The sequence below is a fragment of the Anomaloglossus baeobatrachus genome, unplaced genomic scaffold (assembly GCF_048569485.1).
Source record: "Anomaloglossus baeobatrachus isolate aAnoBae1 unplaced genomic scaffold, aAnoBae1.hap1 Scaffold_117, whole genome shotgun sequence".
NCBI classification, from domain to species: domain Eukaryota; kingdom Metazoa; phylum Chordata; class Amphibia; order Anura; family Aromobatidae; genus Anomaloglossus; species Anomaloglossus baeobatrachus.
In genome coordinates this window covers 95,311-167,399 of record NW_027441887.1, presented here as the reverse complement: position 1 = coordinate 167,399, position 72,089 = coordinate 95,311, and the positions used below count along the sequence as shown (strand labels likewise).

Below are 72,089 nucleotides of genomic sequence, written 5' to 3'. Positions count from 1 at the left end.
ACAGCCAGAGCTGTGCCCCAGTGATGCGCTGGAGCGCGATGGCAGCAACCCCGGCAGTGATTGGACGACACAGTGGTTGCAGTTAAAATTCTTTACTCACTGAGATGTCACTGCCTTTGTAGTGCTGAGCTCCGCTGTTATGGGCTCCAGTTGATCCTGGATAGTTTGGAGGTCAAGACCGGTGTTCCCTTCTGTGTGTCCTTTCTTGCGGTATTCCCTCCACCCCAGCTCCTGGGCTATGGAACGGGTCACGGGTGTCCGCTGCACTCCCCACGATCCCTGGGATCCCCCTTCTTCCTAAGAGCCTGGGTAGAGCACTCCAGCTCCAGACCACAGATCCCTTGCTGTGTGCTCTCTCCTGTTGTCTGCTGTTGCTTGGAGTGGAGGTCCCGACTTGACTGACTTGAGTGTGTGATGGCCACTAACTTCCCCTGAAGGTGCCCCGTCTCTCGGGTTGCTGAACTCATGGGCAGGAGGTCCCATACCTCATGATGGCTAACCCCCAGCACCTACTCTAGCCCAGTCCCAGTATGAGGGCTCCTGTACTGAGTGTTGTATATATTATGATGTACACCGGTGAATGACCTCCTTTTTACTCGGAATGAATACAGCACCTCGGCTGAGGCTTAGTACCCTGTGGCGCCTGAAGCCTCAGGGGCCCCACATATACACCCATTATATTCCTCCATAGAGTATTATGCACCCCTTATATTCCTCCATATAATAGTATGCACCCCTTATATTCCTCTTATATTATGCCATATACTAGTATGCAGCCCTCATATATTGCACCACCATATTGTGCACCCCAATATAGTATTGTGCGCTAACATATAGTTATATGCAGCCCCCATGTACTTTTTTGCAATCTCCATATAGTAGTATGCACCCTCATAGTCCTCTGGATATCCTGATTAAATACGCAAATATACTCACTTTTCCTCATTTCCCCACTGCTCCGGTCTCCTCAGCGTGTGTCCACTGTTCTGCTGCTCTGACATTTTAGCACAGTGGCGCACAGTAGTGACGTCACCGCGCTCCTCTGTGCTGACACATCAGAGTGTCACCGACACACAGCGGGAGAATGATGAGAAAGGGAGTCTCTGCTCCTCTCATCATTGCTTTCAATTGTATTGGCATCTGTGATGGCGATATAAATGTAAGTGGGATCCTCGGCAGGGGGCGTGTGGAAGGGGAGGAGGGCCGGTGCCAGCGCTAGCATCGGGTCCCCCTGACTCATGGGCCCCATAGCGGTTGTATCGCCTGCCTCTATTGGTGGTATGCCACTGCTGGAGGCTACAGGGAGATCATCAAAAAATCCACTCCAAGCTAGCCGGCTCACTAGTGAATCATCTGGAATGAAGTTGCTAAAATGAGGTCCTCAAAAAATCCACTCCAATCCAATATATATATACACAGTATAGTGTGTGTGTGTGTGTGTGTGTACTGTATATATGAGAGGAGCTCCTGGAATCAACTCCAATCTAGACTCAACCGTCGCCTCGCGCCTTTTGAAATCAGGCCACGCCCCTAACACGTGTCAGAGGTGAATGAGCCCGTACATTCTAGCATGTAATATCCCAGTAGCCAGAGGGTAGCGTCTAGAATGGAGTTGATTTTTTGGAGGAAATGATGTCACCGGAAAAGGCAGAGCTTCCTCGGAGCAGGGCAGTTCTGTGAGCAGGAAGCAGCAGTGTGCTTGGTCTCCTGTGCAGAGGGTTGAGCCTAGAATGTACGGGCTGCAGTCAGGTCATGGGCGTGGCGATGTGTTTTCCTGTCCACCATAATCCTGCAGGCTCCACCCCCTGCACCCCCCCATCTGGAGCTCTTACCCCCAGACCCCGCCTCTATTATAATCAGCTCTGTGCCCACGTGGACTTAGGCTACATGCGCACGCTGCATTTTTTGTCCCGTTTTTGCCGCGTTTTTTGGTGCAGTTTTGTTGTCAGAACTTTCTGACCTCTGACTTCCCAGCAAAGTCTATGAGAAGTCAGATTTGTAATGTGCACCTTGCAGTTTATTTGTCAGCGTTTTTTTGGTCAAAAGTTTGTGACAAAAAGATGCCGCATGTTCATTCTTTCTTTCGTTTTTCTCAACATTTGTCACCCGTTGAAATCAATGAGGGCATCAAAAACGCAAGGAAAAATGCATGCTATCAAATTGGTGCATTTTGCATGCGTTTTACCTTCGGTTTTGTCAACAGAAACGCAGCTCACCAACTTAGTCACAGAATGACAAAATCAATGCTGGAGTGAATTTGACATTCCGGTGTTTGTACGTCGTGTAGATGTGTCGGTGCCATGTCAGTGTCAGTGTGGTGCCCGTGTCAGTGTGGTGCCCGTGTCAGTGTGGTGCCCATACCCGTGTCCGTGAGTGTTGGTGCTGTGTCAGTGTCAGTGCTGTATCAGTGCCAGTGTGGTGCCCACGGGTGTCGGTGCCGTGTCAGTGTCGGTGCCGTGTCAGTGTGGTGCCCGTGCCCGCGGGTGTCGGTGCCGTGTCAGTGTCAGTGTCAGTGCCCGTGTCGGTGGCTGTATCTCCTGCGCTCTCTCTCTTTGTCCCCAAGCAGAACATACTCACCGATCACCGGCTGTCACATTACTCCCGCACCTCTTATCTTCTTGCCGACCCGCTCATTAGCCTCATACATATTGACTCCTCCCCCATCTGTGATTGGTTGCAGTCAGACGAGCCCCAGTGCTGAGTGACAGTTGTCTGCCTGCAACCAATCACAGACGCCGGTGGGCGTGTCTAAATCGTACAGTGCTGAAGAGAGTCGCGCTATCAGCGGTGGAGTCCTCCAGCTGTCACAGCAAACCACCCGAGTGACTGAACTGAGTAGCGGGATCAGCGGTGCCGTCACTCAGGTGTTTGCTGTCACAGCTCGAGTCCTCCACCTGTGAGCGCACATCAGGCCGTGACTGAAGTGAGCCGCAGCTGGAGGACTCACGTGAGTGACGGCACGGCCGAACGCGAGGCTCACTTCAGTAGCGGCCTGAACTGCAGTGAACCCGGCCGTGACGTTATTGCTGCGACACCCGCCGTACTGCGGGACCCGTAGTTGTGACGTCAGGGGTTCACCCTATTTTATTCTGATCGCTTCGGCTCTGTACACACTCACAGCTGGCAGCCATGCTGTATGACCACTGGCTGTGACAGGACAGGGATGTAGCAGAGCTCTAAGCATCGTGTGACCTTGTGTGGATTACTTCGGACCTGGAGGGGTGTTTTGGGGGTTAATAAAGTGGTGAAAGAGGGAGGCTTTTTATTTTATTTCAAATAAAAGGATTTTCTTGGCTGTTTGTGGTTATTTATTTTCACTTACAGATTAGTGATGTGGGGTGTCTCATAGACAAATGACATCACTAACCTAGGGCTTAGTGGTAGCTATGGGCTGCTGCCATTAACTCCTTATTACCCTGATTGCCACCGCACCAGGGCAACGGGAAGAGCCGGGTCCAGTGCCAGAATTGGCGCATCTTATGGATGCGCCACTTCTGGGACGGCTGTGGGCTGCTATTGCTAGGCTGGAAAGGGCCAAATAACGATGACCCTTCCCACCCTAATAATATCAGCCCTCAGTTGTCTGCTGCACCTTGGCTGGTATTAGAAAAATGTGGGGATCCCGCGTCATTTTTTTTTGTAATAAATCATTTAAAAAAAACTGTGGGATCCCCTCTATTTTTCATAACTAGCCAAGGTACAGCAGAGAGCTGAGGGTTGCAGCTGCTGCTGTTCTTGTGCTGGATATGAAAAATGGGGGGGACCCCATGATATTTTTTTACCCCAAAAAAATAATTAAAAAAAGCTAACCAAGCTGGCTATCCTCTATCAAGCTATTCTGTTATTTCTATGAATTCTTTTTGTTCTTTCTTATTATCGAATCTATATGTTCTTATCTATCTATCTATCCATCTAGCTATTCTTTCTATTTTTTCCATCTATGATGTATTCTAGCTATCTATCCATTATCCTTTCCTATCATATTTTGTTTCTCCTTTAAAAAAACGCACCAAAAACGCACCTACATTACAAGCGGTTTTAGGACAGTTCCAGGCTCTCTCTGACAAGGTAAAAAAAACACAAAAACCAGAGCTGAAACAACGTTCAGTAAACATGCAACATTAAGCATGTGAATTGCAGCCTTAAGACTAGAAAAAACCAAGGAGAAAAATTGTATGAAAAATACCCTGAATATAAATAAATAAATTGCAAGTGCTTAATAACAGGGTACTTAGTGTATACATTTTTGCAAAAAGGTAAAAAGCTGTCTCACCTCGTCACGGTGTACCCATCTGAGACAGTCCCTAACCTACTGAAGTTAAAAACATTATCAATACCTGACTTGTGTCATGTCAAAACTCCAATATGGATGGTGGCAAGTGGTCAGCTGTGTCCCAGATAAAATACACAGCAAAGTGAGACGCAATCAGCTGTTCAGTCTCAGTACTAGGAGGGCTGCACCCCCAACTTGCAACCAAGCAAGAAAACATACAAAAAACACAAAAACCAGAGCTGAAACAACGTTCAGTAAACATGCAACATTAAGCATGTGAATTGCAGCCTTAAGACTAGAAAAAACCAAGGAGAAAAATTGTATGAAAAATACCCTGAATATAAATAAATAAATTGCAAGTGCTTAATAACAGGGTACTTAGTGTATACATTTTTGCAAAAAGGTAAAAAGCTGTCTCACCTCGTCACGGTGTACCCATCTGAGACAGTCCCTAACCTACTGAAGTTAAAAACATTATCAATACCTGACTTGTGTCATGTCAAAACTCCAATATGGATGGTGGCAAGTGGTCAGCTGTGTCCCAGATAAAATACACAGCAAAGTGAGACGCAATCAGCTGTTCAGTCTCAGTACTAGGAGGGCTGCACCCCCAACTTGCAACCAAGCAAGAAAACATACAAAAAACACAAAAACCAGAGCTGAAACAACGTTCAGTAAACATGCAACATTAAGCATGTGAATTGCAGCCTTAAGACTAGAAAAAACCAAGGAGAAAAATTGTATGAAAAATACCCTGAATATAAATAAATAAATTGCAAGTGCTTAATAACAGGGTACTTAGTGTATACATTTTTGCAAAAAGGTAAAAAGCTGTCTCACCTCGTCACGGTGTACCCATCTGAGACAGTCCCTAACCTACTGAAGTTAAAAACATTATCAATACCTGACTTGTGTCATGTCAAAACTCCAATATGGATGGTGGCAAGTGGTCAGCTGTGTCCCAGATAAAATACACAGCAAAGTGAGACGCAATCAGCTGTTCAGTCTCAGTACTAGGAGGGCTGCACCCCCAACTTGCAACCAAGCAAGAAAACATACAAAAAACACAAAAACCAGAGCTGAAACAACGTTCAGTAAACATGCAACATTAAGCATGTGAATTGCAGCCTTAAGACTAGAAAAAACCAAGGAGAAAAATTGTATGAAAAATACCCTGAATATAAATAAATAAATTGCAAGTGCTTAATAACAGGGTACTTAGTGTATACATTTTTGCAAAAAGGTAAAAAGCTGTCTCACCTCGTCACGGTGTACCCATCTGAGACAGTCCCTAACCTACTGAAGTTAAAAACATTATCAATACCTGACTTGTGTCATGTCAAAACTCCAATATGGATGGTGGCAAGTGGTCAGCTGTGTCCCAGATAAAATACACAGCAAAGTGAGACGCAATCAGCTGTTCAGTCTCAGTACTAGGAGGGCTGCACCCCCAACTTGCAACCAAGCAAGAAAACATACAAAAAACACAAAAACCAGAGCTGAAACAACGTTCAGTAAACATGCAACATTAAGCATGTGAATTGCAGCCTTAAGACTAGAAAAAACCAAGGAGAAAAATTGTATGAAAAATACCCTGAATATAAATAAATAAATTGCAAGTGCTTAATAACAGGGTACTTAGTGTATACATTTTTGCAAAAAGGTAAAAAGCTGTCTCACCTCGTCACGGTGTACCCATCTGAGACAGTCCCTAACCTACTGAAGTTAAAAACATTATCAATACCTGACTTGTGTCATGTCAAAACTCCAATATGGATGGTGGCAAGTGGTCAGCTGTGTCCCAGATAAAATACACAGCAAAGTGAGACGCAATCAGCTGTTCAGTCTCAGTACTAGGAGGGCTGCACCCCCAACTTGCAACCAAGCAAGAAAACATACAAAAAACACAAAAACCAGAGCTGAAACAACGTTCAGTAAACATGCAACATTAAGCATGTGAATTGCAGCCTTAAGACTAGAAAAAACCAAGGAGAAAAATTGTATGAAAAATACCCTGAATATAAATAAATAAATTGCAAGTGCTTAATAACAGGGTACTTAGTGTATACATTTTTGCAAAAAGGTAAAAAGCTGTCTCACCTCGTCACGGTGTACCCATCTGAGACAGTCCCTAACCTACTGAAGTTAAAAACATTATCAATACCTGACTTGTGTCATGTCAAAACTCCAATATGGATGGTGGCAAGTGGTCAGCTGTGTCCCAGATAAAATACACAGCAAAGTGAGACGCAATCAGCTGTTCAGTCTCAGTACTAGGAGGGCTGCACCCCCAACTTGCAACCAAGCAAGAAAACATACAAAAAACACAAAAACCAGAGCTGAAACAACGTTCAGTAAACATGCAACATTAAGCATGTGAATTGCAGCCTTAAGACTAGAAAAAACCAAGGAGAAAAATTGTATGAAAAATACCCTGAATATAAATAAATAAATTGCAAGTGCTTAATAACAGGGTACTTAGTGTATACATTTTTGCAAAAAGGTAAAAAGCTGTCTCACCTCGTCACGGTGTACCCATCTGAGACAGTCCCTAACCTACTGAAGTTAAAAACATTATCAATACCTGACTTGTGTCATGTCAAAACTCCAATATGGATGGTGGCAAGTGGTCAGCTGTGTCCCAGATAAAATACACAGCAAAGTGAGACGCAATCAGCTGTTCAGTCTCAGTACTAGGAGGGCTGCACCCCCAACTTGCAACCAAGCAAGAAAACATACAAAAAACACAAAAACCAGAGCTGAAACAACGTTCAGTAAACATGCAACATTAAGCATGTGAATTGCAGCCTTAAGACTAGAAAAAACCAAGGAGAAAAATTGTATGAAAAATACCCTGAATATAAATAAATAAATTGCAAGTGCTTAATAACAGGGTACTTAGTGTATACATTTTTGCAAAAAGGTAAAAAGCTGTCTCACCTCGTCACGGTGTACCCATCTGAGACAGTCCCTAACCTACTGAAGTTAAAAACATTATCAATACCTGACTTGTGTCATGTCAAAACTCCAATATGGATGGTGGCAAGTGGTCAGCTGTGTCCCAGATAAAATACACAGCAAAGTGAGACGCAATCAGCTGTTCAGTCTCAGTACTAGGAGGGCTGCACCCCCAACTTGCAACCAAGCAAGAAAACATACAAAAAACACAAAAACCAGAGCTGAAACAACGTTCAGTAAACATGCAACATTAAGCATGTGAATTGCAGCCTTAAGACTAGAAAAAACCAAGGAGAAAAATTGTATGAAAAATACCCTGAATATAAATAAATAAATTGCAAGTGCTTAATAACAGGGTACTTAGTGTATACATTTTTGCAAAAAGGTAAAAAGCTGTCTCACCTCGTCACGGTGTACCCATCTGAGACAGTCCCTAACCTACTGAAGTTAAAAACATTATCAATACCTGACTTGTGTCATGTCAAAACTCCAATATGGATGGTGGCAAGTGGTCAGCTGTGTCCCAGATAAAATACACAGCAAAGTGAGACGCAATCAGCTGTTCAGTCTCAGTACTAGGAGGGCTGCACCCCCAACTTGCAACCAAGCAAGAAAACATACAAAAAACACAAAAACCAGAGCTGAAACAACGTTCAGTAAACATGCAACATTAAGCATGTGAATTGCAGCCTTAAGACTAGAAAAAACCAAGGAGAAAAATTGTATGAAAAATACCCTGAATATAAATAAATAAATTGCAAGTGCTTAATAACAGGGTACTTAGTGTATACATTTTTGCAAAAAGGTAAAAAGCTGTCTCACCTCGTCACGGTGTACCCATCTGAGACAGTCCCTAACCTACTGAAGTTAAAAACATTATCAATACCTGACTTGTGTCATGTCAAAACTCCAATATGGATGGTGGCAAGTGGTCAGCTGTGTCCCAGATAAAATACACAGCAAAGTGAGACGCAATCAGCTGTTCAGTCTCAGTACTAGGAGGGCTGCACCCCCAACTTGCAACCAAGCAAGAAAACATACAAAAAACACAAAAACCAGAGCTGAAACAACGTTCAGTAAACATGCAACATTAAGCATGTGAATTGCAGCCTTAAGACTAGAAAAAACCAAGGAGAAAAATTGTATGAAAAATACCCTGAATATAAATAAATAAATTGCAAGTGCTTAATAACAGGGTACTTAGTGTATACATTTTTGCAAAAAGGTAAAAAGCTGTCTCACCTCGTCACGGTGTACCCATCTGAGACAGTCCCTAACCTACTGAAGTTAAAAACATTATCAATACCTGACTTGTGTCATGTCAAAACTCCAATATGGATGGTGGCAAGTGGTCAGCTGTGTCCCAGATAAAATACACAGCAAAGTGAGACGCAATCAGCTGTTCAGTCTCAGTACTAGGAGGGCTGCACCCCCAACTTGCAACCAAGCAAGAAAACATACAAAAAACACAAAAACCAGAGCTGAAACAACGTTCAGTAAACATGCAACATTAAGCATGTGAATTGCAGCCTTAAGACTAGAAAAAACCAAGGAGAAAAATTGTATGAAAAATACCCTGAATATAAATAAATAAATAAATTGCAAGTGCTTAATAACAGGGTACTTAGTGTATACATTTTTGCAAAAAGGTAAAAAGCTGTCTCACCTCGTCACGGTGTACCCATCTGAGACAGTCCCTAACCTACTGAAGTTAAAAACATTATCAATACCTGACTTGTGTCATGTCAAAACTCCAGGTTAGGGACTGTCTCAGATGGGTACACCGTGACGAGGTGAGACAGCTTTTTACCTTTTTGCAAAAATGTATACACTAAGTACCCTGTTATTAAGCACTTGCAATTTATTTATTTATATTCAGGGTATTTTTCATACAATTTTTCTCCTTGGTTTTTTCTAGTCTTAAGGCTGCAATTCACATGCTTAATGTTGCATGTTTACTGAACGTTGTTTCAGCTCTGGTTTTTGTGTTTTTTGTATGTTTTCTTGCTTGGTTGCAAGTTGGGGGTGCAGCCCTCCTAGTACTGAGACTGAACAGCTGATTGCGTCTCACTTTGCTGTGTATTTTATCTGGGACACAGCTGACCACTTGCCACCATCCATATTGGAGTTTTGACATGACACAAGTCAGGTATTGATAATGTTTTTAACTTCAGTAGGTTAGGGACTGTCTCAGATGGGTACACCGTGACGAGGTGAGACAGCTTTTTACCTTTTTGCAAAAATGTATACACTAAGTACCCTGTTATTAAGCACTTGCAATTTATTTATTTATATTCAGGGTATTTTTCATACAATTTTTCTCCTTGGTTTTTTCTAGTCTTAAGGCTGCAATTCACATGCTTAATGTTGCATGTTTACTGAACGTTGTTTCAGCTCTGGTTTTTGTGTTTTTTGTATGTTTTCTTGCTTGGTTGCAAGTTGGGGGTGCAGCCCTCCTAGTACTGAGACTGAACAGCTGATTGCGTCTCACTTTGCTGTGTTTTTTATCTGGGACACAGCTGACCACTTGCCACCATCCATATTGGAGTTTTGACATGACACAAGTCAGGTATTGATAATGTTTTTAACTTCAGTAGGTTAGGGACTGTCTCAGATGGGTACACCGTGACGAGGTGAGACAGCTTTTTACCTTTTTGCAAAAATGTATACACTAAGTACCCTGTTATTAAGCACTTGCAATTTATTTATTTATATTCAGGGTATTTTTCATACAATTTTTCTCCTTGGTTTTTTCTAGTCTTAAGGCTGCAATTCACATGCTTAATGTTGCATGTTTACTGAACGTTGTTTCAGCTCTGGTTTTTGTGTTTTTTGTATGTTTTCTTGCTTGGTTGCAAGTTGGGGGTGCAGCCCTCCTAGTACTGAGACTGAACAGCTGATTGCGTCTCACTTTGCTGTGTATTTTATCTGGGACACAGCTGACCACTTGCCACCATCCATATTGGAGTTTTGACATGACACAAGTCAGGTATTGATAATGTTTTTAACTTCAGTAGGTTAGGGACTGTCTCAGATGGGTACACCGTGACGAGGTGAGACAGCTTTTTACCTTTTTGCAAAAATGTATACACTAAGTACCCTGTTATTAAGCACTTGCAATTTATTTATTTATATTCAGGGTATTTTTCATACAATTTTTCTCCTTGGTTTTTTCTAGTCTTAAGGCTGCAATTCACATGCTTAATGTTGCATGTTTACTGAACGTTGTTTCAGCTCTGGTTTTTGTGTTTTTTGTATGTTTTCTTGCTTGGTTGCAAGTTGGGGGTGCAGCCCTCCTAGTACTGAGACTGAACAGCTGATTGCGTCTCACTTTGCTGTGTATTTTATCTGGGACACAGCTGACCACTTGCCACCATCCATATTGGAGTTTTGACATGACACAAGTCAGGTATTGATAATGTTTTTAACTTCAGTAGGTTAGGGACTGTCTCAGATGGGTACACCGTGACGAGGTGAGACAGCTTTTTACCTTTTTGCAAAAATGTATACACTAAGTACCCTGTTATTAAGCACTTGCAATTTATTTATTTATATTCAGGGTATTTTTCATACAATTTTTCTCCTTGGTTTTTTCTAGTCTTAAGGCTGCAATTCACATGCTTAATGTTGCATGTTTACTGAACGTTGTTTCAGCTCTGGTTTTTGTGTTTTTTGTATGTTTTCTTGCTTGGTTGCAAGTTGGGGGTGCAGCCCTCCTAGTACTGAGACTGAACAGCTGATTGCGTCTCACTTTGCTGTGTATTTTATCTGGGACACAGCTGACCACTTGCCACCATCCATATTGGAGTTTTGACATGACACAAGTCAGGTATTGATAATGTTTTTAACTTCAGTAGGTTAGGGACTGTCTCAGATGGGTACACCGTGACGAGGTGAGACAGCTTTTTACCTTTTTGCAAAAATGTATACACTAAGTACCCTGTTATTAAGCACTTGCAATTTATTTATTTATATTCAGGGTATTTTTCATACAATTTTTCTCCTTGGTTTTTTCTAGTCTTAAGGCTGCAATTCACATGCTTAATGTTGCATGTTTACTGAACGTTGTTTCAGCTCTGGTTTTTGTGTTTTTTGTATGTTTTCTTGCTTGGTTGCAAGTTGGGGGTGCAGCCCTCCTAGTACTGAGACTGAACAGCTGATTGCGTCTCACTTTGCTGTGTATTTTATCTGGGACACAGCTGACCACTTGCCACCATCCATATTGGAGTTTTGACATGACACAAGTCAGGTATTGATAATGTTTTTAACTTCAGTAGGTTAGGGACTGTCTCAGATGGGTACACCGTGACGAGGTGAGACAGCTTTTTACCTTTTTGCAAAAATGTATACACTAAGTACCCTGTTATTAAGCACTTGCAATTTATTTATTTATATTCAGGGTATTTTTCATACAATTTTTCTCCTTGGTTTTTTCTAGTCTTAAGGCTGCAATTCACATGCTTAATGTTGCATGTTTACTGAACGTTGTTTCAGCTCTGGTTTTTGTGTTTTTTGTATGTTTTCTTGCTTGGTTGCAAGTTGGGGGTGCAGCCCTCCTAGTACTGAGACTGAACAGCTGATTGCGTCTCACTTTGCTGTGTATTTTATCTGGGACACAGCTGACCACTTGCCACCATCCATATTGGAGTTTTGACATGACACAAGTCAGGTATTGATAATGTTTTTAACTTCAGTAGGTTAGGGACTGTCTCAGATGGGTACACCGTGACGAGGTGAGACAGCTTTTTACCTTTTTGCAAAAATGTATACACTAAGTACCCTGTTATTAAGCACTTGCAATTTATTTATTTATATTCAGGGTATTTTTCATACAATTTTTCTCCTTGGTTTTTTCTAGTCTTAAGGCTGCAATTCACATGCTTAATGTTGCATGTTTACTGAACGTTGTTTCAGCTCTGGTTTTTGTGTTTTTTGTATGTTTTCTTGCTTGGTTGCAAGTTGGGGGTGCAGCCCTCCTAGTACTGAGACTGAACAGCTGATTGCGTCTCACTTTGCTGTGTATTTTATCTGGGACACAGCTGACCACTTGCCACCATCCATATTGGAGTTTTGACATGACACAAGTCAGGTATTGATAATGTTTTTAACTTCAGTAGGTTAGGGACTGTCTCAGATGGGTACACCGTGACGAGGTGAGACAGCTTTTTACCTTTTTGCAAAAATGTATACACTAAGTACCCTGTTATTAAGCACTTGCAATTTATTTATTTATATTCAGGGTATTTTTCATACAATTTTTCTCCTTGGTTTTTTCTAGTCTTAAGGCTGCAATTCACATGCTTAATGTTGCATGTTTACTGAACGTTGTTTCAGCTCTGGTTTTTGTGTTTTTTGTATGTTTTCTTGCTTGGTTGCAAGTTGGGGGTGCAGCCCTCCTAGTACTGAGACTGAACAGCTGATTGCGTCTCACTTTGCTGTGTATTTTATCTGGGACACAGCTGACCACTTGCCACCATCCATATTGGAGTTTTGACATGACACAAGTCAGGTATTGATAATGTTTTTAACTTCAGTAGGTTAGGGACTGTCTCAGATGGGTACACCGTGACGAGGTGAGACAGCTTTTTACCTTTTTGCAAAAATGTATACACTAAGTACCCTGTTATTAAGCACTTGCAATTTATTTATTTATATTCAGGGTATTTTTCATACAATTTTTCTCCTTGGTTTTTTCTAGTCTTAAGGCTGCAATTCACATGCTTAATGTTGCATGTTTACTGAACGTTGTTTCAGCTCTGGTTTTTGTGTTTTTTGTATGTTTTCTTGCTTGGTTGCAAGTTGGGGGTGCAGCCCTCCTAGTACTGAGACTGAACAGCTGATTGCGTCTCACTTTGCTGTGTATTTTATCTGGGACACAGCTGACCACTTGCCACCATCCATATTGGAGTTTTGACATGACACAAGTCAGGTATTGATAATGTTTTTAACTTCAGTAGGTTAGGGACTGTCTCAGATGGGTACACCGTGACGAGGTGAGACAGCTTTTTACCTTTTTGCAAAAATGTATACACTAAGTACCCTGTTATTAAGCACTTGCAATTTATTTATTTATATTCAGGGTATTTTTCATACAATTTTTCTCCTTGGTTTTTTCTAGTCTTAAGGCTGCAATTCACATGCTTAATGTTGCATGTTTACTGAACGTTGTTTCAGCTCTGGTTTTTGTGTTTTTTGTATGTTTTCTTGCTTGGTTGCAAGTTGGGGGTGCAGCCCTCCTAGTACTGAGACTGAACAGCTGATTGCGTCTCACTTTGCTGTGTATTTTATCTGGGACACAGCTGACCACTTGCCACCATCCATATTGGAGTTTTGACATGACACAAGTCAGGCATTGATAATGTTTTTAACTTCAGTAGGTTAGGGACTGTCTCAGATGGGTACACCGTGACGAGGTGAGACAGCTTTTTACCTTTTTGCAAAAATGTATACACTAAGTACCCTGTTATTAAGCACTTGCAATTTATTTATTTATATTCAGGGTATTTTTCATACAATTTTTCTCCTTGGTTTTTTCTAGTCTTAAGGCTGCAATTCACATGCTTAATGTTGCATGTTTACTGAACGTTGTTTCAGCTCTGGTTTTTGTGTTTTTTGTATGTTTTCTTGCTTGGTTGCAAGTTGGGGGTGCAGCCCTCCTAGTACTGAGACTGAACAGCTGATTGCGTCTCACTTTGCTGTGTATTTTATCTGGGACACAGCTGACCACTTGCCACCATCCATATTGGAGTTTTGACATGACACAAGTCAGGTATTGATAATGTTTTTAACTTCAGTAGGTTAGGGACTGTCTCAGATGGGTACACCGTGACGAGGTGAGACAGCTTTTTACCTTTTTGCAAAAATGTATACACTAAGTACCCTGTTATTAAGCACTTGCAATTTATTTATTTATATTCAGGGTATTTTTCATACAATTTTTCTCCTTGGTTTTTTCTCTCTGACAAGGTGCAGTTTTGGTTGCAGTTTGTGTGCAGAAAAAACTGCAGCGTGCGCATGTAGCCTTAGGCTACTTTCACACATCCGGCTTGAGCTGTGCGACTCAATCCAGCTGTGAAGCCTATGCAACGGATGCGGTGAAAACACCGCATCCTTTGCATAAGTTTTTTACATGCGGCCGGTCCGGTTTTTGCCGCTTGCGGCATGCTACTGAGCATGCGCAGTGGCAAAAACCGCATGCGGCGGCCGGATGCGGTTTTTGCCGCATCGCGCCGCATCCGGCATCCATAGGGATGCATTGAGAAAATCGTCGCATCGGCCGGATGCGGCGCGATGCGGTTTTTTTTGCCGGAGCAAAAAACGTGCCAGGGAACGTTCCATCCGGCCGCCGCATCGGCTAAATCTGCCGCATGCGGCAAAAACCGGACCGAACGCAAGCCCATGCGGCACAATGCGGCACTAATTAAAGTCTATGCAGGAAAAATGCAACCGGCAGCAAAAAAAAACGGTTGCGGTTTTCCTGCAAAGTGCCGGATTGTGCCGCGTTGCAAAAGCCAGATGTGTGAAAGCAGCCTTAGAATAAACATTGCTTTTCTGTCTGGAAACCTCAGGCTGCAATGTGACCACGCCCCATCACATGACCAGTGACGTCATACCTGTCAGGAGCCCGTACATTCTAGCATCTCCCCTGTGCAGGACGGACGGATCCTGACCCTGAGGTGGGGAAGATTCAGCTTTTCCTCATTAGTTATAGAGCTGAGGTCACACTGGATTTTGGGGGAAGAAATAAAAGTGTCTCCTGTCACTACTGGGGGCTGCAGCTCGTGTATATATCACAGGGAAGGGGCTGAAGCTGCAGCACAGGGCTGTGGAGGCTTCCATAAGGAAGGGGGATATGGGGGGCTACACAGGGCAGGGGGCGATGCTGTATATTGGGTGGCTTACACTGGGCGATACTGCAGGTTGGGGGGCTTACACAGGCCATGCTGCACCCTGGGGGGCTTACACTGGGCGATGCTTCACGCAGAGGGGCTTCCACTGGGCAATTGTGCATGCTGGGGGGCTTCCACTGAGCGATGCAGTGTGTTGGGGGGGTTTACAGTGAGCGATGCTGCGCGTTGGGGGGCTTACACTGGCCGATGCTGCTTGATGGGGCCACATCCGGGTGGGGACTGTAGGAAGGATGGATGGGGGCACATCTGGGGAGGGGGGGGGCTATAGAAGTCCATGGCTTATCATATTTTATTTCTCTTTCTCGGTCTATGACATTCGCTCACACACCGCGCTGCTATCTTCACTGCAGTCTCTTCTTCAGCAGGATATATGTTTTCTCTTCCTCCTTCATGGAGCTGAAATCCCGGGAAGATATCATAGTCTCCTGAAGTGAGTATCCCTCACTGCTGAGTGTCCCTCACTGCTGAGTATCCCTCACTGCTGAGTGTCCCTCACTGCTGAGTGTCCCTCACTGCTGAGCGTCCCTCACTGCTGAGTGTCCCTCACTGCTGAGTGTCCGTCACTGCTGAGTGTCCCTCACTGCTGAGTGTTTGGTGCAGTGTAGCAGGAGGTGGGTTTCATCCTTCCTTGGCCTCCAGGTCAGTGTTGGCACAGTCTGTCCTCCCTGGGCTTGTAGCTCTGCTTGTGTGGGAATTGATGGCTAGACTGTGGGCACTGAGTCTATATTGGCTCATAGTCCTGCAGTCTCTGGGGTCTGGGGGTTTCTCCAGATATGGGGTCAGTCTGTAGTCTCTGGTACGTGGTCAGTTTCTGTGAGGTGTAGACATCGGTCCTCCAGTCACTGATACCTCTCCTGGCCCTCGTCTACCATCTTCCTGATTCTGGCTTTTGTCAGGCTGCTGTGATTGGTCATTTTGTCCAGTTGGGTTTGGGAGAGCTGTGCCAGGGGTCCTGGTTCATCTGGACCACCTATATGTATCAGGGCTTTATGGTGATGGGAGCGTGGATTGGTATTCTGTAGGTGAGACCGAAATGACAGTGCCCTCTTCAGAGCTGCTAGGTGTAGAGGGAATCTGCCCAGCTCGGCCTGACAGGCGCTGTTGGAGGTGCTTTGATTGACCTGGAGAAGGCGCTAAATTTCAGGTTGAATATTTTTGTTGGGCTGGAATCCCACCTTGACCAGTTGGTGTGAGAAGCCTGACCAATAAAATGGAAGAACTGGAGCTGGTAATGTATGAGGAAAAATATGACATAGTAGGAATAACTGAGACATGGTTAGATGATAGTTATGACTGGGCGGCTAACCTGCAAGGATATGAATTGTTTAGGAGGGATCGTAAAAAAAGGAAAGGGGGTTGAGTCTGTCTATATATAAAGTCCAGGGGGTGGAGTCTGTCTATATATAAAGTCCAGTTTAAAGCCCAGACTAAGAGAAGATATTCAAGAGGGAAATGAAGGGGTGGAGTCTCTATGGGTGGAGATACAAGGAGGGAAAACTAATAAAATCCTCATAGGGGTTTGTTATAAGCCACCAAATATAACAGAAACCACTGAAAATGTATTATTGAAACAAATAGACAAAGCAGCAAATCACAATGAGGTGATTATTATGGGGGACTTCAATTACCCCGATATAGACTGGGAAACTGAAACCTGCGTATCTCAGAAAGGAAACCGGCTTCTGTCAGTAACTAAGGATAATTATCTGTCCCAACTTGTGCCGGGCCCAACTAGAGGGGCAGCCCTTCTCGACTTAATTTTAAGCAACAGGCCAGATAGAATAACAGACGTACGAGTGGATGGGCACCTCGGGAATAGTGACCACAATATAATACAACTCCACTTGTCCTTCAGTGAGGTGCCTTGGAGGGGGGTTACAAAAACGCTGAATTTCAGGAAAGCAAAGTTTGATCAGCTTAGAGAAGACCTTCGCCAAATTGATTGTCCCAATGTCCTCAAAAATGGGAGCACAGAAAATAAGTGGGAAATTTTTAAATCGGTATTAAACAGCCACTGCGAGCGAGCCATACCGTACGGAAATAAAAGGGCTAGGAACAGGAGAAAACCAATGTGGCTAAATAAGGATGTAAAAGGGGCAATGAATAATAAGAAAAAGGCATTTAAAAAGCTAAAACAAGAAGGCAGCGAAGAAGCATTAAAAATATATAGAGAAAAATATAAAATGTGTAAAAAAAAACAAATACATTTAGCAAAAGTAGAAACTGAGAGACTCATTGCTAAGGAAAGCAAAACAAATCCCAAACTATTCTTTAATTATATAAACAGAAAAAAGATTAAAATTGATGGTGTCGGCCCTTTAAAGAATAATGAGGGTAAAATCATAGAAAGCGATGTGGGAAAAGCAAATGTTTTAAATACTTTTTTCTCAACTGTGTTCACACAGGAAAAGCATATGCCACGGGAAATGTAGAGTGATCATGTAAACGCCCCATTAAGTATGACCTGCCTAACCCAGGAAGAAGTGCAGAACCGACTTAGTAACTTGACAAATCACCAGACCCTGATGGCATTCATCCTCGGGTATTAAGGGAGTTAAGTAATGTCATAGACAGGCCTCTATTCCTTATATTTAAAGACTCTATAGAAACCGGGTCTGTTCCACTGGATTGGCGGCTAGCAAATGTGGTACCAATATTCAAAAAAGGGTGTAAAAGGGAACCTGGAAACTATAGGCCGGTAAGCTTAACATCTGTTGTGGGTAAAATGTTTGAAGGGTTTTTAAGAGATACTATTATGGAATGTCTCAATGTTAATAATTGTTTAACTCCATATCAGCATGGATTTATGAAGGATCGCTCCTGTCAAACTAACCTGATCAGCTTCTATGAGGATGTAAGCTCTCACATGGACCGAGGAGAATCATTGGATGTCATTTATCTCGACTTCGGTAAAGCATTTGACACTGTCCCACAAAAAAGACTGCTAAGTAAAATGAGAAAGCTTGGGCTCGGGGAAAATGTATGTATATGAGTAGGTAGCTGGCTTAGTGGTAGAAAACAAAGAGTGGTTATTAATGGTGCATACTCAGATTGGGCCAGGGTTACTAGTGGGGTGCCACAGGGGTCTGTATTGGGCCCCCTATTATTTAATATATTTATTAATGATCTGGTGGATGGTTTACAGAGTAAAATATCAGTATTTGCAGATGATACAAAACTATGTAAGGTAGTTAACACAAAGGAGGACAGTTTGCAACTACAGATGGATTTGAGTAAATTGGAGAATTGGGCTGAAAAATGGCAAATGAGGTGTAACACAGATAAGTGTAAGGTTATGTACATGGGAAGGAGAAACAGATGCTGCGATTACTTAATAAATGGGAAACCGCTGTGGAAATAAGACATGGAAAAAGACTTAGGCATCTTAGTCAATAAGAATCTAAATTGGAGTGCCCAGTGTCAGGCAGCTGCCACCAAAGCAAATAGGGTGATGGGATGCATTAGAAGAGGTCTGGGGGCATGAGATGAAAACATCATTCTCCCTCTGTACAAATCACTCATCAGACCACACTTGGAGTATTGTGTGCAATTTTGGGCGTCGGTGCTCAAGAAAGACATTACTGAATTTGAAAGGGTTCAGAGGCGGGCTACTAAAATAATAAATGGATTGGGTGCATTACAATACACGGAAAGGTTATCAAAATTAGCTCTATTTACTCTAGAAAAGAGAAGACTTAGGGGACACCTAATAAATATGTACAAGTATATCAGAGGGCAATACGGAGATCTCTCCCATGATCTGTTTGTACCAAGGACTATGACAAGAACAAGGGGGCATTCTCTTCGATTGGAGGAAAGAAAATTCCTACATCAGCATAGAAGAGGGTTCTTCATGGTAAGAGCAGTGAGGCTCTGGAACTCTCTTCCTGAGGAAGTGGTGATGGCCACTCACTGCATGAATTTAAGAGAGGAATGGATGCTTTTCTTGATTGCAAAAGTATAGAAGGTTATGAATAGCATAATCTTACAGGTAGATAGAAGAGCGACCAAGATTATTAGAGGAATGGGTGGGCTGCAACACCAAGACAGGTTATTAAACTTGGGGTTATTTAGTTTGGAAAAACAAAGGCTTAGGGGGGATCTAATCACAATGTATAAATATATGAGGGGACAGTACAGAGACCTTTCCAAAGATCTCTTTACACCTAGGCCTGCGACTGGAACATGGGAGCATCTGCTACGTCTCGAGGAAAGAAGGTTTAATCATAACCACAGACAAGGATTCTTTACTGTACGAGCAGTGAGACTGTGGAACTCTCTGCCACATGGTGTTGTAATGAGTGATTCACTACTAACATTTAAGCAGAGCCTGGACGCCTTTCTTGAAAAATTTAATATTACCAGTTATGTATATTAGATTTTATGACAGGGTGTTGATCCAGGGAACTAGTCTGATTGCCGGATGTGGAGTCAGGAAAGATTTTTTTTCCCCATTGGAGCTTATTTGACACATTGGGGTTTTTTTGCCTTCCTCTGGATCAACATGTTAGGCTACGGGTTGAACTAGATGGACTTAGAGTCTCCCTTCAACCTTAAAAACTATTAAAACTATGAGACCCCAGACTTCACTGCCATACATGAGGATTGGGGTGATGATGGAATTGAAGCTTTTTAGCCAGACCCTCACTGGTGGCTTCAGATGATGGTTTCCTTCGGATGGCATAGCAATCTCTATTGCTCATTTGTACCTCCCTGACTGGTGAATTTCCAGGCCCAGGTAGGTGTATTTGTCCTTTCCTGTATGAGCGCAGTTGTTTAAGGTCTCTTTCACACGTCCATCAAAATCACGCCCTTTTTTCACAGACGTGTTAAAGGTGCGTATAACCCTCCATGTGCCGTGTTTATGGCACATGTGTGTTCTCCGTGTGCTATCTGCGATAACACACGGAGAACAGGAACTTTCTGCTCACTTGTCCCTGTCGCTGCTGTCCGTGGTGCTGATCTACGGTCTCTGGCTCTGCCGACTTCCTGCTGCTGCTGCTTCCGACCCAAAGTGCAGTGAATATGCGATGAGCATAATGAGTGGGGTCGGAAGCAAGTGCCAGCAGCGGCAGAGACAGCAGCGCTGGAGAAGGTGAGTGTAGAAATCCCTTTTAATTCACAGACACGTGTGTTTTCTCTGGTGCGTGTCAGATGGATCACATCGTGCGGTCCGTGTGACACCCATGATGCCGGAGAAAAACAGACATGTCTACGTGTGGAGCACACGGGCACATGTATGCTCCACACGGTCCATGGCAAAACACGCACATGAGCGCAGACCCATTGATTTTAAAGGGTCTATGTGTGTCCGTGTCTCCGGCATGTGAGGAAACGGATCAAACTCGTTTCGGAGACACGGACGTGTGAAGGAGGCCTAAGACAAATGAAGGTGCTGGTCCAATCTTCATTTTTTCTCTTCTGGAATTCTATGGTGGGCGGGATGTTTACGTCCCGCTCATCTCTGCCCCTCCGCTTCTATTGGCCGGGTGCTGTGTGACATTTCTGTGACGCGGGACATCCCTCCCCGTTCAGGAAGTGGATGTTCGCCGCCCACAGTGAGGTCGGTTTAACGACTTTGTGCGCTACGGGCAACTAATTGCCCATGATGTACAAATGACTGGGGCTGGTACAATCGCTCGTGCAATCGCACAATAGATCGTACCGTGTGAAGCCTGCATTAGACTTAAAGCCGGTTTATACGCTGTGATATCGTGACGGATATCGCTAGCGCGCGCACCCATCATTTGTGTGTTACGGGCAAATCGATGCCTGTGGTGCACAAAATCGCGCGGACCCGTCACACTACTTACGTACCTAGCGACGTCGCTGTGACCGGCGAACTGCCTCCTTTCTAAGGGGCTGGTTCATTCGGCGTCACAGCGACGTCACTAAGCAGCCGCCCAATAGAAGCGGAGATGAGCGGGACATAACATCTCGCCCACCGTCTTCCTTCCTAATTGTGGCCGGGACGCAGGTAAGGTGAGGTTCCTCGTTCCTGCGGTGTCACACATAGCGATGTGTGCTGCCGCAGGAACGACGAACTACATCGTACCTGCAGCTGCAACGATAATTGGGAATAGGGGGGCATGTCACCGATTAGCGATTTTGAACGTTTTTGCGACGATTCAAAATCGCTAATAGGTGTCACACGCAACGACATCGCTAATGCGGCCGGATGTGCGTCACAAATTCCATGACCCCAACGACGATGTCGTGGCGTGTAAAGCGGCCTTTAGGCTGTAGCCCTATCTGACTCCTGCTGGAAATGAGCCATTCTTCTACCGTTCACACTCACACTGCAGAGGTTCTCGGTTTAGGAGCTTTTTTTTAAACATCTTTTTTATTCAAATTTTTAAACATAACAAAAAAATTAAACAGTCAATTCAATGGTCAAATAGTAAACATCAGCATACACGAGATTGATTTGTTCATCAATGCAACTGTAACTGTAAACCTTGCATAGGAAGAAAAAATAAAAGGTAGTATCACAAAAGAATAAGAATGTGAGTGTGAACCCTTCCACAATTATGTTCTTGCTATGGTGTCAACTACCATCTCCATATGGTACGTGCTAAGTGTCTAATGATGGTCCCAAAACCCCCAACGTCCCTCCCAGGTCTTCCAGACAATACCATTCTGTATGGCGGAAAGGGCTAATTATTTTCAGGATTTCCTATAATGAAAACCAATGAATTTTTTCCACAGCGGAAAAACTTCTCCTGCTGACTTTTCTTTACTCCTTTCTGCTTCTATCAGTTCCAGTCCCAAGAGATGTTTCATTTGAGATATTATTGCTCCCATCGATGGAGTGTTTGGTTTAAGCCACTCACTAAACAAAGCCCGAAGAGCCACCACTAAAAATGTGTGGATGTTTCTAGGAATCTTTACTTTGTCTACCATACTCTGATATTCAGATTCGGGGGGGGCGTAATTGGTGGAAAAGCAGAGCCTGTGGTGTTTGTGGAAGTTTCGTTCCCCAACATGCTTGAATCTGGTCCCTTACTTGCTTCCAATATGTTGTTACTTCTGTGCACTCCCACACCCCATGCCACATATTCGTAAAGGGCACCCAACACTTAGGACACGCTGTAATCCGGCCAGGGCAGCTATGGGAAGGTGGGATGTTAAAGCCATACAGCGCTGTGTATATGAGCATGAAATAAGTCTCCCTCCATCTCTCACACAAGATGGATATTCTCACCCGTTCCCACCCTTGTAATATTGTCTCCGCTATCTCCTCATCTCCTGTCCACCTCTCCCATGTTCTGAACATTTTGCTCTGTTTTAATTTAACAAATTTGTGCCTCATGGTGCTGTACAATGAGATGATACTCGCCATTTGGGTGCGCGGGCCTATACTGTCATCTAAGGCATGAGAGACAGATTCTCTCTCCAACTTTCTGAGTCTGGACTGACAAAGAATGAAGCTGCAGGACCTGTATGAAATGTTTCCCGTGTATCTTGAATTTGTCCCTAATTTCTTGTGGAGACATCCACCGTTTTTCTTCCCGGCACATAATGGACCCCGCTGTTTGCAACTGATCACAGCTCTGATCAATGGCCCTCTTAATTTCAGCTCCCTGGGGGAACTCGTGGTGACCAAATATTGGCATATGTTTGGAAACCAGAAAGGGAAGCTGAAAGGCCTTCCTCACTATCTTCCAACATACTATGGTGTCCCTTAAGGCCCCGTCACACTGAGCAACATCGCTAGCAACGTCGCTGCTAACGAACAACTTTTGTGACGTTGCTAGCGATGTTGCTGTGTGTGACATCCAGCAACAACCTGGCCCCTGCTGTGAGGTCGTTGGTTGTTGCTGAATGTCCTGGGCCATTATTTAGTTGTTGCTGTCCCGCTGTGAAGCACAGATCGCTGTGTGTGACAGCGAGACAGCAACAACTAAATGTGCAGGCAGCAGGAGCCGGCTTCTGCGGAGGCTGGTAACCAATGTAAACATCGGGTAACCAAGAAGCCCTGTCCTTGGTTACCCGATATTTACCTTTGATACCAGCCTCCGCCGCTCTCACTGCCTGTGCTGCCGGCTCCTGCTCTGTGCACATGTAGCTGCAGCACACATCGGGTTAATTAACCCGATGTGTGCTGTAACTAGGAGAGCAAGGAGCCAGCGCTAAGCATTGTGCGCTGCTCCCTGCTCTGTGCACATGTAGCTGCAGCACACATCGGGTTAATTAACCCGATGTGTGCTGTAACTTGGAGAGCAAGGAGCCAGCGCTAAGCATTGTGCGCTGCTCCCTGCTCTGTGCACATGGAGCTGCAGCACACATCGGGTAATTAACCCGATGTGTGCTGTAACTAGGAGAGCAGGGAGCCAGCGCTCAGTGTGCGCTGCTCCCTGCACGTGTAGCTGCGTGCGGTGGTAACCAAGGTAAATATCGGGTTGGTTACCCGATATTTACCTTAGTTACCAAGCGCAGCATCTTCCACGCGGCGCTGGGGCTTGTCACTGGTTGCTGGTGAGCTCACCAGCAACTTGTGTAGCGACGCTCCAGCGATCCCTGCCAGGTCAGGTTGCTGGTGGGATCGCTGGAGCGTCGCAGTGTGACATCTCACCAGCAACCTCCTAGCAACTTACCAGCGATCCCTATCGTTGTTGGGATCGCTGGTAAGTTGCTTAGTGTGACTGGACCTTAAGTAAAAAGGAGGATCTCACTATCTGTGGCAGTTTAGCTTGTCTTGTGTGGATAAGAGCGGTCAGATCCCAATGGCCGGCTAACTGTCGTTCTAGATGGGTGTTTGAGTAGCAACTAGTGTCGTGTAACCAGTCCACTACATGTCTAAATAAAGAGGCGATATTATAAGCACGTATATTTCCAAAATTAACCCCGCCTTCACTTCTCAGTAGCATCAGTTTTTCTAGTGCAATTCTGGGTCTTTTACCTGTCCAAATAAAATGTGTAAAGGCCTTCTTCAGCCTATTTATGTCTAAATGTTTTAAAATAAAGGGCAGGGTTTTAAAGGGGTATAGGAGCTTGGCAAAGCTAACCATTTTAACCAGGTGACATCTACCCAAAAGAGATATTGGTAAGTGATGCCACCGCTGCAGTTCCCCCAATATTTTACCTATAAGGGGGGTGTAGTTAAGTGAATAGAGTTGATCTGGTCTCCTCCCTATCTTTATCCCCAAATACGTTATGTATGACTTTGAGACACGTAGGTCCAGACCTAGCTTGACCCATTGCTCCTGAGGTATTTTGTCTCCTAATTCTAGAAGTTCACTTTTGTTGATGTTAATCCTGTACCCCGAATATTCACTGAATTTCTGAATAAAGTCAAAGATCTTCCTCAGCTGCTCTAGTGGTCTTGACAAAAAAAGTATGATGTCGTCCGCAAATAGAGCAATCTTAACTTTATCTTTGCCTACTCTGATTCCGTCAAATAGATCTGACTCCTCTATAAATCTAGCAAAGGGTTCCATGGCCAGGTTGAACAGCAATGGTGACATTGGACATCCCTGTCTGGTCCCCTTGTGCAAGTGAAAAGAATCAGAGAGGAATCCTGGTGTCTGTACTCTAGCTATAGGGCTATTGTAGACCCCATCCAAAAATGTTCTAAATTTGCCTTTTAAATTGAACGAGTCCAACGTCGCCCCCAGCCACTCCCAACTAACGTTATCAAATGCTTTCTCTGCATCAAGAGTTAGGAGGGCTGGTCTGTCTCCTAAATGCTGCTGTCGTCCTACCTCGTCCAGCACTATCAAGACTTTTCTTATGTTTTTAACTGCAGCTCTTCCTTTAACAAATCCCACCTGAGCTGGCTTCACCAGTTGGGGAAGCACCATTGCTAAGAGGTCGGCCATTATTTTGGATATAATCTTTTGGTTTAAGTCAATAAGTGAAATAGGTCTATAGGAACCAGCCTCCAAGGGGTCTTTGCCATGCTTTGGAATTACTTTGATATACGTCTCCCTGGATCTACCTCGAATATCTCCTGTTGTCAAAATGTTGTTGTAGTAAGTAGTCAATACCGGGGAAACCTGTTCCTTGAGTGCTTTGTAAAATTCCCCACTATACCCATCAGGACCGGGTGCCTTCCATTTTGAAGATGACTAAGGCCTAAGCCACACGGCGAGAAAAACAGTGCGAGTGGAGTGCGATAAAACATCGCATTCCCCTCGGACCAATTCTAGCCTGTGTGTCAGCACACATGGGCGATTATTTTCTCAGCCCTAATCGGACCGAGAAAACAATCGCAGCATGCTGCGATTGTAAGCTGAGTCTCTTTCTCTCGCACCCATTCAAGTGAATGGGGCGAGAGAAAAATCACACTGCACTCGCGGTACACCGGTGTACTGCTAGTGCAGTGCGAGAATGGCAATAGCCGGCTACACAGTAGAGAGGGAGAGAAATCCCTCCCTCCCCTCCTGAGTGCCGGCCCGCCCCCCGCAGCTGAGGTCTGCTCGCACGAACGGACCTCAGTTGCAAGGACACAGGCATGACACTCGGCTCTGCTGTACTGCCAGCACGAGCCGAGTGTCATGCAAGTGGATCGCAGTAGTGCCCGTGTGGCCCCAGCCTTATAGTTTGCTTCACCTCTTCTTCCGTTATGTCTGCATTAATTACATCCTGCTGCTCCTGCCTGAGTTTAGGGAGAGATAAGCTTTGGAGAAAGGCTCTACCCTCTGTCGTATTTGTGTGTGAGAGTTTGTATAGATCTTTATAAAAATTTTGTAGAGTGGAATTTATTTTTTTGGGATCAGATGTTACCTTTCCTTGTCCATCTTTTATTATGACTATGGGTGATACTTGTAAACGTCCCTTTGCCAATTTCGCCAGAAGCTTACCCGCTTTGTTGCCGTATCTAAGTAATTCGACCTCTTGCCTAGATCTATACACCTGCTCCCTCCTGTCTATCCACATCTCAAACTCTTGTTTGGTCAGTTTCCAATGTTCTCTGTTTTGAGGTGAGGGGTTCTGCAGGAACTCAGTATAGGCATGTCTGAGTTTTGCACTCGATTTAGAATACCCCTCCTTCACTTTTTTCTTAAAGGGAACCAATCATCAGGATTTTCGTGTATAAGCTGCAGCCAGTGCAGTACTGGCACTATCATGCACAGTGTGTACATACCATTGGGGTGCAGCTCGGGTGTTTAGGCAGTGAAATACAACTTTATAAAGTTTGAACTTTCGTGCACTTTTTGATTGACGTGTGCACCTCTGCAGATAATGTCCGGGCGGGTTATGCAGGAGTTCCCCGCCCCCCCACCAGCCTGTTCCTCCCTCTCTCCTGATGTCCGGGCGGGTTATGCACGTGTTCCCCGCCCCCCCCCCTGCGCCGCCTGTTCCTCCCTCCCTCCCTCCCTCTGGCTGTATGTAAATATCTAATCTTCAGAAACATGGCGCCGGAGTGGGCCTCTGCGCATAGCGCTTATCTCCGGCGCCATGTTTCTGATGCCCCCGCATTACACAACTTGGTGTCTGAGAGGGCGGCGCATGCGCCCTCGTTTCTTCACAGCCCGTTGTGACCGTGGGAGCGCGCGCGATTAGAACAGGACAGAACAGCTGACCGGAGGACGCGATTACCTGCTGCTCCTGTATCGTGCCGCCCCAGGACACCGGGCCAACACACCAGCCGGTGTGACATCGCTGTGGCGCCGCCCTCTCAGACACCAAGTTGTGTAATGCGGGGGCTTCAGAAACATGGCGCCGGAGATAAGCGCTATGCGCAGAGGCCCACTCCGGCGCCATGTTTCTGAAGATTAGATATTTACATACAGCCAGAGGGAGGGAGGGAGGAGCAGGCGGCGCGGGGGGGGGGGGCGGGGAACACGTGCATAACCCGCCCGGACATCAGGAGAGAGGGAGGAACAGGCTGGTGGGGGGGCGGGGAACTCCTGCATAACCAGCCCGGACATTATCTGCAGAGGTGCACACGTCAATCAAAAAGTGCACGAAATTTCAAACTTTATAAAGTTGTATTTCACTGCCTAAACACCCGAGCTGCCCCCTGATGGTATGTACACACTGTGCATGATAGTGCCAGTACTGCACTGGCTGCAGCTTATACACGAAAATCCTGATGTTTGGTTCCCTTTAAGTGAAGAGACGTACATTTAAATTATGCCTCTCAGCACCGTCTTTGCCGTGTTCCTAAACAGAGCAGTTTCATCTACGTGTTCTCTGTTGTCAGATACAAACTCATCGCACCAACAGCGCAATTCGTCATTGAATCCCTCGTCCTTTGTAAGGAAGGCTGGAAACCTTCATATAAAGTCTCTTCCCCTGACCACCCTTTCCGTCAGTTCCATACCCCCTGGGGCATGATCTGATATAACCAGATCAAAAATTTCGACCGACTTCAGCCTGTTTAATAGACTCTCAGAGGTCAGGAGGTAGTCAATTCTTGACCAGGACTGGTGGACATGGGAAAAGTGAGTAAATTCTCTAGCATCAGGATGCAGCCAGTGCCAGACATCCCTCAGCCCAGTCTGGTTAAGTAGAGAGGTGAGTGCATTCTCCTCTCTGGGGGTTCCTACCCTGACTCCTTCTATCTTCCTCTATCCTATGTACCGTATTAAAGTCACCTCCAGTAATTATCAAGGGAGAATTATCCAGGACAATTTTTCTCTCTACATCTTCAAAAAAGGATTTGTTTGAACCGTTATATATAGAATAGGTTTCTCCTCCATGGTCTATAGTGACCCGTACCCATCTCCCCTGGTCGTCACACTCCTGAGACAATAATTTAAAAACGAAGTTGCGGTGGAACAAAATCACTACCCCTGCATGTCTACCTTGTGCTGCTGATCCCACTACTGTCCCCACCCAGAATCTATTAAGCCTAAAAAAATCCTCTTCCCTTAAGTGAGCCTCCTGAAGTAGGACAATGTCTGGGGAGAATCGTTTAAGGTGCTTCAGTATCTTAGACCTTTTGTTCGGAGATCGTAGACCCTTTACATTCCAGGAAATGACAATCATAGGAGTCCCTGTTAAGGCCTAGTCACACACAACGACTTACCAGCGATCCCGAAAATGATGCGACCTGATAGGGATCGCAGGTAAGTCGCTGGGAGGTCGCAGGTGAGATGTCACACAGTCAGACCTTACCAGCAATGCAGGAACAATACAGGTCGCACTAGCGACCTGTATAACGATCTCAGCAGTCACTGTGACCCTGTCACACAGTGTCAAACACAGCGATGTGTCCTGCCCAGCAGGACATCGTCTTTGAAGAAAATGGCCTGGACCATTCTGCAACGACTAGAGATCTCACAGCAGGGGCCTGATCGCTGGTAGGTGTCACACATAACGAGATCGCTAACGGGATCGCTGTTGCGTCACCAAAAGCGTGACTCAGCAGCGATCTCGCTAGCGATCTCGTTATGTGTGACGGTACCTTAAGTTTTGGTTACTACCTGTTATCATATACTTAATACTTGTGGAAGGGTTAAACAGCATGCGGAGTCTATCTGTGACTCCTGAAAGAAGAAAGGTGTTAAAAAAAGAACAAGAAATACACAACAAGGAAAAATATCCTAGGGCAACAATAACGCTAAATTCGAAATGCACTGTGGTGTGTTCCGAACTGCGCACATCACCAGAAGTGCTATGGACTTCACTTTTTTCTGAGATTGGGAAAGTGGTTGATTACACAAGCATATTAGAGAAACTCAACCTGCACCACATGAAATGTAGGGAATATCAATCAGGACGACATCCGTATCTCCCAACTATATCCCCTCACAATTTGTCTAAACAGACCACTCCACCTCCTCCCCCACCAAACCACAGGACACATCCCCAGATGGGGATAGAGATGATGTGAACAAGCGTCCTCTGGCATGGCAGGCCCCACATGACATGACATAACCCATTCCTGGCCCCTCGCCCACCAACCCCCACTTCCTCTCCTCCCAAAAAAAGTTCATTCATTCATTCATTCATTCATTCATTATCTTGGTATCATCTCACAAACAGCTCGGATAAGAGTCCAGACTGTTTTAAGGGAAAGCGGGTAAGGGTATATACTACATCACCATTCATTCACAAGTTATCACTGGGTTGCTTCACCTATTACGACCTGTTGACCTCTGGGATTTCGGTGACATTGTTCGGTTGTCCCCCTCTCGGTCTCCTCTTCTCTCTACAGTTTTTGCCGTTTGCAATATTTTTTCAATGTCTCTTTCGGCGTCCCTTGACGAGTTGTAGACAATGTTGACACCATCTTTTTGGAAAATCCTCAGTAATGCTGGGTACTGAAGTGTGACGCTCTTCCTAGCTTGATGCAGAGAGACACATATTTTGCTGAAAGCTCTTCTTCGCTTGGCCACATCTGCAGAATAATCCTCGAACAGAAGAAGTTTCATTCCTCTTATGATCAATGGTTGGGTTCTCTTTCTGTAGGCCCTTATTATGTCAAACTTGTCGTTGTAGTCCAAAAATTTCATGATCACTTGGCGTGGTCTTGTCTGATCACCAGATTTTTCGGCATGGGAGCGCAGATCTGGGCCGACCCTTTGAGCCGTTTCGACTCTACAGTCCTTATTAATTCCAAGAGCCGCCGGGAGATCTCTTTCACATAAGCGTTGAAGTTCGGCTACGGGAACCGCTTCAGATAGCCCCACCATTCTCAGGTTGCTCCGCCTGGACCTATTCTCGAGATCTTCAACCTTGTCCGCGAGGCGTTTAGTTTCTGCGACCGTTTCCTCTACTGTGAGGACAGTTGCTTCTTATCTTCTTCCAGGGATGACACTCTCTGTTCCAACTCCTCTATCTGTCCTTTATGTTTGTTTAATTGCCCCTGAAAGTTGTGGAGGGCATTCTGGATAGCTTTCTCTATGGTTTTCTGGATCTCTGGCATGATATTAGCTGTAACCTCTGTTGCCATTGTTTTAAAGTCTTGCATGTGCGTGTCAACTTCTTTGTTGCTGTCAGAGTGTTCGGCAGATTCACTCATAAAGGCATTGTGAAGCGGTTGAGATATATCAACAGAGACTTGTTTTTCCAGGGGGCTCAGTGCCATTTCTTCCTCCCCTTCGCTGCTGGCCCTGTCTCTTACGCGAGAGGAGTCCATTTTTTGTGCACTACGTAGGAGGTACCGCTCCATAAATCACAGGTCTGTAAGTTGCAAAAGCACCGTCCCTTTACCGAGGGGAGACAAATTGTAGTGTGAGGGTCTTAGTATATGAGTGGCTTACTGTCAGCTCCTTCAGAAGCCAAAAATCAATTTACAAGATGCAGTTCTGTATGATGGCCACTAGAGGGAGGCAGTATCCTGCAGATGGTTCTGTGTGAGATTCACTATATTGTTTCACCCACTAGATGTCTCACTTCCTGCTTCCTGGGGATCCAGCAGTCGGGCAGTTTTCAAAGAGAGAAAAAATGGAGTTTTCCCGCCCAGAAATCTCTCTCCGGCCTGTGTTAGTGCTCAGCATGCAGCTTTCTCTGCCCTCCCGACCTCCAGCACAGGACTCTCTCTTCAGCACAGGTGAGGGCACTACTCAGCACAGTTTAGGGGGGGCAGAGGGACACCAGTGGGGACCTCAACCAGCAGTTCAGTGATCTGTGCTACCCGAGGGAGGGGGGGAACAGGGGTCACCCCGACCTACCCCTGGTCCAGTCTCTGTCTCTGGCCTCAGCTCTTAATGGCAGGCTCCAGCCCAGTACTGCTGTGTTCTGTCTTCCTCACGGTAATCTGGCCAGAGAGAGGGATATCAGTGCAGTCTCCACAGCAGAAGTCCTGGGTCAGGGGATCCTCCGGTCTCTACCCCAGTGCGTCTGCCAGACCCTCAATCTGTCTCTCACCCAACTTTTTCTCAGGGAGTCTCTTGCAGAGGAAGCTATCCCCAAGCAGCTGTGTCTTTGGGGTGTTGGATGGGCACAGATCCGTCTCTGATTCTTAGTATGATCTCTTGCAGGAGCTTCTCACCACATCCTCAGCACCGGAACAGGAAGTCGGTTTAGGAGCTTTTGATGACATCGTAGGACTTTCCTACTATTTTGCTCTCCAGAAATTTCAAGAACAAGCCCGGGTGCCACACGGAGTCAAAAGCCTTTTTAAAGTCTACAAAACAGGCGTATATCTTTACGTACTTTGTTTTGTGGATTTGGCTCCGAATGAGACTGTGCAGGGTGTAGATGTGATCCGTGGTGCAATAGTTTGGCAGGAAGCCTGGTTGGCTCTTGCTGAGGACGGTGAGGAAACAGAGGATCCTCTTGTTCAAGAGGCTGGTGAACAGTTTTCCCAGGTTCCTGCTGACACGTCTTCCTCTGTAGTTGGCAGGGTCATACCTGTCCCCACTCTTGTGGATGGGTGTGATGGGCCTTTGCTTCCAGGTACGAGGGAAGTAGCTGGCACTCAGCACAATATTAAACAGTTTAACCATTCCAGCTTGTATTTCCGGTGGGCTTGATTTCAGCATCTCTGGGGGGATTCCATCTGGACCACTGGCTTTTTTACACCTTATGGAAGAGATTCTTTCTGCAACTTCCTCTAATGTAATTGGTGTATCCAGAGGGTTTTAGGAATTTTTTTACTTTTTCCTCCATCGCCTTAAGGCTATGTGCACACTAGAAAAAGGATTTTTCTTAAGAAATTTCTTGAGTGAAGGATTAGTGCACCTGCGTTAAAAAACGCACCAATAACGCACCTGCGTTTTTACCACATTTTTGGTGCGTTTTTACCGCTGGTTGCTCCCTGCGTTATTGTGCCATTATCTATGGTAAATAACGCAGTTAGCTGCAGAAAAGAAGTGACATGCTCATTCTTTTTCTTAAGAAAAAAACTCAGTGTGCACACAGCTAATTTTTTTTGCCATAGGTTTTGCTGGGGAATGTCTGCAGAAAGGTTAGAAGAATTTCTCAAGAAATTTCTGCAGCAAAAACGCGGATAAAAAACGCAGTGTGTGAACATAGCCTTAGTATTGATGTTCTGTTTTCCTGTTCTTGGCTTAGTCCTTTTTTTTTGGGATGTCTTTGTAGAGGTCTCTGAAGTACTGGAGTGAGATGTTGCCATTTTGGATATGGATGTTGGTCTTGCTTTTTGTGTCCATGTGACTCCATAGTTCGCAGAAGGAGTTGTCTTGGAGGGCGTCTTGGAGTTGGCTAAGTTTGGTAGAGATGTAGCTCTGCTTCTTCCTCCTGAGGATGGTTTTGTGCTGCCTTTGTATGGTGTCATAGACTTCCCTCAGGCCCGGGTGGTTGGGGTCTCTGTGTTTATTGTTTGAGGCTGTTCTCAGGGTCTTTCATACGGCTTTATATTCTCTGTCAAACCAACCATTGATCTGCTCTTCTTTTGGTCTCTTGTAGTTGACTTGTGTAAGGTTGGACAATTTGGCCATGGTGTAAAATGTTTTGTTGAGGTCTTTTGTAGCTTAACTCGCTCCTTCTTCTTCTTCTGGGTTAGACTTGTAGCTGTAGAAGTTATGGAGCATCTCTTGGATTTCGGGACTGTTGGGAGCCTCTTTATATTTTATTGCTGACTGTGGTTTTCTACCAGGTCACTCGGTTCAATGACACTGTAGAGGAAGCTCTGCTACACTGGTATATAGGTGCTCAGAGGTAAATAATAGATAATAGCAGAGGATAACCTCGGCACACTAAAACTCCCAAAATGAGTCAAGAAGTCACAATGAATGGTGATAAAAAACACTCTTTATTGGTCCATAATTTGAAAAAGTACTTTTTAAGGCATATATGTTTCTGTCCAAAATAAGTAGCTAATTGACGTTTCGGCCTGAGCCTTCGTCAGATTGGACTTATCAAGAACACATATAGTCTTGATAGGTACATCAAACAAGAGGACCGGACAACGTAAAGCACTTATATTGTTGTGCGTATCACTGTTGCTTAGAAACCGTTACAGGGTAACATGAATCAAGAGGCAGCTATCAGGTGCTACAGCTACTCAGCATAGGAGTGCTGGGAAAGACACAGTAGAAGCGTCTAATATGGATCAAGCTGTATGTCAGCCTTGTTAGTATAGCACTGTCACAGGAGCTGTATAGTATTCCTGGGACGTTTCCCACAGATAATGCCTTATGGTAAGTTTGTTATGAGATAGAGGTACCTCTAAGTTGAAGGCCAAGTATAAGGCTATGTGTCCACGATAGAAGGTCCCTGCGGATTTTTTTGCCTGAAAATCCGCGACTTTCGCGGCAAATCCGCACCCTCGGATTTACCGCGGATTTGCCGCGGATTTTGATGCGGATTTTTTTTTTTTTTTTTTTTCCCATTCAAAGCCAAAAATCCGCACCAAATCTGCACCAAACAATTGACATGCTGCAGATTTTTCCGCATCAAAATCCGCGGCAAATCCGCAGCGGAAAAATCCGCAGCATGGGCACAGCATTTCCAAAATGCCATTGAAATGGCTTGGAAGTGCTGCTGCTGCAGATTTTCGGCAAATCCGCGGTAAATCCGCGGCAAAATCCGCGGGAAATCCGCGGTAAATCCTGTAGCGTGGGCACATAGCCTTAGTGCTGCCGGTAGCACCGGGAAGGTTTTTTTTTATCAGGCCAAGGTCCTCGCCACTGGTGGACGTGCGTTCAGTACTAGCGCGCTCCTGTGCAGTCAAAGACTGCATAGGAGGCCGTGTGGGGGCTCCTGCCGTGCATAGGAGGCCGTGTGGGGGCTCCTGCCGTGCATAGGAGGCCGTGTGGGGGCTCCTGCCGTGCATAGGAGGCCGTGTGGGGGCTCCTGCCGTGCATAGGAGGCTGTGTGGGGGCTCCTGCCGTGCATAGGAGGCTGTGTGGGGGCTCCTGCCGTGCATAGGAGGCTGTGTGGGGGCTCCTGCCGTGCATAGGAGGCTGTGTGGGGGCTCCTGCCGTGCATAGGAGGCTGTGTGGGGGCTCCTGCCGTGCATAGGAGGCTGTGTGGGGGCTCCTGCCTTGCATAGGAGGCTGTGTGGGGGCTCCTGCCGTGCATAGGAGGCTGTGTGGGGGCTCCTGCCGTGCATAGGAGGCTGTGTGGGGGCTCCTGCCGTGCATAGGAGGCTGTGTGGGGGCTCCTGCCGTGCATAGGAGGCTGTGTGGGGGCTCCTGCCGTGCATAGGAGGCTGTGTGGGGGCTCCTGCCGTGCATAGGAGGCTGTGTGGGGGCTCCTGCCGTGCATAGGAGGCTGTGTGGGGGCTCCGGCCGTGCATAGGAGGCTGTGTGGGGGCTCCGGCCGTGCATAGGAGGCTGTGTGGGGGCTCCGGCCGTGCCATAGGAGGCCGCGTGGGGGCTCCGGCCGTGCCATAGGAGGCCGCGTGGGGGCTCCGGCCGTGCCATAGGAGGCCGCGTGGGGGCTCCGGCCGTGCCATAGGAGGCCGCGTGGGGGCTCCGGCCGTGCCATAGGAGGCCGCGTGGGGGCTCCGGCCGTGCCATAGGAGGCCGCGTGGGGGCTCCGGCCGTGCCATAGGAGGCCGCGTGGGGGCTCCGGCCGTGCCATAGGAGGCCGCGTGGGGGCTCCGGCCGTGCCATAGGAGGCCGCGTGGGGGCTCCGGCCGTGCCATAGGAGGCCGCGTGGGGGCTCCGGCCGTGCCATAGGAGGCCGCGTGGGGGCTCCGGCCGTGCCATAGGAGGCCGCGTGGGGGCTCCGGCCGTGCCATAGGAGGCCGCGTGGGGGCTCCCGCTTAATTAATATGCACCGCCGCTGTCCAGCACCATGGTGGTGAAACCGCACCGCGGTGATGGGCTGGGGGAGCGGCGCATATTATATCTGCCTGTGCTCCCTTTGATCGTACATGCCCCCCTGTGTTAGCTATGACCCTCATACTGCTGCTCATAGTAAAATAAAACACTCTTTACTTACCCCCTCCAGCGTGTCTCCCCGGTCTCCTTCCTGCCGTTGTGATCATGCACGCAGAGATGATATCACTCTGCTGTGCCGATCACCTGACCGGCCGAGAACCAGGAAATGCAGGAGGCCGGAGCTCAACCCCAAGGAGGGAGTCACTAGACAAGACAGTGCTGGAGAAGGTAAGGAAAGAGTTTATTTTACTAAAAGCAGCAGCATGGGAGTGATATCTAACACAGGGGGCCGTGTGCCAGCCACAGGGGGCCGTGTGCCAGCCACAGGGGGCCGTGTGCCAGCCACAGGGGGCCGTGTGCCAGCCACAGGGGGCCGTGTGCCAGCCACAGGGGGCCGTGTGCCAGCCACAGGAGACCATGTGCATCCACAGGGGGCCGTGTGCCAGCCACAGGGGGCCGTGTGCCAGCCACAGGGGGCCGTGTGCCAGCCATAGAGGACGTGTGCCAGCCATAGGGGACATGTGTCATCACTGGGGGACGTGTGCCAGCACAAGGGGGCTGTATTCAATATAAGGTGGCCATATCCAGATTAAGGGGGCTAATGTTAGGATGGGGGGGCTATGAGGGACATATACCCTATATGATTTGTTAGACGGACACTGGCATTATAAGACTGACCCCATTTATTAAAAAATTCTCTATTCCTTCACCAAATTTGGGGGTGCGTCTTATAATCAGGTGCGTCTATAAAGCGAAAAATACGGTATATTGCTTATAGTTAGGTGAAAAATGTATTGTAGTACAATGTGAACATCAGACATTTAATAATTTTTTTCCAGCACCCATGACAGCACCACGAGAGAGGGGATCCGCCCTCTCTCGTGGTGCTGTCATGGGTTCAGAAAAAAACACATTACCGGTAAGTAATTACGTATTTATGATACAATAATCAAGATATTTGGATAGAACATAAAATATATTTATTGTAACACAACTTTAGATCACAAAAAACTGTAATTGTAAATATGTAATACACTATGTAATATACAGTAGATTACATATATATCTTGTGTGTGTGTGTGTGTATGTATATATATATATATATATATATATATATATATATATATATATATATATATATATAATATACCGTGTCTTTCCAAAAATAAGACCTCCCCCAAAAATAAGCCCTAGGAGGGATTTTCAGCATTTTCGGAGAAAGGCTTAAATATAAGCCCTAGTCCCGGATCAATAATGAAGTGTCCGTGCAGCTAAAAAAGATACAGATACTGCAGGACACTTCATTATACACAGCGGCACCCGGTAATTACACTCACCCGACACTGAGCGGCAGGACCTGCAGTGATCACACACCCGCACTCATCAGATCTCTCACACACACACACAATCAGATCTCACACACAAACATCGGATCGCACACATAATCAGATCGCACACACAAACATCAAATCACACACACACAAACATCGGATCGCACACACATCGGATCGCATACACACTCACCTCATCCAGCGACACCGATCTCTTCTCGCCGGGAGAATCCTGAGAGACCGTGCGGTGCAGCGCGACGAACAGGACCTGCGGCCGGACACGTGACTTGCTTCATTCCCCCATACCCCCCAAAAAAGCAGACCCCCCCCCACTTCCCAGGAGACTCATACTCAACAGACCAGGACGTCTGCGTGGTTCCCAGGCCCTCCTGTGATCTCCGGTCGGTGCTGCACGCCGTCCTACCCTGCTGCTCGCTGACACACACAGAAGATCCCAGACACACACAGAAGATCCCAGACACACACAGAAGATCACACACACAGCAGATCACACACACACACACAGCAGATCACAGATATACACAGCAGATCACACACACAGCAGATCACACACACACAGCAGATCACACACACACAGCAGATCACACACACACAGCAGATCACACACACACACAGCAGATCACACACACACACAGCAGATCACACACACACAGCAGATCACACACACACAGCAGATCACACACACACAGCAGATCACACACACACAGCAGATCACACACACACAGCAGATCACACACACACAGCAGATCACACACACACAGCAGATCACACACACACAGCAGATCACACACACACAGCAGATCACACACACACAGCAGATCACACACACACACAGCAGATCGCACACACACAGCAGATCGCACACACACAGCAGATCGCACACACACAGCAGATCGCACACACACAGCAGATCGCACACACACAGCAGATCGCACACACACAGCAGATCGCACACACACAGCAGATCGCACACACACAGCAGATCACACACACAGCAGATCACACACACAGCAGATCACACACACACAGCAGATCACACACAGCAGATCACACACAGCAGATCACACACACACAGCAGATCGCACACACACAGCAGATCGCACACACACAGCAGATCGCACACACACAGCAGATCGCACACACAGCAGATCGCACACACAGCAGATCGCACACACAGCAGATCGCACACACAGCAGATCGCACACACAGCAGATCGCACACACAGCAGATCGCACACACAGCAGATCGCACACACAGCAGATCGCACACACAGCAGATCATACACACAGCAGGTCACACACACACACAGCAGGTCACACACACACACAGCAGGTCACACACACACACAGCAGGTCACACACACACACAGCAGGTCACACACACACACAGCAGGTCACACACACACACAGCAGGTCACACACACACACAGCAGATCACACACACACACAGCAGATCACACACACACACAGCAGATCGCACACACACAGCAGATCGCACACGCACAGCAGATCGCACACGCACAGCAGATCGCACACACACAGCAGATCGCACACACACAGCAGATCGCACACACACAGCAGATCGCACACACACAGCAGATCGCACACACACAGCAGATCGCACACACACAGCAGATCGCACACACACAGCAGATCGCACACACACAGCAGATCGCACACACACAGCAGATCGCACACACACACAGCAGGTCACACACACACACAGCAGGTCACACACACACACAGCAGGTCACACACACACACAGCAGGTCACACACACACACAGCAGGTCACACACACACACACAGCAGGTCACACACACACACAGCAGGTCACACACACACACAGCAGGTCACACACACACACAGCAGGTCACACACACACACAGCAGGTCACACACACACACAGCAGGTCACACACACACACAGCAGGTCACACACACACACAGCAGGTCACACACACACACAGCAGGTCACACACACACACAGCAGGTCACACACACACACAGCAGGTCACACACACACACAGCAGGTCACACACACACACAGCAGGTCACACACACACACAGCAGGTCACACACACACACACAGCAGGTCACACACACACACACGCACAGCAGGTCACACACACACACACACAGCAGGTCACACACACACACACACACAGCAGGTCACACACACACACACAGCAGGTCACACACACACACAGCAGGTCACACACACACACAGCAGGTCACACACACACACACACAGCAGGTCACACACACACACACAGCAGGTCACACACACACACACAGCAGATTACACACACAGCAGGTCACACACACACACACACAGCAGATTAACACACACAGCAGGTCACACACACAGCAGATCACACACACAGCAGATCACACACAGCAGATCACACACACAGCAGATCACACACACAGCAGATCACACACACAGCAGATCACACACACAGCAGATCACACACACAGCAGATTACACACACAGCAGATTACACACACAGCAGATTACACACACAGCAGATTACACACACAGCAGATTACACACACAGCAGATTACACACACAGCAGATTACACACACAGCAGATTACACACACAGCAGATTACACACACAGCAGATTACACACACAGCAGATTACACACACAGCAGATTACACACACAGCAGATTACACACACAGCAGATTACACACACAGCAGATTACACACACAGCAGATTACACACACAGCAGATTACACACACAGCAGATTACACACACAGCAGATTACACACACAGCAGATTACACACACAGCAGATCACAGATTCACACATCCGATCACAGATTCACACAGCCGATCACAGATTCACACAGCCGATCACAGATTCACACAGCGATCACAGATTCACACATCCGATCACAGATTCACAACATCCGATCACAGATTCACACATCCGATCACAGATTCACACATCCGATCACAGATTCACACATCCGATCACAGATTCACACATCCGATCACAGATTCACACATCCGATCACAGATTCACACATCCGATCACAGATTCACACATCCGATCACAGATTCACACATCCGATCACAGATTCACACATCCGATCACAGATTCACACAGCCGATCACAGATTCACACAGCCGATCACAGATTCACACAGCCGATCACAGATTCACACATCCGATCACAGATTCACACATCCGATCACAGATTCACACATCCGATCACAGATTCACACATCCGATCACAGATTCACACATCCGATCACAGATTCACACATCCGATCACAGATTCACACATCCGATCACAGATTCACACATCCGATCACAGATTCACACATCGATCACAGATTCACACATCCGATCACAGATTCACACATCCGATCACAGATTCACACATCCGATCACAGATTCACACATCCGATCACAGATTCACACATCCGATCACAGATTCACACATCCGATCACAGATTCACACAGCCGATCACAGATTCACACATCCGATCACAGATTCACACATCCGATCACAGATTCACACAGCCGATCGCAGACTCACACAGCCGATCGCAGACACACACAGCCGATCGCAGACACACACAGCCGATCGCAGACACACACAGCCGATCGCAGACACACACAGCCGATCGCAGACACACACAGCCGATCGCAGACACACACATCCGATCACACACATCCGATCACACACATCACATCCAGCACTTACGGCAGCAGGGAATGAGAGCAAGTCACGTGTCCAGCCCAGGTCCTGTTCGTCGCGCTGCACCGCACTGCCTCTCAGAATTCTCCCGGCGAGAAGAGATCGGTGTCACTGGATGAGGTGAGTGTGTATGCAATCCGATGTGTGTGCGATCCGATGTTTGTGTGTGTGTGTGTGTGATTTGATGTTTGTGTGCGATCTGACTGTGTGTGCGATCTGGTTTGTGTGTGTGTGTGTGTGATATCTGATTGTGTGTGTGTGTGTGTGTGAGCTGATGTGTGCGGGTGTGTGATCACTGCAGGTACTGCTGCTCGGCGACTGGTGAGTGTGATTGCCGGGTTGCCGCTGTGTATAATGAAGTGTCCTGCAGTATCTGTAACTTTTTAGCTGCACGGACACTTCATTATTGATCCGGGACTAGGGCTTATTTTTGGGGGAGGGCTTATATTTAAGCCTTTCTCCGAAAATGCTGAAAATCCCTGCTAGGGCTTATTTTTGGGGGAGGTCTTATTTTTGGAAAAACACGGTACGTACACCTATGGTAACAGGCACATTAATGTAAATCCACACGGAACATGTGTCCGTGTGGATTGTACGTGTTGCCCATATGCTCCATACAGCGGCATCTAATCCTAAAGTATCATTTTGCTGTTCTTCTGTTGTAATATCTGTTGGTTCCTCAGTTACATGAACAGCACTGTGGCTCCATCTCACACATACTGAATCCTAAATTTTCTTCTAGCTGTTGTTCATTACTCTCATTCATCAGTTTAATTGTACTTATGTTTGAAGCATTGTCCGTTACAATGGCAAGAACCTGCTCTTTTTTGAGTTTGTAATCTTGCAGAACTTTTTCCACTAAGGCCTGGAGAAACTGGCCGGTGTGATGAGCTTTACTATCTTTTACTGCCAGTGTCTTGCTAACAATTTCTTTCTTGTTACAACATATTGAACATGATGGCAAAATAGTTCAGTGAAATGCAGTGACTCTGGGCATCCAGCAAAGGCAATGGGTTTCAAGATAGGACATTCAGACACAGCGTTTTGTGAGGATCCTCGCAAAGATTGAGCATGTCAGTTTGTGGTGGCCTTTTTCTAATCTGCTTTTGCATTGAAAGCATTATTATGAGCTCAAAAACCCTTCAGGTGATGCGGTTTTTTAAAAAGCTAATCTGCTTTTGCAGCTGACAAACGTATCCTCAAAAAACGCAGCAAAATGCTGTGTGTGAATGTAGCCTTAAATCAGGAATAGAACAGACATTTATAGGACATTTCATAACTTTCCCAAATTCCTATGAAAAAATATTCAGCACATTCTGCATTGCACTACTGTCGCCAATTTATTATATATTTTAGGAGTCGGAGTCTGTGCATTTGATACCTACTCCACCAAAATGAGCTCCGACTACGACACCACAGCCCTGGTATGACAATCCCTCTCTCTCATTATTCTGGCATTTGGCAACTAGAAATAATTTTGGTCCTAAATGACCTAAAACGGGAAAGATTTATTCTGATTTCATGTCATATAGTGAGAAAAACTTGCAGATGTGTCTGTATAGAGAGCGGATCGAAAAACCTGCAGATGTGTCTGTAGAGAGCGGAGGGAAAAACCTGCAGATGTCTGTATAGAGAGCGGAGAGAAAAACCTGCAGATGTCTTTATAGGGAGTGGAGGGAAAAACCTGCAGATGTGTCTTTATAAATAGTGGATGGAAACTTCTGGTGTGAACTGTATGAGGGAGTTGTGGAGTCGGAATCGGTGAAATTGAGGAATCGGAGGTTTTTCTTACCGACTCCTCAGCCCTGGTGTGGAGGAAGTCCCTGTGGAAGTATCATACAGTGCTTGTGGGACACTTTTGTTGGCATTATACATTATGGGAGAAATGAAAGGGGAATCAATGGGCTTCATTAGGAGGAAAATTACTTTGTAAGGGCTGTAAAGTTGTGAGATAGATTCTTATATGACCCAGTTGAATATTAATTACATTTTTATTTTTTGGGGGAAGGGGTACCAATTAGAACTTCCGCTATGGGGTCTCTTGATTTCTATGTACGCCTCTGTCCACCTTCTTAAAGGGGTTATCCGGCTTATTTCGCCTTTTTTTTTTTTTTTTTGTAATTACACTATTGGGCTATATTAGGGCAGGTAAGTAGACAGTAACTACCTACCTGCCCTGCTGTCAGCCCCTCTCTCCCGGCTCACAGCGGTCATGTGACGGCTCCTGTCGTGATTTTGCTGCTTCTTGTGATGTCACGACGACAGGGGTGGGAGCTTATGTTCTGCCTTGTCGACGGGCATAACAGCCAAAGACATGTAGCCGCCCTGCTGGGCAGGTACAGTGTGTGGAGTCCCCTTCCCCCGCACCCTCCCACACATTCCTCACACCCTCCCCATACTCCGTACTCTCCCCTTCCACTGCTATGGGGCCTGTGAGCTGAGGGGAGAGGCCTAGCAGCAGCTACCGTGTGGTCGCCGCCAGCATCGAGCCCCCTGCTCAGTATTGCACGTTCAAATGTATCGGGATCACAAATGTTAATACATTTGAAAGCACAGATGACAGGCAGCACCTCGCTGCTTCTCATCACTGTCTCGCTGTCTGCTCTGACAGTTCAGGACAGCGGTGACGTCACTACTGTGCTGATATGTCCCGAGCACAGAGAGCGGGTGAACGTGGAGCAGCGGCGGGGACCGAGGAGAGGTAAATGTGTATTCCCTACACGGTGGGGGTGCAGAGCGTCATGTGGGGGGGTGCGGGGGTGCAGAGCCCGATGTGTGTGTGGGGTGCAGAGCCCGATGTGTGGGGGGGGTGCAGAGCCCGATGTTTGGGTTGGGTGCAGAGCCCGGTGTGTGGGTTGGGTGCAGAGCCCGGTGTGTGTGTGTGGGGGGTGCATAGCCCGCTGTGTGTGCTTGTGGGGTTGCAGAGCCCAATGTGTGCGCATGTGGGGGTGCATAGCCCGCTGTGTGTGCTTGTGGGGTTGCAGAGCCCAATGTGTGCGCGTGTGGGGGTGCAGAGCCCAATGTGTGCTCGTGTGGGGGTGCAGAGCCCAATGTGTGTGTGTATGGGGGTGCAGAGCCCAATGTGTGTGGGGGTGCAGAGCCTGATGTGTGCGCGTGTGAGGATGCAGAGCCTGATGTGTGTGCGTGTGGGGGTGCAGAGCCCAATGTGTGCGCGTGCGTGTGGGGGTGCAGAGCCAGATGTGTGTGGGGGTGGGGTGCAGAGCCCGATGTGTGTGAGTGCAGAGTCGTGTGTGTGTGTGTGTGTGGTACAGAGCCCGATGTGTGTGTGTGTGTGGGGGGGGGTGAAGAGCCCGGTGTGTGTGTATGTGGGGGTGCAGAGCTCGTGCGTGTGTGTGCGTGTGTGTGCGTGTGCGTGCGTGTGTGTGTGCAGAGCCTGGTGTATGTGTGGGGGGGTGCAGAGCCCGATATGGGTGTGGGGGGTACAGAGCCCGGTGTGTGTGTGTGGGGGGGGGGGTGCAGAGCCCGGTGTGTGTGTATGTGTGTGGGGGGGGTGCAGAGCCCTGTGTGTGTGTGTGTGTGTGTGTGTGTGTGTGTGTGTGTGGTGCAGAGCCCGGTGTGTGTGTGTGTGTGTGTGTGTGGTGCAGAGCCCGGTGTGTGTGTGTGTGGTGCAGAGCCCGGTGTGTGTGTGTGTGTGTGTGTGTGTGTGTGTGTGGGGGGGGGGGTGCAGAGCCCGGTGTGTGTGTGTGTGTGTGTGTGTGTGTGTGTGTGGCGGGTGCAGAGCACGATGTGTTGTGTGTGTGTGTGTGTGTGTGTGTGTGTGTGTGAGCGTGCAGAGCCCTGTGTGGGGGGGGGTGCAGAGCCCGATATGGAGCTGTTATTTCCAATGCTTGAGTGATAACAGGTCAGTGCTGGGCCGAATACTGACAGCTAAGGCTATATCCACACTTCTGTTGTTTTGCATCCGTCACAATCAGTTGTGTGACTGATGCAACGGATGTGTTGCAGATAGTGGCAAAGTGACTGCTGCAAAACATCGATTTGTTTTTTTTTACTGTTTAACCAGTGGCCGGCTATTATGAACGATCAGCTGATCGCTCACAGTAGCCGGTCGCCGTTCACAGAAGGCGGCTGCCGGGTGATCAGCTGATTGCTCACAGAAAGCGGCTGCCGGGTGATCAGCTGATCGCTCACAGAAGCCGGCTGCCGGGTGATCAGCTGATCGCTCACAGAAACCGGCTGCTGGGTGATCAGCTGATCGCTCACAGAAGGCGGCTGCCGGGTGATCCGCTGATCGCTCACAGAAGGCGGCTGCCGGGTGATCAGCTGATCGCTCACAGAAGGCGGCTGCCGGGTGATCAGCTGATCGTTCGGCCGCCGAGATAGAGACATTGATTTGAATAATTAAACACAATTTGATTTGACCATGCGCAGTGAAATCAAAAGGATTCTGCTGCTCAAAAAACTTTACATGCTGCGTTCCTGCCGCCCGACGGTCAGTCATTCCACGACTGATCAGTCGCGCGGCGGATGCAACGCAATGGCATCAGTCACAATCCGCCGCTCATACAAGTTTATGGGAAACAACGGAATCCGCCAAACGGATTGCATTGTTTATCAGAGCGGCGGATTGTGATGGATACTAAATAGCAGAAAAGTGAACATAGCCTAATGAGTGTGCAGAGGGTGGGAAGAGGGCGGGGCTGGACAGTGAGGCCGGGTGGGGCCAGCTCTGACTGTGAGGTTCGGCATAGGAAGTTTTCATGTTTGGTTGAGCTGAAGGTAAATAACCTGTCTGCAGAGAATGAAAGGATAATTCAAGAGGAACAACAGTTAGAAAAGAAAAAAAAATGTAGGGGTGATTTAGGCTACATGCGCACGCTGCAGTTTTGCCGCGTTTTTTGGTGCAGTTTTGTTGTCAGAACTTTTTGACATCTGACTTCCCAGCAAAGTCTATGAGAAGTCAGATTTGTAATGTGCACCTTGCAGTTTATATGTCAGTGTTTTTTTTTTGTCAAAAGTTTGTGACAAAAAAGACGCAGCATGTTCATTCTTTCTTGCGTTTGTTTTTGTCAACATTTTGTCACCCGTTGAAATTAATGAGGGCATCAAAAAGGCAAAAAAAATGCATGCGATCAAACTGGTGCGTTTTGCATGCGTTTTACCTGCGGTTTTGTCAACAGAAATGCAGCTCACCAACTTAGTTCCAGAATGACAAAATCAATGCTGGATAGTGATGAGCGAGTACTAAAATGCTCGTGAGCTCGAGGCTCGGGCCGAGCATATTAAAATACTCGTGTACTCGGCCCGAGCACCGAGCCCAATGTTATCCTATGGGAGACCCGAGTATTATTCTGAAATGACCCCGGCAGCATGTAGAAACCATAAAACTGTAAATTAAACAAAAAAACGTGCGTGTGTGTGTAAGCGTGCATATATATATACACGTGGAGTGGAGTGCGGGAGGGGCCGTAGCCGAGCGGGGAAGTGTCGGGCTAAAGGCACGGTCATGCTGTGAGGGCCGGCCAATCACTGCAATTCCACAAGTAACAGGGCTGTGGCATTGCGGTCTGCCAGCCAATCCCTGCATGAGGGATGGCTGTAAAAAGAGCGCCAACATGAAGACCACGAGTACAGCATGAGTATCGCGAAATTACTCGGTCCCCGCCGAGTAGCCCGAGTACAGTGATACTCGTGCGAGTACCGAGTAGTGACAAGCATACTCGCTCAACACTAATGCTGGAGTGAATTTGACATGTCGGTGCCAGTGTTGGTTTCTCTGTCTCTCTTGCGCTCTCTCTCTTTCTCCCCAAGCAGAACATACTCACTGATCACGTCTGTCACACTGCTCCCCCGCCTCTCCTCTTCTTTCGGACCCACTCATTAGCCTCATACATATTGACCCCTCCCCCGTCTGTGATTGGTTGCAGTCAGAGAGTCAAGCAACCAATCACAGCCGCGGTGAACGTGTCTACATCGTACAGCACTGAAGAGAGTCGCTCTATCAGTGGTGGAGGACTCGAACTGTGACAGCAAACACCTGATTGATGGCACCGCTGACACTCAGGTGGTTTACTGTGACAGCTGGAGGACATCAGGCTTGAACCGCAGTGAACCCGTGATGTCATTGCTGCAACACCCGCCGTACTGCGGGAGCTGTAGCTGTGATGTCAGGGATTCACCCTAGTTCATTCTGATCGCTGCAGCTCTGTCCACACTCACAGCTGGCAGCCATGCTGTATGACCGCTGGCTGTGACAGGACAGGGATGTAGCAGAGCTGGAAGCGTCGTGGGACCTCGTGTGGATTACTTCGAATTCCATGATAAATTGTAGTACGGATCATGTGGTCTATTTGAGCTCCTGTGTAGCTTGCCGATTGCAATACATTGGTAGCATTTCGCGTCCCTTAAGGAACAGAATCTCCGAACATGCGTATGACGCAAATAATGTGACAACCAGGAGTTTGTCTGGAGTGTCTCAACACTTTCGGGATGTACACGCAGGGGATTTGAAGGATATGAAGGTAAATGCAATAGAAAGAGTAAAATTACCTAAAAGGGGGGGTGATTTAAAGAGGCTGTTGCTACACAGGGAGATCAAGTGGATTTTTTTGATGGGGACTAGATCCCCCATGGGCTTGAATAGGAGGAATGATGTATTATATGCATATTGAATTGGGGATGTGCCTTTAAATTTAAAATATATGTTTCCTCTTGTGGTTTCATATTATGGTGGATATGTTTAAAGGAATATGAATATTGTATGGATCAGTTTTTATAGTCTCTCTTCTTATAGGAAAAAAAAAGGGATTTCTTTAAAAATCATAAAAATTCATTAAGAATCTTTAAAATCTTTGAAATATCTATAATGAAGAAAAATGATAAGGAAAAAATGCTTTGAATATTTAAATGTAGTTTTTCCGAAGTGCTACATATGGAGGGTTAATGGGAGTTTTTTTCTGCACCTTTCACTGGTTAATTTTGTCCATGTCCGGGTTTCAGCCCCTTTTTAATGAGTTTTTTTTTCTCAAAAGAGTTAGAGACAGATTAAGAACTAGTTGTTCGAAACGTGTCCTCTTGTGGGGCAGTTTGAATCTTAATATGGACTTTTTTAATATGGATTTATAAATAAAAGTTATATTTTTTTAATGAAGACATTTTTCCATGGACTTGATTGCTGGAATTCCTTTCAAATTTATGAGAAGTAGGAAGGAGAGGGAAAGGGAGTGATCCAGCACAATTCCTCCTTAGTTTAAAACATTAGGATCTTTATTGAAACTTCTTTAAAATCATGGTGAAGACCGAAAACTGGCATAGTAAGGGCGTAATTCATGAGGTGAGCTGAAGACTTTTTTCGTTCTTTCAAATTTATGCCATGAGTTCTGCTACCTTCCTTTTCCCTGCACGGTCCTGGATAAGCGGTCTCCCATGAAAAACAGGTGAGCTGGACAAAAGGCTTGTTTTGTTGTTCTGGCAGCCATGCTGTATGACCGCTGGCTGTGACAGGACAGGGATGTAGCAGAGCTGGAAGCGTCGTGGGACCTCGTGTGGATTACTTTGGACCTCGAGGGGTGTTTTGGGGGTTAATATAGTAGTGAAAGAAGGGGCTTTTTATTTTATTTTAAATAAAGGATTTTTTTGGCTGTTTTGATGTGATGTGGGGTGTCTCATAGACGCATAACATCACTAACCTAGGGCTTAGTGGCAGCTATGGTCTGCCATTAACCACTTATTACCCCGATAGCCACCGCACCAGGGCAACTGGAAGAGCCAGGTCCAGCGCCAGAATTGGCACATCTTATGGATATGCCACTTCTAGGGCGGCTGTGAGCTGCTATTGTTAGGCTGCAATGGGCCAAATAACGATGGCTCTTTCAACCCTAATAATATCAGCCCCCAGTTTTCTGCTGCACTTTTGCTGGTATTCGAAAAAAAAGGGGATCCCACGTCACTTTTTTTTTTTAATAAATCAAATAATTAAAACCGTGTGGGATCTCCTCTATTTTTCATAACTAGCCAAGGTACAGCAGACAGCTGAGGGTTGCAGCTGCTGCTGTTCCTGTACTGGATATGTAAAATGGGGGGACCCTATGTTATTTTTTTACCCCCAGCCCCTCCAACAAAAAAAAAGAGGTAACCAAGCTGGCTATCCCTCTATCAAGCTATTGTTATTTCTTTCTATGTTTTCTTTCTGTTCTTTCTTATTATCTAATCTGTATGTTCTTATTATCTATCTATCTATCTATCTATCCATCTAGCTATTCTTTCTATTTTTTACTATCATGTTTTCTAGCTATCTATCTATTATCCTTTCCTATCATATTTCATTTCTCCTTCAAAAAAACGCAATGACAAAAAACGCACTAAAAAACGCACCAACATTACAAGCGTTTTTGGGACATTTCCAGGCTCACTCTGACAAGGTGCAGTTTTGGTTGCAGTTTGTGTTCAGAAAAAAACGACAGCGTGCGCATGTAGCCTTATATGACAATACAGCACAGAATAGCTTACAAAAAATGTTTGTTTATGTCGGACAACTCCTTTAAAGAAAAAAAAAAATTGAATAAAACTAATGTACCTCAAAAAGAAAGCTTTCAAAAATACAACATTGTTGACTAAAACAATTCTAAAATGGAAAAATAAGCATTAGGGCGTCCAAATTGTGAAGACAAAACAATGAAGGAAATCCCAATGTCATAATGTACCACACTAAGTGGATCCTGCCACGTCTGCGTCTATCCCTGCTGAACTGACTCTGGGGCAGCACGGGGGATATAGGAGGGGTAAAGGCCATGCATCGATTGGTCTCTGGGGCCTTACGGCTCTGGTAGCAGAAGCATCCATCTAGAACCTTCCACATGACTTTTCCTTTTGTCCCTGACTTTTACATTATTTATTTTACAGCTTTGAAATTCAGGGAAAAGATATGCAGAACGCTGCAGACACAATGGAAAAAGGAGAAATGGATGTGCGGGGTGATGAACGGAGTAGAGACCTTTCCACAGGTAACCCTCCTCAGTGAAGAGTCACCATTAAATAACAAGAAGAGTCACATTCCCAGCTGCAAGGAGAAAATATAGTTACATTCTCCCTGCTGCCGCTCGTATACAGTCACCGATGCACTGCGGGAAACAGTAACACTTACCGCTCACAGGCTGTCAGCCAAGGAACAAGAGGGTTGATTACTGTGCACCCACTATCTAGTAAGTGGTGACTGTTACAGCCTCTCCCACTGTGCTGGTGACTGGAAGTGAGCAGCTGCTGGGAGAATGTAACTGCATTTTCTCCTTGCAGGCACTGTGTCATAATCTCTCCGCTGTCTTGGGCGCAGTGAGTGACAATTTTGCCTCTCTATGGAATTCGGGCCGTGCCAAGCTGGTAGTTTGTTGAGCGACAGATCAACTGTCCAATCTGAAACTGGGAGGTGCTTGGTTTCTTCAGGGGTTCCCTGTTCTGAGTGATTGATCAGTTACTTAGCTGAGTAGTTAGTCCCGAAACCAGGGTATAACGGAGGTGTAACTGGAGAAGAGACCCCCGAAACTGGCCATCAGACTAGGTTCCTTGTGCTGTCCCTTATCCCAGGGGTAGGCTTGATGGTATCCAGGTCTGGAGCACCAGTGTAACACTACCTCCTGTCCAAACCCTGATCTAACACCCCTTCTCCCCCCATTGGGAGTGGAGATGCAAACCCCACAAAGGATCACCACAAAGACCGGAATCACAGCATAAACTGAAGGTATCATCTGCAGTAACCAGTAGAATCTCAAACCTTAAATAGGGAGAACACAGCTCAATAGAAATTAGCCCCCTGAGTCTCAAGCAGCCACAAACCACTCCACAGGACTGGAAAACAGTGTAAAAGACTCAGCTAAGGCTGAGCAACACATTTCAGGTTGCCTGTGAACAGAGTTCGACGCCACCGCAGCTCCCTGCGAATGTGAGCCTCGGTTATCTGAGCTGTGTTATGATCTATAGCTGCCAGACCTTGGACCTCCTCTGACCATCCATTTGCCCATATCCGCTATCCTCCTGATATTCTGACCCCAGAGCTGACTACGCCTTTGTCTTGCCCCTTAGTTCACGGCATGTTCTCTTTGTATCTGACCCCGGAACATTTGATAACCCTGCCTCACGACCAGGGTGGATTTGATTTAAATCACTAGTCAGTAAGGCTTGATTTAAATCAGTGATTTAAATTAAAGTTTCTACCTAAACTAGTTCTTGCTACTTTAACATGCAAGTAGATGAAGATTTTTAGAATCACTTTTTATGTTACTTTTTTCATATTTGGACACCACTGTTCTGTTGTACTTAGGAAGGAGAAAAATAATCCTGACCTTAATAACAATTTAAATAGATTTATTCAACTGAAACAATAACCACATTACAGCATCAGGCTAGTTTCACACTTGCATTGAACGGTATCCGTTGCATTGCGTTGTGTAACGGATGCCATGGATGTGTTGCATATAGTGGCACAACGGATGCTGCAAAACAACGCAATTCGTTTTTGATTTTTTTTTTTTTACTTACACTTTTACCAGCGGCAGACTATTATGAACGATCAGCTGATCGCTCCCTGCAGTCGGCCTCCGGGTGATCAGCTGATCGCTCCCTGCAGCCGGCCGCCGGATGATCAGCTGATCGCTCCCTGCAGCCGACCGCCGGGTGATCAGCTGAGCACTGTCACTTGCCGGCCGCCGGGTGATCAGCTGATCGCTCCCTGCAGCCAACCGCCGCGTGATCAGCTGAGCGCTGTCACTTGCCGGCGCCCGGGCATGCCGGCGGGCGCTCAGCTGAACGTTCGGCCACCACGAGCCAAAATAAAGTTTGATTTAAAAAAAAAAAAAAAAGAGCATGCGCAGTGAAATCCAGAGGATTCCGCTGCTCAAAATAACGTTACATGCTGCGTTCCTCCCGCTGGGCGGAAGCAACGGAGCGTCGCCCAGCTGAAGCAACGCAGGTCCTTTTGGTACAATCCGTCAACCATACAAGTCTATGGGAAACACCGGAATCCGTTAACGGATTCCGCTGTTTTCCAAAAGGGCGGATTGTAACGGAAGGAAAACAACGCAAGTGTGAAAGTACCCTAAGTTATTTGCTTAAACAAACATCCATGTTTGTTAACTAATTTGGCTAAACAAAATATATATATATTTTAAGAAACTTAGACTGTCAGCCCAGCCGACACATGAAAAACTTAAATACTACTGTCCCTGCTGTCCTCTGTAGCTCACTTGTTGTCATCATCTTCATCATCATCTTCTTCTTTGTTCCTATTCATAATCTGGAAAAGAAAAACAAGCTTTCCTGCTTTATTGGGTCCCAACCGATTTCTCAATTTAGAATGAATGAGTCCAAAGGAAGAGAATATTCTTTCAACGCCTGCAGAAGAAGCTACTGCTGTTAAAAGTGAAATCGTTACTTGAACAGTCTCTAAATCCAAGCGCTTAAGTGACTTCCACCAGTTTACTGGTGTGACCTTCCTTAAAATATCTTCAGCAAACATATATTTCTTGAATGGTTCCCCCTTACCTCTGAAGTTTATTATAGTTGGCATTAAAGATGGATGATTGCTGGATACCCATGTCATAGCTAACTCCTCTTCCTCAGCACTTAGGTTTTGACCCTGATATTGGATATTGACAATATTTGCCAAAAAATGAGCTGGAGTCAGTGCTTGTCCCATTCGTTTGTTTACTGCTTGTAATTTAATTCTGTCCATGTGTAGTTCTGTTTTTAAGTGTTCACTCAGTTCCTTCCAAATTTCAACAGAATCTGCAATAAAACAGCTATTTTTCTGTATTTTGTTTAAAGCTTGAGAGATGAGTTTCAGGAAGCTCAGCATATGTTCAACATTTCTCTTAAGCCCAATGTTGAGGATTTTGGCCGTGACAGTGCCATCTATTTTATCTCGATTTTCTTCACAAAGTGTCATCAGAATAGGCCAGTTTTTGATATACTGCTCAAAACAGTCCACCACAGAGTTCCATCTAACATCTTGTGGGAGCGTTAGCTTGGTTCCACCCATCCTTTTCAGAGCTGCTGCAGCAAAATGATTATTACGGAAGTATTTAGCAATTTCAACAACATTAGCCTTTATTTCTGGAACACTTAAGTCTTTGGCTAAGAGGTGCAGCAAATGAGAACTGCAGCCATATGTTATTAGCAGCTTTATATTCCCTCCCTGCTCTTCTAAATCTCTTCTCATCTTGGATACGTTTGCAGCATTGTCAATGACCAAACTGCGTACTAGACATTTGAATTTTTGTTCACATGTCGTTATAGCTTTTACTGCCACTTCTTGTAAGTATTCTGCTGTGTGTGCATTTCCTGACGTATCAGTTGTTTGTGCAAGGAAGACTTTACCTTCTTCTGTTGTTATACAAGCACATACAATAGGATCATTGTGGACATTACTCCACCCATCAATACTTAGGTTAACAATTTTACCCTCCAGAGCTGTTGCACATTGCTCCATTTCTCTGTCATACACTTGATCCAGCAGTTTCCCTGCAACATCAGCTCTGCTGGGTGGACTGTATCCTGGTCTCAGTGACTGAACCATATTAATGAAATGTGGGTTCTCAGTCAGACGGAAAGAAGAGTTCGTTGCATAAATAAACTGGGCAATTTTTTCATCAATCAACTCTTTTTCTAATCTGCTAGTTCTTATCACAATGGTGGTTCCAGGAGGTAAAGGTTTTTTTCTTCCTTTTGGGTGATGGTGATATGTGGCTGTGGGTGTCTGATGATGCTGCTGCTGCTGCTAATGAAGCACTATCCTGGATGGATAACTCTGAAACTGTAGTACAGGATGATGGTGATCTTGGAGGTGGATAGTTTCCAGAATCCATGAATTCCCCTAAACAAAAAAAGTCAATGCTGTTATTTTATTGTTTATTATACAATTTCTGCTTATTGTACACAACACATCACTGCCCCTGCCCCAAAAGGAATATTTGTTTTTCTTCATAACTGTACCAAATGACAGCAACATGCAGTAATAATAAGAAATATAATTTTTCTCACACATGACAGTTCAGTCTTTAGAAATAGGATTCAATAAAAATGTTTACCAACCTGAAGATCCTGCCTGTTCAGAAGTGTTTCTTTGGTCATCTTCATCACCGCACTTCTCATGATGTTGCCTCATTCGTGCCGCCAGGCCTTGCATCTCTTTGTTGCATCGTTTGCATTTTGCACGCATGCCTGCCTTACCGATAGGCGAAGGAGCTTCATTAAAATATTCCCAAACTGGGTCTCTTTTACGGCCTGCTGCCATTATAAGGAAAGAATGTAATAAACCTCAGATCGTACACACAAACAGATCCAGACTTGTCTGTCTGTGGCTATGCTGCAGTATTGTGCTCAAAGTTTCACTTTCATTTTGTTGTCTGCTTGCCCTTCCTCCTCCTCACACTTAGATTCACATTCTTCTTGTGTTGTGCAGATCTATTCCACTCCAAACAATCAAAAACATATTTTCTAACTTCTTGGACTTGGCACTGAAGGGGTTGATTCTGTATTCATAGGTTTGTAGAACAATAGGATTAAGGTCTTTTTCTCAACTCTGTTCATGTTGTAATATTTTTGCCGTGAAGAAGAGGCTGGGACCTCTGCGGAGTCAAATTCAGTTTTGAGAACTGCGTAAGTAAAGCGAGCGTCTGTGATAATATAGGAGAGAAACTGCCCACTAATCCTACAGAAACCTCTGGAAGAGCATGGCATTGTGAATGTTACACATATACAGCCTTTATTCTACTGAGTTAAACAACTCAGCTTTATCTCATGATGGAAGAACCTTTGGATGGTAAAATATTTTCCTCAAAAAGCAGTTTATTGAAAAAAATCCGATTTAAATCAAAAAAATCCGATTTAAATCAAAAAAATCCGATTTTTTTTTTTGATTTTTTTTTTTTAAAAAAACATTGCTTTTTATCCACCCTGCTCACGACTTGTCCGTGCAGTGACTTGCATCACACACTGTTACAATAAACCAAATAGATATGAATTAAATGCTAGGTACTCAGATTACCACTATATCTGCAGGTAAATGGTGTTTTTGTAGCTGCCAGGTTTTTTTTAACCCTTTTTCGATATGTAACGTATTATTACATCCTATTGGCTTCTTGTGGGCTCAAAAGCCGAGTCTCCATTATTGCCAGCAGATGATGTCTGAGTTATTCAGTGGAGGTAAGCTTCATCCACTGCTGTTAACTTCTCAATCTTTGACATCAGCATTCGCAACTCGCAGACTATGGGGTACAACGTTCCAGATATCCAACGCCCCCAGCATCGTTATCGTTGGGTGCAAATGGGTCGCCATAATAGCTGGGGGTATGCTAAAGACCCCTTTCCCTTTTATAGGAGTACTCTTATGATCTCCACACCTCTAGATACATTCCTTCAGTGGTGTAGATTTCAAAATGAGATTTGTGGGGTGTGATTCCACTGTTTAGGCACATCAAGGGCTTTACAAACGTGACATGGCATCCTCTATTTCAGCCAATTCTGTTCTCCAAAAGTCAAATGGTGCTCCTTCCCTTCCGAGTCCTAGGGTATTGGCGTACACACGAGAAATTGCACAACAGAATAATATGGTCCATTTTCTCATCTTACCCTTGGGAAAATTAAAATGTGTGGTTAAAGCAACACTTTTGTGGGAAAAATAAAAATCTTTATTTTTTTCCTTCCACATTGCTTTAATTTTTGTGACGCATTACTGCTGTAGGAATATTACAAAAAATAGATAAATGCATAGCTAATGTGAACAATGAGTAAAAAGACTGTCATTGCATTACTGCTTTAGAGATATTTGCAAAGAGAGATTCTTAGTTTATGTATTGGCCAATCCATGTAAGCCCGATAACCTCGACAAGGTGATCTCATGATATTGGAAACCTAACCTTAAATGCCTCTCTGTGTGATTAAAAATCTGCATGTCTGAGCAGATAGGTTCCTGGCTAAATAAGATGGTGGACACACTCTGGCTATAGGGCAGAGTGCTTGCTCAGGTTCTTGTCAAGGTTATCGGGCTCACATGGATTGGTCAATACTTAAGCTAAGAATCTCACTTCACAAATATCTCTAAAGCAGTAATGCAATGCCTATATCGTTTTACTCATTTTTCTCATTACCTATGTATTAATCCTTTTTTTCTAATATTTCTACAGCAGTAATGCTATGCCAAAGTATCCTTATATTATTGAGTGCCACTGGATATGCTTTTATAGATATGTTTTATTGAATGTCGTTTGAGCACTTCGAAGGGTGCAGTTTTTAAAATGTCATATTGGGTGTTTTCTGTCACATAAGCCTTTTAAAGTAGAACACTACACTTTGGAATTTATATGGATTTATGTGTGTCTGTGTATGTTTGAGGGTATATTATTAAAAGCTTATAACTTCAATTTTATTTATGGCAGATGACGGTACCAGGAGTTCAACACAGAAAGCTAAGCGAAGTGAAAGTCATAAAGGAGAGAAGCCATATTCATGTTCAAAATGTGATAAATGTTTTGCTAAGAAATCAAATCTCATTAGACATGAGAGAATTCACACAAGAGTGAGGCCATATTCATGTGCAGAATGTGGAAAATGTTTTGCTCTGAAAGCACATCTTATTAGACATAATAGAATTCACACAGGAGTGAAGCCATATTCCTGTTCAGAATGTGAGAAATGTTTTGCTCAGAAATCAGATCTCATTACACATGTGAGAATTCACACAGGAGTGAAGCCATATTCATGTTCAGAATGTGAGAGATGTTTTGCTCGTAATGCTCATCTCATTACACATGTGAGAATTCACACAGGAGTGAAGCCATATTCATGTTCAGAATGTGGGAAATGTTTTGATTGGAAATCAGATCTCATTACACATGTGAGAATTCACACAGGAGTGAAGCCATATTCATGTTCAGAATGTGAGAGATGTTTTGCTCGTAATTCTCATCTCATTACACATGTGAGAATTCACACAGGAGAGAAGCCATATTCATGTTCAAAATGTGGGAAATGTTTTGCTCAGAAATCACATCTTATTAGACATGAGAATATTCACACAGGAGTGAAGCCATAGTCCTGAATAGAATGTCTGTTTTAGTAAATATTAATAGACTTTTACTATCTGTTAATAAAGAGTTCATTTTATGTCATTACGGTTGTGTACTTTTTATGATGGATTATTTACAAACTATTCATCTTTTTACACTTTTTTTAAAATTTTTGATGAAGAGGGAAAAAACTTTTTTTTTTTTTTGTTATAGCCAAGTTGTACGCTTTATTCATCCATTTGTGTGTTGCTTGAATGAGAGCAGAATTCATTTTGTTAAATCTACACTTCATTTTGTCTTTGGGTAAGAGCCTGTACAGTCATGGCCAAAAGTTTTGAGAATGCTACAAATATTAATTTTTACAAAGTCTACTGCTTAAGTTTTTCTAATGGCAATTTGCATATACTCCAGAATGTCATAAAGAGTGATCAGCTTAACAGCAACTACTTGCAAAGTCAATATTGGCTAAGAAAATGAACTTTAACCCCCAAAACACATTTCAACATCATTGCATTCCTGCCTGAGACCCGCAACACACATCTGTGTAATTTGTACGTGTGCAGTACGTATTTGCACGTACCGGAGACACGCACACACGGAGACCCATGTTAATCAATGGTAGATGGCACACACACGTAAAATCGCACGGAACGTGTGTCCGTGAGGTAAGTACGTGTTTGCGCTTTTCTACACGGACAACATGTCCGTTTTTGGCCGGCAGCACGCAGGCACGGACCCGCTTTAGTCTATGGGTCCGTGCCTGCACATACCGCACACTGAGTATGTCCGTGTTCAGCACGTTTCGTGCGTGTGCGTTTTTACACTAGCGATCTTATTTATTTATTTTTTTTTTTAAATTAAAGTCAGTATACTTACCTTTTTTTTTTATTGTTCTCAGTCATACTTACATTGGCGCACGGTTTTTTTCTTCCCCCGGCTCATACCGCTCCCCGATCACCACGCAGCTAATGAAGGCAATAGCGCGATCGTTCAGGCCAACGCTGAATACAGCTGATCATGCCATTGCCTTCATTAGCTGCGTGGAGATGACAGGAGCGGCAGTGTCTTCTGCAGCTCCGGTCACCTCCATGCAGCAGAGCTGGAAGCGACGCTGGACCATCCTGGATTTCGCCGGACATGGAGGGCTTTTTCGGGCTTATTAAAGTGGTGAACCAGGGTATATGTTTGTTTTTTATTTCTAATAAAGGATTTTTTCGGGTTTGTGTGTTTATTTACTGTAATTTACAGATTAATCATGGAAGGAATCTCGGGGAGACGCTTGACATGATTAATCTAGGACTTATTGGCAGCTATGGGCTGCCAATAACTCCTTATTACCCAGATTTGCCAACGCACCAGGGTAAATCGGGAAGAGCCGGGTACAGTCCCAGAACTGTCACATCTAATGTATGCGGCAATTCTGGGCGGCTGCTGACTGATATTGGTAGGCTGGGGGGCTCCCCATAACGTGGGGCTCCCCATCTTGAGAATACCAGCCTTCAGCTGTATGGCTTTATCTGGCTGGTATTAAAATGGGGGGGGGACCGCACGCCGTTTTTTTTAATTATTTATTTATTTATTTTACTGCACAGTATAGACACGCCCACCGGATGCTGTGATTGGGTGCAGTGAGATAGCTCTCACTCAGTGTGGGGGGCGTGTCTGACTGCAACCAATCATAGGCGCCGGTGGGTGGGGAAAGCAGGGAATACGAGATTGATTAATGAGCGGCCGGCATATTCAAAGTAATTGTTGCCGCGTATTCTCTGCACAGCTGTTCCCCGCCGCGCTGGTGATCGGGGAGCGGTAAGTATGAGAGAGGGCTGCTCACTTCAGTCACTCGGGGGATTAGCGGTCATTGGTGAATCCTTCACAGGTGACCGCTAATCAGTACGCGGCACACAGACAGAGCCGCGGCATGACAATGAAGTCGGGTGAAGTTCACCCGAGTTCATTCTCATCGCGCAACTCTGTCTGCTGTCAGCCGACATGTATCAACGACATTGTGCAACACACAAACGGACATTCCACTTGGTCATTCCACGTACACACACATGGGCATTTTACACGTACACACGGCTCGCATACGCCATCACACGGATGCCATACGTACCGGAGAAACGGCCCAAAAAAACGGAACACAGACCCGAAAGACGTACCGTGTCACACGCACGTTTTTTTTGAGGAAGTGTGTTTTAGGCCTTAAAAGGAGCAGCTAACATTGTTTTAGTGATTGTTTCATTAACACAGGTGTGGGTGTTGATGAGGACAGGGCTGGCGATCAATCAGTCATGATTAAGTAAGAATGACACCACTGGACACTTTAAAAGGAGGCTGGTGCTTGGTATCATTGTTTCTTTTCAGTTAACCATGGTTATCTCTAAAGAAAAAGACCAAAAGGATTTATGTAAAGGGTATACTCACAATTATTGACCATAGAAAAAAAACCTTTAAAAATACATTTTATTATTTCATGTTAAAACAATCCCTAGACATACACACACAAACAGGACAGACAATCCCAAATCTGCCAAAATCCAATGGAACCCCTCTGTAAACCTAACAGAAAGGAGCAGGCAAATAAATGGGGTAAGTCAAATTGTCCCCTAATGAACAATCGATTCATGCTGTATCATGATAAATCCAGTATCGTGAAGGAGTACCAGAAAAATGATAGTGGCGCAACCAGGGTATGGCCCAATTTCCCTCAAAAGGCCCTACCTACCCGCGGAGGTTGGCACCCTAGACCTGGACGCAATGGCGCCCCCGCTCACCGATGACTCACCCTTCTTTCCCTCTACTGGTCTCATGTGCAGCTATTCTGGGAAGAGGAGGGAGTGTGGGGAGGTTGCACCAACAGGCTGATCAATAAATGAGGACTCAAACACACATATCAATGATACAGTAGATTTTTCATATTTAAACAGTGTTAAAGTGGACCAGATCAAAAAGAAGGATCACTTTCAATATCAAAGTACAATTTCGGATCCTAAGTGCTAACAAATTCCCCTAGCACCAATCCAGTAATTGTCCAACAGGCTTCCAGTTGGACAAATAGTGAAATACATTAATGCCTATTCGGTATATTGTATACAGCTTCTGTGTGTCATAACTAGATCATACAATAGATGCAATCCCTAAGCTAACAATCAATGCAAACGGAGGCAAAAAGCTCTTAAAGGGTCACAAAAATAAGGTCATTTGATCCCAGAGCAGTCCTCTCTAAAAGCTGTTAGGGACCATCCACCAGGTTATATCATAAGTAGGCACTTCACAGAAGGCAATTAACATAAACTTTCATAGAAGGCACATTACTATTGTGTATTTCACAAGAATGCAGTGGGGCACAGCCAAAATCAATCAGGTCCAAGTAACCATACAACAAGTAAATCTGATGTGAACATAGTACTTATCTCGTCCTTGAAGCACTATGAATGGTGAGAATACACCTGGGTCCAAGTTGACACCTGTAAGAACTTGCCCAACGCGTTTCCCCCCGATCACGAGTCACATCGGGGTTCATCAGGGGCACCCTATTAGGGTAAGTAGCACTGGCTGCAGTCAGCCACGTGTGCACCTCGGTATCCGTCACCGTCGTTCCAGGAAATGTGCAGGGCGTCAGTGTTTAAAAATGGCGCCAGACGCCACCCACCAGCAGTGATCCCGGATGTGAAGTTCCGCCCCCACCGTCATAAGTAATGACGTAGGTGAGGGAAGCCCAACAGAGCGTTGCCCATATAAGGTATAAACAAGAGCAGGCAGAACGGTGCCCACGTCACAGGAAGTGACATCAGCAGGCTTCATGTCAGAGCGCTATCTCCGTGATGCATAAAGTGGAACGCAGCATGCGTTCCACTGAGATTATGCCGGATATAGTGACCGGAGGGGAAAAAAAAGGAGTTATAGTAAATGACTTCAGATATAAAGCGCTAGAATTACTCACAAAGGAAGGGCAGGAAAAACAACAGCATACAGCCTTTATTATGTGACAAACCAAACATCCAACAGATAAATTGCCAGAAGTGGCACATAGAGAAAAGGCTTATGTGCTGAGATGATAAGCATCCCCCACAGAACAAGAAGCACCTATAGAACGTTCCACACAGTTGAAACAACACTTAAGCAAATTGAGCCCATAAGGGTTAATCCATCGGCAAACAATTATATATCTATCTACATATCTCATTTTGACACCCAATAGATATGGTGATTAGTGTCAGTAGATACATTTATAAATTAAACGACCAAGCATGACAGCGTGATAATTAACCCTCCTTATATAGTATTATAACCTCACATTAAGATTAGTAACATCAAACAGATCAAGATCCAAACAAGTAAACTTATTATGGTTACTAAGGTTTGGGGATATTGTTTTAATAAGACAAATACACATAGGGAAAACCAATCCATTATCCCATATCAAAACCGTGAACAGTAAATCACGGTAACATGATGGCTCGTGATAAAAACAATACCTAAGTCCCAAATCATTGTTGTTAAGATGTTGAATAAACTGACTGAATAATAACTGGGCCAGCCCATACCACCAGGCCCAGTTGACTTATTCAGTCAGTTTACTGATACCCCCCCTAGCTCGCCATGTGAATAGTTGCCATAACGGGAATCTTGACTCTATCTCCTTTAGGGTCATTGAGGTGATCCCACTATCGGTTCGTTTAGGAGATTGGGACAAGAAACTCCTGCAGCGGGAGACACGCTGGATCTTAGTCAACCCTAATGGTCTGAATGAACAGTTGGTCTTCTCTAGTTTTATCTAACCAGCCCCCCCCCCCCCCTTGCTGGTCCCTGGTCCCGGACCTTCCAATTTTGGACTGAGCCTGTAATATTTTAGGTTATTTTTCCCTGAGTTTAGTCAGCTTTGGCTCGGTATTGTTTTTATCACGAGCCATCATGTTACCGTGATTTACTGTTCACGGTTTTGATATGGGATAATGGATTGGTTTTCCCTATGTGTATTTGTCTTATTAAAACAATATCCCCAAACCTTAGTAACCATAATAAGTTTACTTGTTTGGATCTTGATCTGTTTGATGTTACTAATCTTAATGTGAGGTTATAATACTATATAAGGAGGGTTAATTATCACGCTGTCATGCTTGGTCGTTTAATTTATAAATGTATCTACTGACACTAATCACCATATCTATTGGGTGTCAAAATGAGATATGTAGATAGATATATAATTGTTTGCCGATGGATTAACCCTTATGGGCTCAATTTGCTTAAGTGTTGTTTCAACTGTGTGGAACGTTCTATAGGTGCTTCTTGTTCTGTGGGGGATGCTTATCATCTCAGCACATAAGCCTTTTCTCTACGTGCCACTTCTGGCAATTTATCTGTTGGATGTTTGGTTTGTCACATAATAAAGGCTGTATGCTGTTGTTTTTCCTCCCCTTCCTTTGTGAGTAATTCTAGTGCTTTATATCTGAAGTCATTTACTATAACTCCTTTTTTTTCCCCTCCGGTCACTATATCCGGCATAATCTCAGTGGAACGCATGCTGCGTTCCACTTTATGCATCACGGAGATAGCGCTCTGACATGAAGCCTGCTGATGTCACTTCCTGTGACGTGGGCACCGTTCTGCCTGCTCTTGTTTATACCTTATATGGGCAACGCTCTGTTGGGCTTCCCTCACCTACGTCATTACTTATGACGGTGGGGGCGGAACTTCACATCCGGGATCACTGCTGGTGGGTGGCGTCTGGCGCCATTTTTAAACACTGACGCCCTGCACATTTCCTGGAACGACGGTGACGGATACCGAGGTGCACACGTGGCTGACTGCAGCCAGTGCTACTTACCCTAATAGGGTGCCCCTGATGAACCCCGATGTGACTCGTGATCGGGGGGAAACGCGTTGGGCAAGTTCTTACAGGTGTCAACTTGGACCCAGGTGTATTCTCACCATTCATAGTGCTTCAAGGACGAGATAAGTACTATGTTCACATCAGATTTACTTGTTGTATGGTTACTTGGACCTGATTGATTTTGGCTGTGCCCCACTGCATTCTTGTGAAATACACAATAGTAATGTGCCTTCTATGAAAGTTTATGTTAATTGCCTTCTGTGAAGTGCCTACTTATGATATAACCTGGTGGATGGTCCCTAACAGCTTTTAGAGAGGACTGCTCTGGGATCAAATGACCTTATTTTTGTGACCCTTTAAGAGCTTTTTGCCTCCGTTTGCATTGATTGTTAGCTTAGGGATTGCATCTATTGTATGATCTAGTTATGACACACAGAAGCTGTATACAATATACCGAATAGGCATTAATGTATTTCACTATTTGTCCAACTGGAAGCCTGTTGGACAATTACTGGATTGGTGCTAGGGGAATTTTTTAGCACTTAGGATCCGAAATTGTACTTTGATATTGAAAGTGATCCTTCTTTTTGATCTGGTCCACTTTAACACTGTTTAAATATGAAAAATCTACTGTATCATTGATATGTGTGTTTGAGTCCTCATTTATTGATCAGCCTGTTGGTGCAACCTCCCCACACTCCCTCCTCTTCCCAGAATAGCTGCACATGAGACCAGTAGAGGGAAAGAAGGGTGAGTCATCGGTGAGCGGGGGCGCCTTTGCGTCCAGGTCTAGGGTGCCAACCTCCGCGGGTAGGTAGGGCCTTTTGAGGGAAATTGGGCCATACCCTGGTTGCGCCACTATCATTTTTCTGGTACTCCTTCACAATACTGGATTTATCATGATACAGCATGAATTGATTGTTCATTAGGGGACAATTTGACTTACCCCATTTATTTGCCTGCTCCTTTCTGTTAGGTTTACAGAGGGGTTCCATTGGATTTTGGCAGATTTGGGATTGTCTGTCCTGTTTGTGTGTGTATGTCTAGGGATTGTTTTAACATGAAATAATAAAATGTATTTTTAAAGGGTTTTTTTCTATGGTCAATAATTATCTCTAAAGAAACACGTGCAGCCATCATTGCTCTGCACAAAAATGGCCTAACAGGGAAGAGTATCGCAGCTACAAAGATTGCACCTCAGTCAACAATCTATCGCATCATCAAGAACCTCAAGGAGAGAGCTTCCATTGTTGCCAAAAAGGCTCCAGGGCCCCCAAGAAGGACCAGCAAACGCCAGGACCGTATCTTAAAACTGTTTCAGCTGCGGGATCAGACTACCAGCAGTGCCGAGCTAGCTCAGCAATGGCAGCAGGCTGGTGTGAGTGCTTCTGCACGCACTGTGAGGCGGAGACTCTTTGTGCAAGGCCTGGTTTCAAGGAGGGCAGCAAAGAAGCCACTTCTCTCCAGAAAAAACATCAGGGACCGACTGATATTCTGCAATAGGTACAGGGAGTGTACTGCTTTGGACTGGGGTAAAGTCATTTTCTCAGATGAATCCCCTTTTCGATTGTTTGGGACATCTGTAAAACAGCTTATTAGGAGAAGAGGTGAGCGCTACCACCAGTCTTGTCTCATGCCAACTGTTAAGCATCCTGAAACGATTCATGTGTGGGGTTGCTTCTCAGCTAAGGGAATCGGCTCACTCACAGTCTTACCTAAAAACACAGCAATGAATAAAGAATGGTACCAGAATGTCCTCCAAGAGCAACTTCTCCCAACTGTCCAAGAGCAGTTTGGCGCCCAACAATGCCTTTTCCAGCATGATGGAGCACCTTGCCATAAAGCAAAGGTGTTCACTAAATGCCTCATAGAACAAAACATAGAGATTTCGGGTCCATGGCCTGGAAACTCCCCAGATCTTAATCCCATTGAGAACTTGTGGGCAATCATCAAGAGACGGGTGGACAAACAAAAACCAACAAATTCTGGCAAAATGCAAGCATTGCTTATGCAAGAATGGACAGCGATCAGTCAGGATTTGGTCCAGAAGTTGATTGAGAGCATGCCAGGGAGAATTGCAGAGGTCCTGAAGAAGAAGGGTCAACACTGCAAATATTGACTTGCTGCATTAACTCATTCTGTCAATATAACCTTTTGGTACTCAAAATATGATTGCAAATATATTTCTGTATGTTTTGTAAACATCAGACAAACACAATTAAAAACCATAGGGCAACAGATCATGTGAAAATATAATTTTGGTGTCATTCTCAAAACTTTTGGCCATGACTGTACTGTGTCTTCCCTGGTGTAATGCAGCAGAGACCTCTGTTTACTTTAGATAAGGGCTTGTATAGTTTCAGTTTCTTTAAGGCTAGTTTCGCACACTGCGTCTTTTTGACGCTGCGTTTTTGGCCGCTAAAAACGCACAAAAACGCACCTGCGTCGAAAAAACGCGGGTGCGTTTTTGCCGCGATTTGGTGCGTTTTTGGCTGCGTTTTGCTGAGTTTTTGATCTCTGCGTTTTGCTGCGTTTTTCCAATGCATTGCATGGGGGGAAAACGCAGAAAAACCCAGGAAAGAACTGACATGTCCATTTTTTTTTTTTAACTCAAAAACGCAGGTAAAAAAAACAGATGTGTGCGGACAGCAAAAATGAACTCTCATAGACTTTGCTGGGGAAGCAAAGTCCTGCAGTTTTGAGGCCAAAAACGTACCCGAAAAACGCGCAAAAACGCCGCGAAAAACGCACTGTGCGCACATAGCCTAAAAGTGAAGTCCAGGAATGTGAAACTAAAAAGTTTTATATAGTCTTATATAAATGAGTGACGATGATGTAATCTTTTATTTGTTTGAGACAAAGGGAGAGCTACTTCTGATACGTTATTGTTTCAGAGGGGTGTCTCCTATACATACATGATCTTTATAATTTAATTACGACCACACACACAAAATCTGATATGTCCCATGCTGAATGGCGAAAGCAAAATCTAGTGCCTGAACAGCGACCCACTATTCCTGAGAACCGCTGATCCAACCACCTTGCCTTCCTCAGAAAGGCAACTCAAGCTGTATCAAAAGGTAAGAAGCTTATTCTAAAAATATTCAAATTTGATACACGGGCAATTTTGCAAATTTTTCCACCTGCAAAGAATGTCAACTGTGACAGAATAAAAAACAATACAGAAAATTACATTGCATGATTTTTAAATAATGAATTTACATTTTATTGCGTGAAATTTGATACAATGGAAATACAGAACTTAGCATTTGGTACAGAAACCTTTGTTTGCAGTTACAGAGGTCAGACGTTTCCTACAGTTCTTGACCCTGTTTGCACACACTGCAGCAGGGATTTTGGTCTACTCCTCCATACTGATCTTCTCCAGATCTTTCAGGTTTCTGGGCTGCATTGAGTTTCAGTTCCTTCCAAAGATTTTTTATTAGGCTCAGGTCCTTAGTTGCCCTGTCTGTGTGTTTTGGGTCATCGTCATGCTGTACGATCTAGCCACAACCCATTTTCAATGCTCTAACACTAATTCTATTTTGGTCTCACTTGACCACATGACCTTCTCCCATGCCTCCCTGGATCATCCAGATGGTCACTGGCAAGATTCAAATGAGCCTTAATGTGCTGGCATGAGCAGGGGTACCTTGCGTGCCCTGCAGAATTTTAATCCATGACAGCATAGTGTGTTACGGTAATATTTGAGAATGGGGTCTCAGTTCTGTTCAGGTCATTGACCAGGTCCTCCCGTGTAATTCTGGGCTGATTCTTGACCTCTCTCATTATTCTTACCCCACGAGGCGAGATCTTGCATGGAGCCCCAAACCGAGTAAGATTGACAGTCATTGGGGGGCGTGCGTGCGGCAGAGCATTGGGGGCATGCGTGCTGCAGAGCATTGGGGGCCATGCATGCTGCACAGCACTGGGAGCCTGCATGAGACAGCATTGCGAGGGTGCGTGCGGCAGGGCATTGCGGCAGAGCATTGGGGGGAGTGCATGCGGCACAGCATTGGATGGTGTGCGTGCGGCAGAGCATGGCGGGCGGGCGGCAGAACATTGAAGGCAGGCATGCGGCAGAGCATTGGTGGTACAGGTAGTGCAGAGCGCTATTTAAGGAGCACTATGCAGCTGTCCTTGGTGACACTTTAGACATTAGGCTCACTTTGCGCTCACAAACAAAATGGCTCCGCCCTGTGATCCTAAACTTCATTCTCTCATCCTTTTGGAAACACCCAGAACAGGAGGGGAAGGTACTGCAGTTGTAATTTAAGCTAGTTCTACAGTAGGTCTACAATAGGATTGCAGCAGCTCCTTCCCCTATTGCTTAAGAGCGGAAAATATCAAACTTTTTATTTTTCTCTAGTCACCCTCCACGACAGCACACAGGAGGTTAACTCTCTGCCCCAATAGGGACAGGAAACACAAGGAGGTTAAATAACTCCTCCCCATCTCCAGTGTAGTTTCCTGTCCCTTTGGGGCACAAAGAGGTTACCAGCGGTGCTTCCATTGCCGGTGATGAGAACGCCGCATACATACTTCCTTATCAACCGGGCAGCTGAGGTCTGAGTCAAATTGCTTCCTCCTCCATCGCTGCTCTTGTCTCCTCCAGATTCGGGGCGTGCCTGCCTCTCCTGCACCTCTTGGAAGTAAAGCGGAGCAGGCTCACTTGCAGTGGGCCTCCCTGAGCTTTCCGGCACTTCTTCCTCTCTCACGCACGGTGGCTGAGGGGCACACCGGAAGTGACCTCATCGGGCGCTCCTTGCCAGCATTACTTCCGGATTTCATGCGTTCCACTGTGGTACGCACGCACAATCACAGCCCCGTGGCAGTAAACCAGGAACGCGCCCCGTTAGGTGGCCTGTGCCCCCCCGACCGATGGAGGAGGTGGAGTCACCCACACAGTGGGAAGCTGGGATATCATCTGGACTGCATAAAGATCCCAGTGAGAGCACTCTCCAGGCTGGACTGAGGATGGAGGGAGATCGCTCTACCCACTCTGCTTCTGTGAAACCCAGCAAAGCCCCCTGTTCAGTGAGTATACTGCAACTTGGGGGAAGGTTGGGGGAGACAAGAATGTGGCACCCAAGAAGGAGAAGACCTCCAGCTGTAAATGTACTGTGTAGCAAGAAGCTTCCTTCAGGCCATAATAAGAAACTATGCCAACCCTGTACTGACCAAGTAGTTAGAGAGGAACAACCCTCGCTCATTGAAGAATTAAGAAGCCTGAAATGTCAGGAGGTTCAGTCTTCTCTAGCATCCCTTTCCCAGCCTCTTCCCACTGCAGCCCCAGCACCCAAGAAGAGAACACAGCCCCATGGAGTCAGTCAGACTCTTTAGAAAGTCTGTCATCACTACCAGATAAGGTAATAGAGGAGAATGAAGGTATCTTTCCAGTGGATAAAGTAGTGACCAAATATTTCAGTTTTAATATTTTATTAAGTTTTCATAAAGAAAAGAAACAACAAAACTGATGAAATGGTAGACACCCTCGGATACAACATAACAGGCAATTATACGGGTATAATCCTACGAATGGGAAAAGATCCGAGTCATTAAAAGAGGAATGAAAAAAAAGAAAAGAAAAACATAAAAGGGGGAAAGAGTTAGGATAGAATATCGTAGTTAAGTCTGAGTAAGGAAGGGTGGGGAGAGTCCTCGAGGACCAAATCGATCCAAGCAGTGTGAGAACGATGAATAAGAGGACAAACATATCACACCCCCCCCCCCCCCCGACGGGGGGACCAGGCAGAGGCTAATGTGAGGAAAGAAACTTTGGACCCGACGCAAATTACTCCCAATGGAACAACCTGGTGGCGGTGGCTACAGCCTTCCCGTGAGACTGGGCCACAACTCGCTTCATGCGGTAGGTCATGTCTATTTCCACAAACCATTCCTCAAAAGAAGGAGGCTTGACGGAGTTCAAGTGGCGCGGGATGACCGCCTTGGCAGCCAGAAGAATATACCTTAGAATTTACTTCTTATAGGCCTTTTCTGGCATATGAAAAATATAAATCCGGGTCGCCTCTGGTTATTTGGGTACTTTGACTCTTGTGACCTCGAGAATCACGTCCAGGTCCCCACTCCAGAAAGTCGCCAAGCCCGGACTGTTATGGTCAGGAGACCACTGCAAATGATCTTGCAAAAATCCCATAAAAGGTAGAAAATAATTCACAAGAGTAGTTGGAAACTTAGCTGGCTGCAATCCGCTGACTACACATACACAACTAGAAGTAGCAGTGGAGCGTTCCTAACCAACCTAGACACCTCGTCACCACCTGAGAACTAACTAGTCTCAAAGATGGAATGAGGAATCCTGACTTGCCTCAGAGCAGCCCAAAAAGATAGAAAAGCCTCCAACATATAAAAACGGTGATGTAAGAAAAAATACAGCACACAGATGGTTAATATAGGGTTAAGCAAAGTGAGGCCTGTGACGACATGGACACCCAATGCCTCTCATGGGTTAAAGTTTCTTAAAATTCAGCCAGACAGGATGATAGATTGTTTATAGACAGGGGATAAGTCCCTCATTGTTTTTACAAGACTCTTGTTGACTCATGTAATTGTGTTGGCCACTGAAAGCCAGACGTATTGTTTCTCTAGACTCTTCCAGTAATCATTGTATTGTAGTTGTATATTGCTAATGTGATTACCTTAGTAGCCATTGTCGAGTCTGTGACTTGCAGACTTCATGTAGATACCCTCAGTCTTTCTGTGGACATCATTTGGATGAACATTGTCCATGCAGCTTGAGATTCATCCAATGGGAGAGGCGATCTTGTCCAACCAATCGATGAGGACGCAGTGTATCCAAGTGGAAGGCTGTGGCTATAAAAGGGTTTTTTTTTAAGCCACCACGGGGTTGTTGATGGATGCTGATGGATCCAGTCTAAGCTCTTAGGAGCTGACTAGAGGATCAGGATATCTTATGGCTTCAATCTAGGGACTCAGGTTCCGGTTGGAGACCATATCCACAGCCTAGGGATTTCGACTCCGGCTGCCAGTATTGTATCATCATACCAGGACTACCTAAGGAGGACACTCAGGTTGGGACAGTTCAGTCACCTGTTAGACTTTGCAGACCTCAGACAGCTTCCTAAATCATACGCATATATAGCCTGGATCTCAGCTTCCCATACACGGTAAGTTTTTTAACTGCATGAGAGGACACACATAAGCTAGGGACCCCAACGTAGAGAAATACTTTGGCGTAGTGTTGGGGCTCTATTGCATTGATAAATTCAGTAGCTAAATTTCTCTTTATTCATATGTTCATGGCAGTAATGCAGATTCCATTTTTTACATTTTCACTCTTACATATAGCTATTGGATTTTTCAAGTCAGTATTCACACAGCAGTTTCTGCTATTTCATATATTCCCCTTACATAGTCACTGGTGTGCATACCTTATCTCCCCATAGTGATGTTTTTTTTTTGTTTTTGTTTTTTTTTTAGGTTTTTGCACCCAGTTCGGACTTAGAATGGTGTTCCAAACGTTATCCTTATTGTTAGTAGTTTTTCGTTTGTGAACCCTCCCCAACCACACCTATTGCCAATCCATATCATACGCATATATAGCCTGGGTCTCAGCTTCCCATAAACGGTAAGTTTTTTAACTGCATGAGAGGACACACACAAGCTAGGGACCCCAACGTAGAGAAATACTTTGGCGTAGTGTTGGGGCTCTATTGCATTGATCAATTCAGTAGCTAAATTTCTCTTGATTCATATGTTCATGGCAGTAATGCAGATTCCATTTTTCACATTTTCACTCTTGCATATAGCTATTGGATTTTTCAAGTCAGTATTCACACAGCAGTTTCTGCTATTTCATATATTCCCCTTACATAGTCACTGGTGTGCATACCTTATCTCCCCATAGTGATGTTTTTTTGTTTTTTTTTAGGTTTTTGCACCCAGTTCGGACTTAGAATGGTGTTCCAAACGTTATCCTTATTGTTAGCTTCCTAAATCTGGCATTATTCCTTTCTCGGTGGGTGCCCGCCAAAAGCGGGGTGCTGCCTGATTGGAGTAAATAGCCCTGGAACCTCTGAGGCATGGACATTCTAAATCCCTGGTGAGCAGCGGAAGGGTGAGACTCTGTTGCCTGTTACATTTGTGTTTTGCTGGTTATGTGTTATGTGCCGTTAATTGTTTGGGGATCCAATAAAGTCTAATTATTGTGATTCCCTCACCCTGTGTTGTCTGAGTAGTGTTACGCCCACGGTTAAGGAGGCCGGCATTCAGTTGGGATGAGCCCTGAGCCACGCTGTCTTTCTAAAGGCGGCGGGTTTTAGCGGACGAGAGCACCCACTGAGCCCCGTGTCTCCACAATTGGTGGCAGCAGTGGGATACTACTCAGCCTGGTTTACCCAGGGGAGCTGCAGCGGACTGGTGTTTTTGGACACCGTCCAGGGCTCAACAACCAGGGAGGCACATAAGCATACCCAACAGGCCATAGGGGAGGCATTCAGGTTTCGGACGCTGCCATGTCCAACCCCACCAGCTCAGCCATGGGACAAGGACAAGAGAGGAGTTACGACCGCTGCAGTAAATGGATGCTATAGGATCTGTGCCAGAGGCGAAAGATTGACTACAGGAACGCTGACACTCGGTCGGACTTGATCCGGAAATTAGTCCGTTGGGGTGCCCGGAATGATGCAGAGGACGATGAGGATCCCGCCAATATTGACCCAGAGGATTTAAACTATGTGCCGCATCATGGATCTAGTGACAATCAGGAATCAACTTGGTCCCAAATGGCCCGAGCCAAAGAATTGTTGGCTGCATTGGGGCCTGAAGCTTCAAGGGAAGAGAGGGCTGGAGTTCTGCAATTCGTGTTGGGAGTTCCAATTTCCTTACCACCAGCACCTACCTCCAGGATAGACCACCACCAAGGAAGTCGTCTTTGCTACAGGGACGTGCCAGTGTTTAATGATTCCAGCACTGACATAGATGAACACTTGCAAAACTTTGAGGTGCTAATGCGTATGCACCAGGTGCCCCCAGCTGAGTGGTCCAAGTACCTGTGGACAAGCTTGCCGGTCCGGGCCCAGGAGGCTGTCCGGTCACTTGGGCTTCAGGACTGCTTGGACTATGGAATTATTAAGGACACTTTGTTGGCCCTTTTTACCATAACACCCGAGATACATCGCACTAAGTTCCGGACTATGACTCGCCAGGGTGTCTCGTATGTCGAATTTTACAGTCAACTCCGACGACACTGTAACCGCTGGCTCAATGGTCGGGCTGCCCACTCCGCTGCTGCCCTCCGGGATGGGATGGTGCTCGAACAGTTGCTGGAGAAGATGGACCGGGATATCCGAGAATGGGTAGCTGACAGGAAGCCCGAAACCCCAGAGCAAGCAGCGCGATTGGCTGATGAATTTACAGCCAACCGACCCAGCTGGAGTCCCAATAGACCCACCGATCCGAGGAGGTCCCTCAACCATGGATCCAAGCGACCCCCAAACTCCCGTGCTGGACTAACTGATTACACCACAGAAGCCCCAACAAGACGAAGGTTTACCAACAGGGCCGGTTACTTGTCTAACCCACGGTGTTGTTATACGTGTGGGCGCCTTGGACACATGGCCAAAGAGTGTCTTCAAAGTCGGGACCCCATGCCTGGAGCCTGTTTGCCAGTCCAACCAGTCAACATATGCCGAGATGAACCAACGAGACTTGAGGAATGCTACTCCCGAGAAACACCAATAGCTAAGGAAGTGGTTTACCTAGTCCACACCCTACGGCAAGCCGGACACCGTACACCAGCCAACCTCCATCGCCACATCCAGACGGTCAAGGTCGGTGATATACAGGCTCAGGGACTTCGAGACACTGGATCTTCCATCACCCTGGTCAGCCCAGATATCGTTCCCACAGAACATGATTTACCGGGCCGTGAAGTGACCATCTCCCTTGCTGGGGGCCAGCGCTCGAACATCCCTCTGGCACGAGTGCAGTTGGACTGCGGAACTGACCAAGGAGAGGTTGAAGTGGGGCTCATGGATGGTCTCCCCAGCCCTGCTAGCTAGATACAAAAAGGATAGAAAAGATTACTGGTTGCAGCCAGTGAAAACCCTGAAAAAATACCAACACCTGATAATCAAAAATGCCTTAAAGATCACACGATTTTTCCACCCACTATATCAGGAACTCTTGTGCAAGTACAAACTCCAAATCAAACTGGGAGTAAAAACTCCCTTCTTGCTGAGAATAAATCATCCTCAAAAAATTGTGCAGAAAGAGCGCTTATTCCTATGCAAGAAACAAAGAATTTTCTCAAACATTGAATTAGGAATAGACTTCAAAGGTTAAGCAGAAATGCCCATA

At 45.6% G+C, this 72,089-nt stretch overlaps 1 protein-coding gene across 1 annotated transcript; it reads left to right on the top strand.

The window, feature by feature from the left end:
* The first annotated feature begins 15,542 nt into the window (after nt 1-15,542).
* LOC142260511 (uncharacterized) lies at nt 15,543-55,953 on the top strand. The gene is made up of 3 exons (XM_075331960.1): nt 15,543-15,571; nt 48,762-48,862; nt 55,286-55,953. The coding sequence occupies exons 2-3, from the start codon at nt 48,784-48,786 to the stop codon at nt 55,939-55,941; spliced, it is 735 nt and encodes a 244-aa protein (XP_075188075.1). The 5' UTR covers nt 15,543-15,571; nt 48,762-48,783; the 3' UTR covers nt 55,942-55,953.
* Nucleotides 55,954-72,089: the final 16,136 nt, after the last annotated feature.

Excerpts from the sequence above, each read along its gene's own strand:
- LOC142260511 (XM_075331960.1), top strand. The coding sequence starts at position 48,784 with ATGCAGAACGCTGCAGACACAATGGAAAAAGGAGAAATGGATGTGCGG. Across the intron at positions 48,863-55,285 it reads GAGTAGAGACCTTTCCACAG|ATGACGGTACCAGGAGTTCA; the intron begins GTAACCCTCCTC and ends TATTTATGGCAG.